At 33.7% G+C, this 72,089-nt stretch overlaps 4 protein-coding genes across 4 annotated transcripts; 1 reads left to right on the plus strand and 3 right to left on the minus strand.

Annotated features, from left to right (window-relative positions):
- Window positions 1–6,847: 6,847 nt before the first annotated feature.
- LOC148761698 (receptor-like protein 33) lies at window positions 6,848–8,102 on the minus strand. Its single transcript, XM_088808736.1, has one exon. It carries the CDS (start codon window positions 8,100–8,102, stop codon window positions 6,918–6,920), a length of 1,185 nt encoding a protein of 394 aa, XP_088664862.1. The 3' UTR covers window positions 6,848–6,917.
- Window positions 8,103–8,226: 124 nt separating this feature from the next.
- Window positions 8,227–9,746, minus strand: LOC18594643 (receptor-like protein Cf-9). Its single transcript, XM_018124356.2, has one exon. It carries the CDS (start codon window positions 9,718–9,720, stop codon window positions 8,227–8,229), a length of 1,494 nt encoding a protein of 497 aa, XP_017979845.2. The 5' UTR covers window positions 9,721–9,746.
- A 6,670-nt stretch (window positions 9,747–16,416) lies between these two features.
- LOC148761699 (uncharacterized) lies at window positions 16,417–17,223 on the plus strand. The gene is made up of 2 exons (XM_088808689.1): window positions 16,417–16,923; window positions 17,005–17,223. Exons 1-2 carry the CDS (start codon window positions 16,417–16,419, stop codon window positions 17,221–17,223), a joined length of 726 nt encoding a protein of 241 aa, XP_088664815.1.
- A 6,667-nt stretch (window positions 17,224–23,890) lies between these two features.
- Window positions 23,891–27,093, minus strand: LOC18594645 (receptor-like protein 7). Its single transcript, XM_018124357.2, has one exon. It carries the CDS (start codon window positions 26,896–26,898, stop codon window positions 23,983–23,985), a length of 2,916 nt encoding a protein of 971 aa, XP_017979846.2. The 5' UTR covers window positions 26,899–27,093; the 3' UTR covers window positions 23,891–23,982.
- Between the last annotated feature and the right edge of the window lie 44,996 nt (window positions 27,094–72,089).

The raw sequence follows: 72,089 nt of genomic DNA on the forward strand, positions 1-72,089 counted from the left end.
AGAATGCATGAGTCTGCATATAGAAACCTGTTTGTTTACAGGGTGTATAAGAGATTAAGTGATTTTCGTTTGACTTCATATAGGTTTTGAAGTGTGTTGGATTACATTTAACATGTCTAGGGGGGACAGTGATTCTGATATTTCACAGAGTGTTAGTGAGGGACTATTAGATTTTACTACTGAAAGCCGATGGTGTCCTGAACTTGATAATCCAGAAGTAAATTTCGGAGTTGCATCCTAGAAAGCAAGGTTATAGACTTAAATCTTCTCAGTTATTTTGGGGCCTACGTGTCATTGTAATTTAAATTGCATACTCCAGTTTTCTATATTACAGTATGTATAAATTTATTTTATTTTTATGTGCAGAAAATTAATTTTTGATGTTTCAAATATATATATATATATATATTGTTTTACATTAAAATAGATTATTTTAGTTTATATTTTTATTTTATTTTATTATTCAAAAAAAAAAGAAGAAAGAGAGAAGAATGGAAAAACTAGTACAAAAGCCTTGCGAGGACTCAAAAGGCATTCGGGGGAAGAATGTTTGTCGAGGCTTCGCGGCGGTTGTCACGAGCTCGATGGGAGTTCCGAGTCGTGACATAGAATTTGTGAATGGGATAGATGAATTTATGTCATTTGCATTCAGTCAACCAAGATACGTGATTGAGAATAAGATCAAATATCCTTGCTCTCAGTGTATAAATAACAAGTTCTTGGTTGTTAATAAGATTCAAAGAACACTTATTTCATAAAGGGTTTACCAGTGTGTACACAATATGGGATGCACATGGTGAATCGTTACATGCCGGCCAATTATCGAGACATTTTGTTGATGAGCAGAACAAAGTCGTTAATGAACTCAAAGTAGAAAATCCATATGCTGAAATGGTTATGGATGCTTTACAATCGGAGTTTTAGTTCAATGATGAGACCTGAGATGAACCGATCTTTCCTGAAGATCCAAATCCAAACACTGCATCTTTCTTTTCGTTCTTAAATGATGTCAATGTAGCTTTATGGGTTGGATACGAAAAGCATACAAAATTGTCAACTATCCCAATTATTGAATATGAAGTCAGAATGTAGCATGAGTGAGGCATGCTTTAATCGTCTAATGCAGCTAGTGAAGGAGATGTTGCCTTTTGATAAAGCATTACCAGAAAACTTCAATAAAATGAAGACACAGTGGAAGGTACTTAGGCTCAGTAATTAGAAAATTCATGCATGTAAGAATAATTGTGTGTTGTTTTATAACAAATATTACAAGTTGTCTTATTGTCCATCTTGTGGTCATCTTTGGTATAAACCGGATAAATCAAAAGGAGAAAAGGAGAAAAAATTCCTTTTAAGATTTTGGAACACTTTCCACTAACACTGAGATTACAAAGGTTATATATGTTAGGGAAAACTATAGAACATATGACATGGCATGCCACACACCAATCTAATGATGGAGTGCTAAGGCATCCTGTTGATAGTGAGGCATGGCAACATTTTAATTGCACCCATCAGTCTTTTAGCATTGAGCCTTATAGCGTCAGACTTAGTTTATGTCTAAATGGTTTTAGTCCATTTAGGTCGACAACGAAATTATATTTTGTTTGGCTTGTAATGGTCACTTTCTATAACTTACCTCCGTGGATGTGCATGAAGCAACCATACATCTTTCTTTGTATGGTCATCTCAAGAAGGATAAGTCCTAGACAAAACACTGATGTGTTCCTTCGACTTCTTACAGATGAGTTAAAAGTTCTATGGGATGAACGGGTGGTCACGTACGATGCCTTTACTCACTAAAATTTTATTCTATGAGTAGCACTCTTATGGACCATTAATGACTTCCCTACATATAGTATGTTGTCCAAGTGGAGCACTCATGAACATTTATCATGTACATATGCATGGAACATGAAAAGAGTTTCTTCTTGGAGTACGAGAGGAAGACTTGTTTTTTTATTGTCATCGAAAATTCTAGCCAATGGATCATCCTTTTCGTTGCCAAAGAGATAAATTTAAAGAACATGTTTAACGTGACCTTTCAATTCCTCAGTTATTCTGTGTGAAGATCTTGGAATGATTGGAATCAATTCCAAATATTACGTATAAGTCAAAAGTGGGTGACCAAAAGTTATCAGGTTTTGGTCAAACCCATAATTGGACTACGAGAAGTATATTTTGGGAGTTACCATATTGGCAAACGAATCTCATTCGTCACAACTTAGATGTGATGCATATTGAGCGTAACGTATTTGAAAATACATTCAAAATGATGATGGATGTTACGGGGAAGACGAAAGACAATATCAAAGCTTGTCATGATTTAGAGGTGTATTGCTGGCATTCGAAATTGCATTTAATTGAAAATAATGGTAAACTTTTAAAATTGATAGCCTTATGCACTTTGACTAAAGAGCAACAAAAAGCTGTGTGTGCTTGGGTGAAACAATTAAGATTACAAGATAGGTCGCCTTTAACATAACAAACTGTGTGAATAAGTAGGAAAGCAAAATTTATGGGATGAAAAGTCAATGACTGTCACGTTTTTCTGTTGCGGTTGCTCCCAATTGCCTTGCGTGATATGATCCCTAACATTATATGGAGTGCAATGGTTGAGATCTCACATTTCTATCATGATGCATGTGCAACCGAACTGCGTCTTAAGCATATCAATGCATGGGAAGGGAAAATTGTTGAAATCATTTGCAAATTAGAAAAGATTTTTTCCCTTGGTTTTTTCAACTTAATGAAGCATTTGCCGATCCACTTGCCATACCAAGCTAAGGTTGGAGGATCAGTACATTATCGATGGATGTATCTGTGTGAGAGGTAAACCCTTAAACCCATACATGTAGTTTAAATTTTTAGGGGATTTGACAATTATAACCTAATATCAAACATTGAGTTTAGGTTTTTAAAGCATTTGAAAAAAAAAGGTGAAAAATCGAGCATCGATGGAAGAATCCATTTGTGAAGCACATACCATCGAGGAAATATCATTTTTTTGTTCGATGTACTTTGAACCTACAATCACAACAAGAATGAATCGAGTCCCATGAAATGATGACGACAGAGATGAGTTAGAATACTTTGGTGTCAACAACCAAGTTATGTTGTTCAAATGCCATTGGTTTGATATTGACAAAAGTGTTCAAGTTGATCCTATTCATGGTTTGATCGAAATTAAGTATAACCTAATTCTTGCAAGCGATGAGCCTTTTGTTTTAGCTAAACAAGCAACTCAAGTGTACTACACTCCATATCCATTAAACAAAAGAGATCAACATGATTAGTGGGCAGTGTTCAAAACAAAGGCTCAAAGTCAATTTCTTATTACAGATAATGAGCAAAGTGATAGAAAAACAATCAACCTTAACAAATGGGTGAATCAAGAAGATGAAGTTTTCTTTAATTCACAATTTGATCATAATTTGATCAACCTTGACAATAATACAATTCTTCTTATTGGGGAATATGAAAAGGTTAATACGGTGGTCAATGTTGAACATAATGAAGAATATGATGAATATGATGAAGCTAAAGAAGAGTATGATGAGACAGAGGAAGAATCAGATGAACAAGATGAAAATAATGTAGATGATGATGAATATGAGAATGAAGAAAATGAATTACCTTGTTCCAATAATGATTGATGGATCTTTTGGTTTTCTAAAAACAATTGTATGAATTTATTTTTTTTGACTATGACATTTAAATTAATGTCTATATGCATATTCTATTTTTTATATTTATACTAATAGTTGTATTTTTTTTTTCTTACTAGATAGACATGGTTACGGTGAAGAAGAAGATGAAAGATTGCTTTCGAGCCAGTAATAGCACTGGCCTTTCGGTTGCTTGACATTTTGTGTAGGAACTTTCGCTTCTTTTTCCCCCTAAATCACAAACTCCACCTATAACAACAGATACTGCAGTAGTACAAGTTGAGATTCCAATGCCAAGTCCGACTACTCCAGTCCAAACCCTCACTTTGGATGCTGCTATGGCATCCAACATGTTGTAGTCTAAGTGCAAAGGGTCAAGTTTCGATTTACTAACTCTGACTCATCAAAACTGACGGATACTTCTACATCCTCTTAAAGGGAGTTAAGTTTTTATACTCTAATTTATATTATTAATATTATATGCAGTCAATTTAGTTAATTAATTTATGCATTTTACTAAAACATACTAACAATTCCTTGCCATTTCGCCCTACACCAGAAACAACTAGTGCATGCTTTTATTTTAATACTGCAAAAATCGTTCACTTTAATAATACAATTGTTTATATTGTTAATGTATTTTTATGTTTACAAGATGAGGAAAAACAACACCAGGTCACATTTTCTGAACTCTTTCAATGCACTCACAAGCAACAGAAAAGTACCAGAGAATTTATGGACTACAGGTTCAATAATGTTTGTGTAAGTAAAACGTGTGTGTGTGTGTATATATATATATTTCATCTATAAATTACTTACCAATTATAGAACTTAATAATTTTTAACTTCATTTCTATTTGTAAGAATCATGCACTTTGGCTATATCGCAGAAGTACGGTGACAAGCCATCGACCTAATCAAAGTTTGATTCAATGGCTTGGACTGAGGGCATTGGAGTGCCCACCAGCACTAGGACCCACGTTTAGGAATTTGGAACTAGAGTCCTCGCTTTGAGACTTCTAGCTACATCTGCGACATCTAAATCTACTTGTGGCCTTCCTCCTACACCACTTCCTCTTACTCCTGTGCCTAAGCCTAAAGGTTATAGCGATATGGTTATCGACGTCAAGGACTTGAAAACATCTTTTAACAGACTTAGTTACTTGTTCATGGAGGTAATTGTATCGAGAAGATTGTTAGACGCCTTCAGGCTTTCCTCATCACACTAGTTAGATCTGCAACCTTCACCACAGTAACAGCAACGGTAGCCACTTCCACTCCCTTAGTGAGATTTGTATTTATATTGAATGTTTACATTTGTATTACATTTTCATTTTTTCTATATATATGCATTTTTGTATTTGCTATATGTTTCCTTTATCAATAACAACATCATATAAAGATTTTATTACGAATAGGACCAAATTTGATTCCAAAAAAATTGTTCTGTGGGTATTATCGATAAATTTCATCATTTACCGATGGAATCACCGACAGAATTCATCTTTTGTTGACGAAATTGTTGCCATTGTCGACGGATAATGCTTGTAAGCTTCCAAGCAAGATCTGTTGGCTATCTGTCAGTATTTTCCAATGAAATAGTCGACTAAATAGCTTGGTCGATAACCACAGACGGAATTTCTAATGGGTCTAAATTCATCAATATTGTTATCAACGAAATTTACCGACAAATTTTTTTCCTTACTGATGACATTCCAATCGATGGATTTGAGTCTTTCCTTACAAAATTCCTTATGGAATTTTTGGTCGGTAAGTTACCGACGGAATATTCCACGGTCGACATATTTGCTTTTATCGACGATAACTTCTTCGACTAAAAATTGATGAAAAATTTTGTTGGTATTTTCATCAATAATTCTTTTTACCAACAAAATCATCAGTATTACTGATGAAAATATTAATCGGTAATAGCTTTTTTTTTGTAGTGAATATGATATATAAGAAATAACATATAAACTATTTATGGAATTTTTAAATTTTATGAATGAAATTAAATGGCTTTTACATGTCCCTATAGGTTACATAGGTATATATATATATATATGTATATATGAGTGATGTGACAATAGTCTAACTCCACTTGTAAAGTTTACAGAGTCCATCACTCATATAGAGAACAATAGTCCATGTATGTATTGGTCTCTTTAAATTTTATATCTCAAATTTTAAAATTCTAAAATTTTCATTAATTATGAAATTAATTTTAATTTTATGATCTTATATATGAAGAAAAAAAAATTTGACACGTTAACTAAAAATTCCTAAGAATATCAAAAGGGATTTTGTTTTTGTATGATTTATAAATCTAGACAATCAATCTATATTTGTATAGAGTTAAGATTGTTCACTCATTAGAGAGTTAACTGATCAAAGAAGAGGAAGATTTTAATACATTGAACCCCAATAGTTATTCTAGTTAATATTGTTTCTATTGTCAAATCATTTGTTAAGAATCAAATACATTTTTGAATTTTAAATTTATGTTTTGGTAGATCTAGATTAGTATAAATTAATTATATGTAAACAAATAACTCTAAGCTTTTAAATTTAGGTTCCCATCTTATATGAGTTTAGTTCAACATTGTATTAATTTGTTGATCTATTTAGTTTTGTTCATTGGTTTGTGATGTTGGATTATAATTGTAAATGTCATAAATGAAAACATGGTTGTAAATTTGCAGCTTGTCTTTTTGAAGAAAAAGAGGATTTGTTAGTCACTAGACCTTACGTGAATGTCAATAAAGTCTATGTATATGCCCAAAATGTGACGTGTATTTAATGCTAATAAAGTCATATCAAACAGTTAGTTTCCAGACCTTATCTTACATGCCACTGAAGTCATTTTGTTGATTGAGAAATCTTGTACTAAATTAATTACAAGGAGGACCTGCTACACTTCAATTATATGACATCCTTATTAGCGTGGAAACTTAGAGTACCAAACATTTAGGTTGCTTGATAAACTTCATGTTATCCAATTGTGCTTTTTAAGCCGTTGCTGTTATAACTAAGAAGAATAAAGATGGAGAAAATAGCATTGCTCAGACTTTTTAATTTCTGTTTTTCCCATTTACCTTTATTTTGACAATGCATAATGATATGGCAGTCTATTGACGAGCCTCTCCATTTGCATAGGTTACTACAATACTACTAACAAACTGTTGAAAACAACAAGTAGCAATATTTACAATTATGACAACTCAAGAATCTCATGAAAAGATACATAGATCATAACCTTAAAATATTCGTTCTCCCCTCCCTTTCGCCAACAATTTGCTTAGAGCTATGACCACCTTCAACCAAGGTTACAAACCATTTGGGTTTTCTCGCTCGAAAAGCAACATATCCCATAGCCACTCCAAATATGAATCCAAATCCATAACCAATCAAAACCACTTCCCATCCAAATTCGAACTTTGAGCCATCCTCATTGTGCGAGTTCATCGATGGTGGTGGTTGTCGTGGCTCATTACTGCTGCAAGCTATAGAGAGTGGAAGTCCACACAATCCCTTATTTCCTTCGTATGAATCATTTTCAAAAGTGTTGAACTGCTTGCCTTGTGGTATAGGTCCAACAAGTTGATTATTGGAAACGTTGAAGAAGGAAAGAAATGTCAAATCTACCAGCTCTCTTGGAATTTGCCCATCCAACTTATTAGACGAAAGATCTAACCATTCAAGTTGACTCAAATTTCCAAGGGACGGTGGGACGTGACCAACGAGATTGTTATGAGATAGGTTAAGTCCTCGGAGTGAATTAAGCTCTCCAATAACTCTTGGAATCTCTCCTTCAAAGTTGTTTCCAGAGAGATCAGTGGTTGTCAGTACAGTTAAAATCTTAACCAATTCAATCTCCAACCCTTTTACGACTAAAGCAACAGAGTAATCATACGAGTAATCATATGCATTATCTCTTTCCTCCATGTAACGCACAGCTTTGCCCTCGTCAAGATTCATCATTCCTTTAAAATTTTTTATAAAACTGATTGGTAAAGGACCAAAAAAGTTATTCTGGGAGAGATCAATGATTCGCAATTTTGAAAGAGATTGCGGATTTTTAGAAGCACCTATCCAACCTTGGAATTTATTGGAATGTAGTACAAGCACTTGCAACTCTGATAGTGCTACGATCCAATGAGGAAAAGTATCGTTTATCTTGTTGTTGCCAAGATCTAGCACTTCCAAGTCTTTGCAATTGCTGATTGATCGAGTCAGTGGCCCTTCCAAATGATTGCTATTCAAGTTCAGATTCTTCAGTCCACATCCTCTTGCAAATGTTGGGGGAATGATTCCATGGAGCTTATTCATCTTCAAATTCAACGATGAAAGACTTTTGCTAAAGCTTCCAATACATTGTGGGATGATTCCACTCAAGTTATTATGAGACAAATCGAGAATCTCAAGAAACTTCATATTGCAAACACCAGAAATTTGGCCATAAATTTTATTGTTGGAAAGGTCTAAAACTTTTAAAACTTTTGACCCTTCCAGAAATTTTGGAAATTCACTGATGTTGCAAGACTTTAAAATCACATGCTCAAGATTTGGTAAAAAAAAAATTCACGCTGTTGTTGGAGCTTATTAGTGATAGGGTATTAGATGAAAGTACAACCAAGGTGAGATTTTGAAGCTTTGAGAATATGTCCCAACTTATTGTACCGTTTAGACTATTTGATGATAAATCAAGAAAAGTAAGGTTTACAAGTTTCGATATTGATCTTGGAATGGTTCCTTGAAAGGTGTTATTTTTGAAATTTATGTAGTCCAAAACACTTTGTTGGAATTCTTTGATATGACCAATGAACTGGTTGTTTCCAAGATCTAAAAAATTTAAACTTGGATGGGTATAAAGCCAAGATGGTGTTGTACCGCTAAGTAAGTTATCAGATAAATCTAGAAAGCCTAGATTTGGAAATGCGTTTGGATTATCAGGAATGCAACCCTCTAATCGGTTAAAATTAAGAGCAAGAATTCTCAGTTGTGTGAGGTTTGTAAGTGAAGATGGTATCTTACCACTAAAATTGTTATATGAAAGGAATAAAAAACCAAGGTGAGATAGATTTCCTAGTGATCTTGGAATTGATCCCAAAAAGTTAGATCTAATGAGACCCAAACCACGTAAAGACTTTAGATTGCCAATTGATTCTGGCAATTCTCCAGAGAAAGACGTACCAGATACAACCAAATCCTCAAGAGGACTACTCCAATTGGAGTTTGGAAGCTGACCACTGAGACTAGGATTGTTAAACAATGTGAGGTACTTGATTTTGGGAAGATTGAAACTGTTCTCTGGAAATGTTCCACGTAAATCACAACCAGTGAGACTAACAGATGTGAGAGAATAGGATAGATTCATGAAGGAGTTGGGATCAACGGATGACATGTTTATTCCATCAAAAGAAATATCTCTGACCTCTGTTAGATTCCGAAAAATTCCATTTAGAGTGGATTGCTCAAGTTTCAGAACTGATTCAAATGATTGAGAGATAAGATCAATAGCTGAAGCGGATGAAAGATCCAGGGAAACTAATTTGGATAGATAGGAGATTTCATAGGGAACTCGACCGGAAAACCAAGAACGGGAAAGGTCGAGGTGTGTTAAGCTTGAAAAGAGACCAAACTTGGATGAAATTTTGGATTTCTTAAAATCATTGACAGATAAGTCGAGCCTTTGCAAGTGTGAAAGGAGGAAGAGGCTGCTGTTTGAAGGGAGTGTGCCAGAAAGCCAGCTGCAACTTAGGTCAAGGCTGATTACTTGACCGGTGATGTTGTCACAATTGACTCCATCCCATAAGCAGCAATCTATACTCTCCCTCCATGAGTTGGTCTTAGGATAAGATCTAATTTCACAATGTTTGGAAGCAGTTTTGTTGATGGAGAAGAGGGCTTTGAATTGGATCAAGGCAGCACTTTGGTCATGAGAGCACAATTGTGTTGCTGAAGAGGAAGATGAAGAGGATGGAAGAGTAGCTTGATAACTTAGAAATAATGGGAAGAAAAGTAATTGATAGAAGATTGGCAAGTATCTCATCTTGCTACTTCAAGGGTTATGTATAATGTGATGGTTAAGCGTAGTGAGAAGGCATTGATCATGAATATTTATAATAAGTCTAGAAGACATGTTATGGCATAGAATAGAAGAATAATTGGCCTCAAAAGTCTTGAGGAAGGATAACATTTTGTCTCATTAACGAAAAGCTAGAAAGGATTGTTCAGAGAAATGAAAGTAGACTTTCCGCTGTCTTTCCTACAATCTTTTCCATCAAAAAAAAAAAAGAAAAGAAAAAGAATAAATAAAGTGGCTAAAAGGGGATTCTTCATACGAGGGCTATGATTATAATTTTTATGGATGGTAGGAAAGGCAAATTTCCGGATCCGCACTCTTTCAGATTGTATAGAGTTGAGACTAAAGCTCTCTGCCTGTTCCTTCTCGTTGGGCCTCAGCTGTAGGAGACTCAAGTCAATTGTTCTCATACACATTAATAAAATAATAAAAAAAAGAACTTTAACTTAAAGTCCCAACGACTTTTCTTAAGAAAAATCCCAATTGTACTTAGGCCATAGAGGGCCTGTTTTGGAAGGGAAAGGGGGGACAATGGAGAAAAAAGTGAGAAGGAACAAAAGGCCAGGCCAACCCAAGACCCGATGGATTGGCAAGTCAAAAAAAAAGGCCCAAGGAAGTAGGCTTAAGAAAATTAAGCCTCAAGAGACCAATGCCCAATTCAAGTGGGTCTTTTTTGAGGTAAAAATTCTTTTTGACCTAATTTTTTTATATAGTTATTTATTCATTTCTATTATTGTGTTTATTTTTTATTTAGAATTCTAAATCATTTAAATGTCAAATTAATGACTATTTGGTTAATTCTCTAGGATAAGGTTTTTCTTTGAAATATGTTGTGATATATTTTGAATTAATTTTCTTATGGTTATAATTTTTTACTCCAGCAAAGTGTTGGGAGAGTCTCCTAAAACTTTATTTCATTATTAAAATTAATTTAAATAATCATTAATAATAAAATAGAGGGTTCAGGGTAAGTAGGATTCAATAGATATAAATGGTAAAAAATAGGATGAAAATTATAAGAGTAATAGATAAATCAACAAAAATAATAATGAATTAATATATTTTTTAAAAAGGAAGAAGTATAAAAAATAAAAAAATAGTCTAAAAACACAAAAAAAAATTAAATAAATAATAGAAATATATATTTTTCCAAAAAAACAACAAATAAAATAATAAGATAAAAAAACTTTGCATAATCATCCGTCGGTATTTATTGTATCACATTCATTTTGAAATATTAATTCTTGTAAGTAATGAAAATTTGCAATGATGATACTTTTTTGAGAAAGTTATAAAGACAAATTTCTTAAAAAATTCTCTAGGTGAGAAAATATTTCTCAAGCCTTGAGAGCTTTTAGAAAAGTTTGTGACACAAAAATTTTTATTTAATATTTAATAAAATTAGAAAATTGCATCATTCATTACATGTTTGCATCATATGCATAAAAAATTTTAATTCAGCCCATAAATGAAAATCTTTGACAATGAGATTTTTAAGGAAAATTATGCGAACACATTCCTTAAAGATTCCCTATATGAGGAAATACTTCTAAATTTTATCAAATTGTTGGGAAAATTTAAAAGAGTTTCCAATATAATAGATTTCATTTATTTAATAAAATCAATAAAAATATATTTTGGAGATAATGAGAACAATAATGGTGAAATAATAATACAAATTAATAAATGAAAAGTAAAACACAAAGTTCAAAATCAAGACTTTCTTCTCTCTCTATAAACCGAATGTATCTTATGACAAAGCCTACTCAAGAAAATAAGTTTGTTTTCTTGAATACTATTGAATTGAAGAAATTTTCTGAAGTCTCACCAGAATGTTGGGAAAGCATAGGAAAATGCTCCAATAATAATGTATAAAAAAATGAAAGAGAAAGACAAAATAAATAAATAAGGGAAACATAAGCAAACATGAAATTCAAGACTATTAATTAAAGTTAAAAGGAGACAATACATTATGATTAGTACCGTTCTTTGAATGGGTATTGCAAGGGTATTAATACTTTCTTTATACGTAACCATATTCTAGAATCTTAAAAACTGTTTTGTAGATCAGAAACTTTTTTTAAAAAATAACTTAAATCAAGTTTATATTTATTCATTCATGACTTTGGCTGTCGGTTTTTTGTTCATTGAAAATGGGCTCGTGGAGCAAAGCAATTTCAGGAATGTAAAGCTTTACCGAATATGCAAGGGGCTTTGATGACTGGGTTTGGAGTGTCGAATGATGCTCCATTTTCTGCTGAAAATTTGAGTAGTGCAATGGTTCTGTTGATATGTTTTTATTGTTGTACTAATGTTGTTTGAAGTGAACCTGGTTTTGAGAACTTATGAATAGTGGGTTTTTGTGTTTTATAGGACTGGTTGATAGGCTAAGGACTTTGTTGATGTAAGTCTTCCAAGTTAAGGCTTCTATTTTTGTTGTTAGTTTGTTTTTGTATAAGGTAGGGAAATGATAGCATTGTTAGTTTCTTTTTCTGCAATAAATGTGGAATTTTTATTTATAATTCAATAACAACAATTGTCATCTAGTATAAAAACCTAAGATCTACCACAAGAAAATTATAGATAAAAGATACACGTACCTTAAAAACAATTCAAGTATCTCAACTTCAAAAGAGATTAAATTTTAGATCAAGATTCAAAAACCTCAAAAACGATTCAAGTGTTTTGCCTCTAAAAAGATTCACGCTTCTTCTTTTTTCAAAGTTCTCTATTTTCTAAAAACTGTTACTAAATAATTCTGATGGCCAACTAAGTAACAACCATTACTTTTATAGATATACTAATAGACATGGATCTATTAGACCTAATCATAGTCCAATAAGACTTATATAAAAAACTCGAAAGAAGAATATGCGTGAGATCCTTAAGAATCTCTCTTTACAGCTATAGGCCCAAGTCCTTGTCATCTCATAACTCATATTTTAGTTGGAATTTCATTGAATTTAATATTATTATTTAGTTTCTTAAATTAATCAAGAAATCTTATTTACCTATTTGTTGCAATAATGTCCATCAATATATTGCAACTGACCTCTGTAGAGAAAAGAATTGTCAATGAGATCCCTTTCATTATAATCTTTACTAATCAGTTCTTTCACCATACCATATTCTTCATGAGCTTTATGGATAAAAATTTTCTTTATCACATCCAATTCATGTAATACCAATTCATGACTTTCATTCTTGTTGGACTTTAAAAAAATATATTCTTTTTTGCAAAAATATACTATTATACAATATTAATATAAATAATATATTTCTAAAACATCTTTTAGAAAACATACTGGCCAAATTTTTTGAGTCCAACAATTTTATAAAAATAGCTTGAATATTTTTCTCAATATAGAATGGTGAATCCTTTATTAAGTATTCAATATAACTTATTTAGTATGTACATAACGCAACATAGCAAGGTATAGCCTTAAATTCAATATCACATATTGGTAACATCAAAGTCATATATATACTAAATAAATTTTATTGACCTCTCAAGTTTAAGGATAATAAATAAATTGTAATAGAGCTATTTTTTAATTATTGACAGTGACAAACTTATATGGAGCTCTTTAATTGGATCATGTTCGATGAATGTATCTCATATACTACACTTACTTGTTTGCTTTAAGGTCACTACCTCAATTTTAGAGTTAAAACATTCTGTCCTTATTTATAGAGGCATAATAAGTGTAGGCTTTAAATAGTTTGTCACATTTAGCCTAGAACAATTTTGGCAAATAAGGAACTAAAGAATTATAAGTCCTTACTTAACAGTTCATCAAATATTAGCATAGTTTTTCTACAATGTTATCAAATAATTTATTATCATATCATATATGTTATAAATAAATAAAATACCTATTAAAATATAATATATATGAAATCAGTAATTGATGTAGCAATTTATCTATCTAATAAATAAATAATAAAATTAGTTTTTAAGGGCATATGTCCAACAAGCATGTTGCCAATGGCTTATGGTGCAGCCAAATCTTTTGTTAGTGCTCTGTACTCTTGCCCACACTAGTCACTACATGCCACCAAAAGTCTTATGTCAAACAAGTTAAAGACTTATCATGGCATAATTGGTAATGGATGAATAACTAAATGTTTTTTTTAAAAAAATTATGATTTAATTAAAAAGTAGATTCAATTAGGTGACCAAAGTGAAACAAAAGAATTAGTAATTAATTTATTTCACATAAAATGATCGGATTTTTAGATCCACACGTTACGACAGAATCAATTCATCGTGTTCTTTTTTGAAATTATATTGAAAATATATTTATTAATTGATCAAAAGGAATGTCATTTTCAAACTTTCTTTTACTAGTATTTTCGTGATTAACTTGCTTTATGAGTTGAATGGTTTATAATAGACTATATGCGTATAAGTTATCTGTAAGTTAGATTTATAATCTACAATCTATTAATTATATGTGTAATTCAATAGTCAATTGGTCTGAAAGCAACTGAAAGTCAGTGTTTCCTGTTAGAATATATGACGATGCATAGCCAGAAAAGGAAAACATTATAGCACTTAAATCTTGTAATCAAAATATTCAAGCCATATTTAACTATGCTTTGTGTGAATAGACATTTGAAGTAAAAAAAAAAATCTTTAGTTTTTATTAAATTAATTAGTAGAAGATATTATACAAATATTATTACTTGAAGATACCAATGACATTATCTGTTCTTATGATCATTAAATTGTAGTTAAAATGCAGATAAGTATTTTTCTAGTCCTCCAAGTAAATGAAGTCTACTTCCCTTTTGAATTGAGCACAAATATTAACTAGAGACTTCTTTGCTCAGAAAGGGAATTTTCAAGAAAATTGGAAATGTTGAAGATGTCCATCATGCTTCAATTCTAGTTGGTAATTTAATTCTCAATTCGTCCAAAAGGAATTAACTATTAATTATGGTGTATAATTTAGGTGTCAGTTGATCTAAAAAGCAATTTAAAGTCTCTGTTTCCTGTAGAAAATATAATAATGCATAGCCAAAGATAAAAATAGCATTATCTATTTTTATGATAATTAATATTGTAGTTAAATTATACAAATTGACATCTCTTTTTATATTTTATTTATTAATGTCCTCTTTAATTAGCATCAGCATGGTAAAACCATAGACGTTTTGGACGAGGTTCGAGTGGCTTTATTCTAAATGCCTCCTATGAAGGCTCTAAGGCGAGATGGTTTGCCAACAATCTTCTATCAAAAATCTTGGAAGAAAATTGGTAGCGGTGTTCATACGTTGGTGGTTGATTTTTTATTGGGAAGATTATATGCGCAGGTGATAAGTCACACATACATAGTCCTTCTTCTGAAGGTCTCACAGTTTGAGTTAGTAAGTCAATACCGCCTAATAAGCCTCTGCAATGTTATATATAAAATTGCATTAAAGGTACTTACTAACAGGTTGAAACCTATTTTGCCTATTATTATTTCTGATAATAAGAGTGCATTTGTTCTTGGGAGACTAATCTTTGATAATGTCATTGTTGCATATGAGATAATACATTATTTACATAATAAGCAATTGGGTAAGATTGGTAATTTTGTAATCAAACTTGATATAAGTAAGGCTTATGACAAGGTGGAATAGGTCTTTGTACAAGCCATCTTGGAAAAGCTGGGTTTCTCTGATATGTTTATTGAGATGATAATGAGATGCATTACTTCAGTTACCTATTTTGTTCTTGTTAATGGTGGACCAGGGAACAAGTTTACACCTTCAAGGGGTTTGAGGCAAGGTGATCCACTATCGCCTTTCTTATTTGGTATAGTAACGGAAGCCCTCTCCAGTTTATTAATGAATGCAACAGTTAGCAGGAGTATCTCTGAAATCAAAATTTGCAAAGCAGCCCAATTGTTACCAATTTGTTTTTGTAGACGACAGCATGATCTTTGGGAAAGCCCAAGGCTAGGAATCTCAAGTTCTTAAGGAGATCTTTGTAAGATATGAAGCTGTTTCTCGTCAGAAAATTAACTTTGAGAAATCTGTTGTGTTGTTCAGCAGGAATACTGGTGATTATGAGAAGGTAGAAATTTGCCAAATCCTAGGAATCAATAATCGCAATTGGGGTGGGATATATCTTGGCATGCCATTGGTTAATGGGTGTTCCAAGCGACAAATCTTTAGTAAAGTGAAGGAAAAGGTGTTGAAGAAAATCTTAAATTGGAAGAACAAGCTGATTTCCATTACTGGGCGTGCATGTTGATCAAAGTGGTGGCTTAGGCGATTTCTACCTATGTGATGAGTAGCTTCAAATTGCCTGACTCTTTTTGTAGTGAGATAGATTCGGCAATTGCAAAATTTCGGTGAGGTGGTACAAAAAATGCAGCAAAAATTCACTGGAAAAGTTGGAATTCTATGTGTATCTCAAAACACTATACTGATATGGGGTTTGGGATGCAAAGAAATTCAATTTGACTGTGCTATCAAAACAAGGTTGGCGGTAAGAAAAAGGTATCTACCCTTGCTTATAAAATGCTTAAGGCATGTTACTTTTCTTATGTTGATTTTATGGATGCCCCAATAAAATCCAATTCTAGTTATCTCTGGCATAGTATCAAGGAAAGTCAATTTGTCCTTTAAAAAGGATTAATTTGGTGAGTAGGGGATGGTAATAATATCATGGTGCATGCTGACAAGTGGATAATGCCATATGAGACTCCTAGGAATGAGGCAGTTTGTAATGATGAGATTGGCGATAACATGGTTGTGGGTGAATTAATTGATGCAGATACGATGACTTGGGACAAAGAGAGATTCAGTTTGTATTTTCCGCCTTATGAGTGCAGCCTTATATTATCCATATTGCTTAGCTTTAGAAGACTAAATGATTACCAAATTTGGTTTAGCAATAAATATGGTGAGTATACGATCAAATCAGGGTATTGGATGCTAAGCTTTCCTATGGGAAATCCAGGGGTGGGTAGCTCATCATCAGGTATACAAGGAATTTGGAAAAAATTGTGGACGCTAGGTGTTCTGCGGAAATTAATTTTGTTTGCATGGAGAATGTTTAAGGAAGCTCTCATACAAAGAAGGATTAATGTGGAACTTTGTGCACTTTGTGGAGTGGAATTGGAAACTCTTTTCCATTGTCTTGGTACTTGTCAATTTGCTCAGGCTGTCTTGGTATAGTCAAAGTGGGACTTACGTGATTTATGCTATCACTTTGGGTCAATTATAGAATTTTATCAAATGGTCTGTGATCAGTTCGACAAAGAAAATGTTGAAGAGGTTGTGGGAATTTTATCGGTTATATGGAACGCTAGAAACGCGCTCATATTGAAACAACAAAGTATGGATCCAACGATGGTGGTAGAGATGAGCATGGATATAGTGCGACAATATCAATTAGCTAACACCGATTTGACAAGGAGCGATGTTTGGAGAGAAGAAGATATTGTATATGGGCTCGCCCCAATGGTTTGAAAATCAATTCAGATGGTGCAATTTTTGAAGTACATGGCATGAAAATGGTCAGTGCCAGTTTCGTGGTTGAAAGTGAAGCAGAGACGGTGCAATTAGCTGGGGTTAAAAAATTCAGGTGTGGATCCTTTGTGGTTGAAGCCAAATTGAATGCATTAGCTTGGTCTTTATATGTGTGCTGTCAAGAGAACTCAGCTGTAAAAGAGGTAGAGCTGGACAAAAGTGTGGCTGTTGGCTGGCTGCTAGAGAAGAATTACAAAGGTGGTGCAAGGAACATTGTTGAGGACTGCTGCCTACTCATGGAGCAACTAAGGTGCATTGGTGCATCACATTGTACTAGGGAATCTAATCGCTCTGCTCATTCAGTTGCCCAACTGGGAAGGAAGTTGCAGCATGAGAATGATCAACTTATATGGACAAGTTTGGAGGCTTTGCCAGAACAAATCCTTAGTGTCTTAAGGCAAGATTGGATTGGGTTACAGGAAGCAGAAGATGGGTAATGATTGTAGATCTTTAAGTTTATAGCAATACATGTTGTTTAGAGTGCTCTTTTCCTTATCCTTTGTTTTTTCCCATTGGGTTTTTCCTTGGAAAGGTTTTTAACAAGGCTCAAAAATCATGTATTAGGGTTGTAACGAAGTTTATTGGGTGGAGAAATTTTATACTGTTATATTGGTTATTCCTTACATGTACTGTTTCTTGATGATTAATGAAATTTATTTTTCTTCAAAAAAAAAAAACTATAGACTTTTTTGTTCAACGAGGGATTTTTCAAGAAAATATTGTTCTTTTTCTACTGCTGGCTAGACTAAATTAGGGATGATGAAGTGAAGAAAAAAACGAAGCAAAATTCTGTTTTCAGCTTAATAATTTAGAATTTTATTGAATGAATCTAAGTCAACCAAATTCTTTTTAACTAAAGTGAAAAAGTTTTTACTACGAAAGGATAATTAAAATGATTGCCTCTGAAAATTTTAATATTTTGAACTTATATGGAAAGCCTATTCAAGTTTTTAGAAAAGTTATAAATCAAAAATTTCTTCAAGAAGTAATAATGTATAGTAACAAATATTGTGTAAGATCCTTTTATATTCTCACTTTTATTTTTTGATAAATCATAAAATTATAAGGAGAATATTTCTTTTCATTCATCTTTTTATTTGATCTAATTCTTGTCTCTCAATTTCATTTAATTTTTTTATGTATAATTAACCAAAAATAATTCGATATATTTTTTTACATTAAAACTTATGATTGATGAACATAATTATACGAAATAATTTTTTACATAATACATGAGATAATACATTATTTACATAATGAGGAGTTGGGTATGACTGGTAATTTTACAATCAACTTGATATGAGTAAGGCTTATGACAAGGTGGAATAGGTCTTTGTACGAGCCATCTTGGAAAAACTGGGTTTCTCATGTATGTTTATTGAGATGATAATGAGATGCATTACTTTAGTTACCTATTCTATTCTTGTTAATGGTAGACCAGGGAACAAGTTTACACCTTCAAAGGGGTTGCGGTAGGGTGATCCACTCTCGCCTTTCTTATTTGTTATAGTAATGGAAGCTCTCTCCAATTTATTAATGAATGCAACAGTTAACAGGAGTGTCTCTGGAATCAAAGTTTGCAGAAGAAGCCCGATTGTTACCCATTTGTTTTTCGCAAATGACAGTATGATCTTTGGGAAAGCCCAAGGCCTGGAAGCTCGAGTTCTTAAGGAGATCTTTGACAGATATGTAGCTTTTTCTGGTCAAAAAATTAACTTTTAGAAATCTGCTGTGTTGTTCAGTAAAAATACTGGTGATTATGAAAGGGCAGAAATTTGTCGAATCCTCGGAATCAATAGTGGCAATTGGGGTGAAACATATCTTGGCATGCCATTGGTTAGTGGGTGTTCCAAGTGACAAATCTTTAGCAACGTGAAGGAAAAGGTGTTGAAGAAAATCTCAAATTGGAAGAACAAGTTGCTTTCCATTACCGGGCGTGAAGTGTTGATCAAAGCGGTGACTCAGGCGATTTCTACCTATGTGATGAGTTACTTCAAATTGCCTAACTCTTTATGTAGTGAGATAGATTCGGCAATTGCAAAATTTTGGGGGGGTGGTACAGAAAATGCAGCAAAAATTCACTGGAAAAGTTGGAATTCTATGTGTATCTCAAAACACTATGATGGTATGGGGTTTCGAGATACAAAGAAATTCAATTTGACTATGCTAGCAAAACAAGGTTGGCGGTTGCAGAAAAAGGTACCTACCCCTGCTTATAAAATCCTTAAGGCACGTTATTTTTCTCATGTTGATTTTATGGATGCTCCAATAGAATCCAATCCTAGTTATCTCTAGCTTAGTATCAGGGAGAGTCAATTTGTCCATCAAAAAGGATTAATTTGGCGAGTAGGGGGTGACAATAATATCATGGTGCATGCTGACAAATGGATAATACCATATGAGACTCCTAGGAATGTGGTAGCTTGTAATGATGAGGTTGGCGATAACATGGTTGCGGGTGAATTAATTGATGCGGATACGATGACTTGGAACGAAGAGATATTGAGTTTGTATTTTCCACTATATGAGTGAAACCTTATATTATCCATAGTGCTTAGCTTTAGAAGGCCAAATGATTACCAAATTTGGTTTAGCAATAAATATGGTGAGTATACGATGAAATCGGGGTATTGGATGCTAAGCTTTTCTATGGGAAATCCAGGGGTGGGTAGCTCATCATCAAGTATACAAGGAATTTGGAAAAAATTGTGGACGCTAGGCGTTCTGCGGAAATTAATTTCGTTTGCATGGAGAATGTTTAAGGAAGCTCTCATACAAAGAATGTTGAAGGAAGCTCTCATACAAAGAAGGATTAATGTGGAACCTTGCTGTGCGTTTTCTGGAGTGGAACTGGAAACTCTTTTCCATTGTGTTGGCACTTTTCAATTTGCTCGGGCTATCTGGGTATTGTCAAAGTGGGACTTTCGTGATTTATGCTATCACTTTGGGTCAATTATAGAATTTTATCAAATGGTCTGTGATCAGTTCAACAAAGAAAATGTTGAAGAGGTTGTGGGAATTTTATGGGCTATATGGAAGGCTAGAAACGCGCTCTTATTCAAACAACAAAATATGGATCCAGTGATGGTGGTAGAGATAGGCATGGATATAGTGCGGGCAATATCAATTAGCTAACACCTATTCGACAAGGAGTTATGGTTTGGAGAGAAGAAGATTTTGTATATGGGCTCATCTCAATGGTTTGAAGATCAATTCAGATGCTGCAATTTTTGAAATAAATGGCATGAAAATAGTGAGTGCCGATTTCATGGTTAGAAGTGAAGCAGGGACGATGCGATTAGCTGGGGTTAAAAAATTCAGGCATGGATCCTCAGTCGTTGAAGCTGAATTGTATGCATTAGCTAGTCTTTATATACTGTCAAGAGAACTTAGCTGTAAAGGAGGTAGAGCTGGACAATAGTGTGGTTGTTGGCTGGCTAGAGAAAAATTACAAAGGTGGTGCGGGGAACATTGTTGAGGACTGCTACATGCTCATGGAGCAACTAAGGTGTATTGGTGCATCGCATTGTACAAGGGAAACTAATCGATCTGCTCATTCAGTTGCCCAATTGGGAAAGATGTTGCAGCATGAGAATGATTAGCTTATATGGACAAGTTTGGAGGCTTTGCCATCTAAGTATCTTAAGACAAGATTGGATCGGGTTACAGGAAGCAGAAGATGGGTAATGATTGTAGAGCTTTGAGATTATAGAAATACATGTTTTTTAGAGTACTCTTTTCCTTATCCTTTGGTTTTCCGTTGGGTTTTTCTTTGGAAAGGTTTTTAATGAGGCTCTAAATTCATGTATAATGGTCATAACGAAATTTATAGGGTGGAGAGATTTTATATTGTTATATTGGTTATTCTTTAAATGTACTAACTCTTGATGATAAATGAAAATTATCTTTCTTCACAAAATACTAAAGACTTTTTTGTGAAACAAGGGATTTTTCAGGAAAATTCTGTTTTTTTTTTTTTTCTACTGCTGGCTTAGACTAAATTAGGGATGATGAAGTGACAAAAAAAAAAATTGTTTTCTGCTTAATAATTTAGAATTTTATTGAATGAATCTTAAGTCAACCAAATTCTTTTTAACTAAAGTGAAAAAATTTTTACTATAAAAGGATAATTAAAATGATTGCCTCTTAAAATTTCAATATTTTGAACTTATATGGAAAGCCTATTCAAGTTTATAGAAAATTTATAAATCAAAATTTCTTCAGAAAGTAATAATGTACAGTAACAAATATTTTATAAGATCCTTTTGCAATCTCACTTTATTTTTCGATAAATTATAAAATTATAAGGAGAATATTTTTTTTCATTCATCTTTTTATTTGATCTAATTCTTTTCTCTCAATTTCATTTATTTTTTTATGTATAATATTTAACAAAAAATAATTTGATATATTCTTTTACTTTAAAACTTATGATCTGGTGAACATAATTATACGAAATAGTTTTTTACATTACATCCGACAATACTTTTACATTAAGTTTGCCAAACACTATACATCTTAGTTCCCTTTACAACACTTTTAAAATAACTTTACTCGAACAGCACTTTTTACAACAGTTCTAACACAACTAAAGTACTGACAATGAAAATGTGTGCAGCAACTTGTAGCACACAATCAATCCATCATGCTTTAAATGCATTTAAAACATGAGGAAAATGTCTTCAATGCTCTCCTAATTTTAGGTGAAAGTAATGAGAGGCAGTAAATTTATTCAGGAAAGGAGTGCAAAAGTAGTTGGTAGTTGGACGATAAAGAAAATTTATTATAAATATCCAGATTAAATGTGGAATACCTTGGTTTAGTATTCGACATGGAATATATCATTATTTATATTCTGCTGTCGACATATTTGCCTTTACTGATGATAACATCTTTGACTGACCATTGACGAAAAATTTTGTTGCTATTTTCATCAATAATTTTTTTACCAACAAGATCATCAATTTTATTGATGAAAATTTTAATTGGTAATACTTTTTTTTTTTTTTTGTAGTGAATACGATATATAAGAAATAACATATAAACTATTTATGAAATTTTTAAATTTTATGAATGAAATTAAATGGCTTTTACATGTCCCTATAGGTTACATAGGTGTATATATATGAGTGATGTGACAATAGTCTTACTCCACTTGTAAAGTTTACAAAGTCCATCACTCGTATAGAGAACAATAGTCCATGTATGTATTGGTCTCTTTATATTTTATATCTCAAATTTTAAAATTCTAAAATTTTCATTAATTATGAGATTAATTTTAATTTTATGATCTTATATATGAAGAAAAAACTTTTTGACACATTAACTAAAAATTCCTAAAAATATCAAAAGGAATTTTTTTTTTGTATGATTTATAAATCTAGACAACCAATCTATATTTGTATAGAGTTAAGATTGTTCACTCATTAGAGAGTTAACTGATCAAGGAAGAGGAAGATTTTAATACATTGAACCCCAATAGTTATTCTGTTAATATTGTTTCTATTGTCAAATCATTTGTTAAGAATCAAATACATTTTTGAATTTTAAATTTATGTTTTGGTAGATCTTAGATTGGTATAAATTAATTATATGTAAACAAATAACTCTTTAAGCTTTTAAATTTAGTTTTGAGTCCCGTCTTATATGAGTTTAGTTCAACATTGTATTAATTTGTTGATCTATTTAGTTTTGTTCATTGGTTTTTTATATTGGATTATAATTGTAAATGTCATATACAAAAACATGGTTGTAAATTTGCAGCTTGTTTTTTTGAAGAAAAAGAAGATATGTTAGTCACTAGACCTTACATGAATGCCAATAAAGTCTATGTATATGCCCAAAATGTAACGTGTATTTAATGCTAATAAAGTCATATCAAACAGTTAGTTTCTAGACCTTATCTTAGATGCCACTCAAGTCATTTTGTTGATTGAGAAATCTGTACTAAATTAATTATAAGGAAGACCTACTACACTTAAATTATGTGACATCCTTATTAGCGTGGAAATTTAGAGCACCAAACATTTAGGTTGCTTGATAACTTCATGTTATCCAATTGTGCTTTTTAAGCCATTGCTTTTTTTTTTTTTTTGAAGGTTGTTGTTCATTAAAAAACAGAGAGAGCCAGAGGAGCTCCTCTGGGAAAAGTACAAAATGAATAAGGTCTGTTACTCACCTATTTGGGGTGTAACAGACCTTGGTCATCACATACCCAATCACCATGCCTGGATACAAGAAAAGCTCAAGCATACAAGCCAACAATACCCTTCCCAGAAACATAACATCACCCCTACCTAAGCCCTTCCAAACGTCAAACAAAAGAAAATCCCAGCACCCTGAGAACAAAAAGAGCAGGGTTAAAAACTGTTCACACCCTTCGAAGTCCACACCTACCTAACAACCATACAAAACAAGGAGGGAAGCCATTGCTGTTATAACTAAGAAGAATAAAGATAAAGAAAATAGCATTGCTCAGACTTTTTAATTTCTGTTTTTCCCATTTTATATGGTTAATTTAGCCAGATCAAACAACAACCATTTACCTTTATTTTGACAATGCATAATGATATGGCAGTCTATTGACGAGCCTATCCATTTGCATAGGTTACTACAATACTACTAATAAACTGTTGAAAACAACAAGTAGCAATATTTACAATTATGACAACTCAACAATCTCATGAAAAGATACATAGATCATAACCTTAAAATATTCGTTCTCCCCTCCCTTTTGCCAACAATTTGCTTAGAGCTATGACCACCTTCAACCAAGGTTACAAACCATTTGGGTTTTCTCGCTCGAAAAGCGACATATCCCATAGACACTCCAAATATGAATCCAAATCCATAACCAATCAAAACCACTTCCCATCCAAATTCGAACTTTGAGCCATCCTCATTGTGCGAGTTCATCGATGGTGGTGGTTGTCGCGGCTCATTACTGCTGCAAGCTATAGAGAGTGGAAGTCCACACAATCCCTTATTTCCTTCGTATGAATCATTTTCAAAAGTGTTGAACTGCTTGCCTTGTGGTATAGGTCCAACAAGTTGATTATTGGAAACGTTGAAGAAGGAAAGAAATGTCAAATCTACCAGCTCTCTTGGAATTTGCCCATCCAACTTATTAGACGAAAGATCTAACCATTCAAGTTGACTCAAATTTCCAAGGGACGGTGGGACGTGACCAACGAGATTGTTATGAGATAGGTTAAGTCCTCGGAGTGAACTAAGCTCGCCAATAACTCTTGGAATCTCTCCTTCAAAGTTGTTTCCAGAGAGATCAATGGTTGTGAATATAGTTAAAATCTTAACCAATTCAATCTCCAACCCTTTTACGACTACAGCAACAGAGTAATCGTATGAGTAATTTCTTTCCCCCATGTAGCGCACAGCTTTGCCCTCGTCAAGCTTCATCATTCCTTTAAAATGTTTCATATAACTTGTTGGTAAAGGACCAAAAAAGTTATTTTGGGAGAGATCAATGATTCGCAATTTTGGAAGAGATTGCGGATTTTTAGAAGCACCTATCGAACCTTGGAATTTATTGGAATGTAGTACAAGCACTTGCAACTCTGATAGTGCTACGATCCAATGAGGAAAAGTATCCTTTATCTTGTTGTTGCCAAGATCTAGCACTTCCAAGTCTTTGCAATTGCTGATTGATCGAGTCAGTGGCCCTTCCAAATGATTGCTATTCAAGTTTAGATTCTTCAATCCACATCCTCTTGCAAATGTTGGGGGAACGATTCCATGGAACTTATTCTTCTTCAAATTCAACAATGAAAGACTTTTACTAAAGCTTCCAATACATTGTGGGATGATTCCACTGAAGTTATTATGGGACAGATCGAGAATCTCAAGAAACTTCATATTGCATACACCAGAAATTTCTCCCATCAAATTGTTGTTTGAAACTGAAAAGAATCTGACATTGTGGGGTAGTATTGGTAGATCACCTTGAATTAAATTGGAACGGAGGTCAAGAAACTCAATATTTTTCCATGAAAATTTGGAAATTTTGTCATAAATTCTATTGTTGGAAAGGTCTAAACTTTTCAAAACTTTTGACCCTTTTAAAAAATTAGGAAATTCACTGATGTTGCAAAACGATAAATTCACATACTCAAGATTAGGTAAAACAAAATTGACTTTGCTGTTGGAGCTTATTAGCGATAGGGTATTAGATGAAAGCCCAAGCCAGGTGAGATTTTGAAGCTTTGAGAACATGTCCAAACTTATTGTACCATTTAGACTATTTGAGGATAAATCAAGAAAACTAAGATTCACAAGTTTCGATATCGAGCTAGGAATAGTTCCTTGAAAGTTGTTATTTTTGAAATTTATATAATCCAAAAAACTTTGTTGGAATTCATTGATATGACCAATGAACTGGTTGTTTCCGAGATTTAAAAAATTTAAACTTGGATGAGTATAAAGCCAAGATGGGGTTGTACTGCCAAGTAAGTTATCAGATAAATCTAAAAAGCCTAGATTTGGAAATGCATTTGGGTAATCAGGAATGGAACCTTTTAATCGATTACAACAAATCTGAAGAAGTCTCAGTTGTGTGAGGTTTGTCAGTGAAGATGGAATCGTACCACTAAAATTGTTATATGGAAGGAATAAAAAACTAAGGTCAGATAGATTTCCTAGTGATCTTGGAATTGATCCCGAAAAGTTACAACCAACAAGACCCAAACCCTGTAATGACTTTAGATTGCCAATCGATTCAGGCAATTCCCCAGACAAAGACGTAGCAGATGCAGTCAAAAGCTCAAGAGGACTACTCCAATTAGATTTTGGAAACTGACCAGTGAGACTAGGATTGCTATCCAATGTGATGTACTTGATTTTGGGAAGATTGAAACTGTTCTCTGGAAATGTTCCACGTAAATCACAACCAGTGAGACTAACAGATGTGAGAGAATAGGATAGATTCATGAAGGAGTTAGGATCAACCGATGACATGTCTATTCCATCAAAAGAAATGTCTCTTACCTCTGTTAGATTCCGAACAATTCCATTTAGAGTGGATTGCTCAAGTTTCAGAACTGATTCATCTGCTTGAGAGATAAGATCAATATATGAAGCGGAGGAAAGATCCAGGGAAACTAATTTGGATAGATAAGAGATTTCATAGGGAACTCGGCCGGAAAACCAAGAACGGGAAAGGTCGAGGTGTGTTAAGCTTGCAAAGAGACCAAACTTGGATGAAATTTTGGATTTCTTAAAATCATTGAAAGATAAGTCGAGCCTTTGCAAGTGTGAAAGGAGGAAGAGGCTGCTGTTTGAAGGGAGTGCGGCAGAAAGCCAGCTGCAACTTAGGTCAAGGCTGATTACTTGACCGGTGATGTTGTCACAACTGACTCCATCCCATAAGCAGCAATCTATACTCTCCTTCCATGAGTTGGTCTTAGGATAAGATCTAATTTCACAATCTTTGGAAGCAGTTTTGTTGATGGAGAAGAGGGCTTTGAATTGGATCAAGGCAGCACTTTGGTCATGAGAGCACAATTGTGTTGCTGAAGAGGAAGAAGAGGATGAAAGAGTAGCTTGATAACTTAGAAACAATAGGAAGCAAAGTAATTGATAGAAGATTGGCGAGTATCTCATCTTGCTACTACTTCAAGGGTTACGTATAATGTGATGGTTAAGCGTGGTGAGAAGGCATTGATCATGAATATTTATAATAAGTCCAGAAGACATGTTATGGCATAGAATGGAAGAATGGTTGGCCTCAAAAGTCTTGAAGAATGATTAACATTTTGTCTCTTTGTGGAAAAGCTATAAAGGATTGTTCAGAGAAATGAACGTAGACTTTCCGCGGTCTTTCCTACAATCTCTTCCTTCAAGAAAAAATGAAGAAAAGAAAAAGAATAAATAAAGTGGCTAAAAGGGGATTCTTCATTCAAGGAGTATGATTATAATTTTTATGGATGATAATTTTTATGGATGGTAGGAAAGGCAAATTTCCGGACCCGCACTCTTTCAGACTATATAGAGTTGAGACTAAAGATCTCTGCCTGTTCCTTCTCGTTGGGCCTCAGCTGTAGGAGACTAAAGTCAATTGCTCTCATACACATTTATAAAATAAAATAAAGAAGACTTTAACTGAAAGTCCCAACAACTTTTCTGAACAAAAATCCCAATTGCACTTAGGCCATAGAGGGCCTGTTTTGGAAGGGAAAGGGGGGACAATGGAGAAAAAGGTGAGATTAAGCCATCTGCCTCTTCTTCCACTCATCTGCTGTATCTCAGCATGAAGTTAATCTTGTAACAACTTCAAAATAGTACGGATGTAAATGAGCGAGGTAAATTGCTCCTAAAAGTCCTATCCATCAATTATTGTATTTCTTAGTTCAATGTAATTGATCAAAAAATGTCCACTTTCATTCCCATATCTTGTTCTATTGACTTAGTCCATAGAAATGATTGATGCCATGGTGGAGCTAACCAGTCCAGTCTCATCCATAACAAAACTTCTTTGCTTTGCCTGCTATTACCCCTACGAAGTGAAGAATGACTGAACCAAGGGAAATCCTGTACATTTAACTCTATACTGGCGAACATTAGACATTGTACAACCTCTTAGCTGTCCTTTTATCTTTGGTCCACTCCAGGCTTCACTAAAAACTGCAGTAAATTGGTGAAAACTCAGACATTATCAGAAAACCAAAGTGACCAAATCCTGGTTGTCAATTTGTCACCATATGCATAATAATTAACATGCAATGTTCCTCACGTCACCATATGGGTTACAATCTCAAAAAAGGAATGCTAGAGGTCTTTGTCTGAAATGTCAGAACCAAAGGAGCGGTTTTGGTTAACCTGCCCAGTCAAGAGCGTGGAGGAGACTCTACATTAATGAACCCAACAACTGATTGTGCTGCTTCAACCATGTTCAGCTACATGAATCTTCATGGGAATTACCCTCTTCATGGCAAGTCAAAGAAAATAAGCCCTAGGAAGTAGGCTTAAGAAAATTAAGCCTCAAGAGACCAAAGCCCAATTGAAGTGGGTCTTTTTTGACGTATAAATTCTTTTTGACCTATTTTTTTATATAGTTATTTATTCATTTCTATTATTGTGTTTATTTTTTATTTAGAATTCTAAATCATTTTAATGTAAAATTAATGACTATTTTGTTATTTCTCCAGGATAAGATTTTTCTTTGAAATACATAGTGATATATTTCGAATTAATTTTCTTAAGGTTTTAATTTTTTACTCCACCAAAGTGTTGGGAGAGTCTCCTAAAACTTTATTTCATTATTAAAATTAATTTAAATAATTATTAATAATAAAATAGAGGATTCAGGCTAAGTAGGATTCAATAGATATGAATGGTAAAAAATAGGATAAAAATTATAAGAGTAATAGATAAATCAACAACAATAATAATGAATTAATATATTTTTTAAAAAGGAAGAAGTATAAAAAATAAAAAAAGTCTAAAAACACAAAAATAAATTTAAATAAATAATCAAATATATATTTTTCAAAAAAAAAACAAGAAATAAAATAATAAGATAAAAAAAACTTTGCATAATCATCCTTCATTATTTATTGTATCACATTCATTTTGAAATATTAATTCTTGTAAGTAATGAAAATTTGCAATGATGATACTTTTTTGAGAAAGTTATAAAGACAAATTTCTTAAAAAATTCTCTAGGTGAGAAAATATTTTTCAATCATTGAGAGCTTTTAGAAAAGTTTGTGACACAAAAATTTTTATTTAATATTTAATAAAATTAGAAAATTGCATCATTCATTACATGTTTGCATCATATGCATAAAAAAATGTTAATTCAGCCCATAAATGAAAATCTTTGGCAATGAGATTTTTAAGGAAAATTATGCAAACACATTCCTTAAAGATTCCCTATATGAGGAAATACTTCTAAATTTTATCAAATTGTTGGGAAAATTTAAAAGAGTTTCCAATATAATAGATTTCATTTATTTAATAAAATCAATAAAAATATATTTTGGAGATAATGAGAACAATAATTGTGAACTAATAATACAAATTAAAAAATGAAAAGAAAAACACAAAGTTCAAAATTAAGACCTTCTTCTCTCTCTATAAACCGAATGTATCATATGACAAAGCCTACCACAAGAAAATAAGTGTGTTTTCTTGAATACTATTGAAGTGAGGAAATTTTCCTAAGTCTCACCGGAATGTTGGGAAAGCATATGAAAATTCTCCAATAATAATGGATAAAAAAATGAAAGAGAAAGACAAAATAAATAAATAAGGGAAACATAAGCAAACATGAAATTCAAGACTATTAATTAAAGTTAAAAGGAGATAATACATTATTATTAGTACCGTTCTTTGAACGGCTATTGCAAGGGTACTAATACCTTCCTTGTACGTAACCATATTCTAGAATCTTACAAACTATTTTGTAGACCATAAACTTTTTAAAATAACTTAAATCAAGTTTATTTTTATTCATTCACGACTTTGGCTGTTGGTTTTTTGTTCATTGAAAATGGGCTCGTGGAGCAAAGTAATTTCAGGAACGTAAAGCTCTTCCAAATATGCAAGGGGCTTTGATGATTGGGTTTGGAGTGTCGAATGATGCCCCACTTGTTGGGATGAGCCCTGCAGCCAATTGGGATTGGTTAAGGTTTGATTTCAATCATGTAACAACATCAGTCATGTTGAATGATTAAAGGTTTTCCTTCATCAATAAGACATCAATTATAATAAGTTATAAGTCTAATTGGATGAAGTCCATGAGATTCATATGCCTTGCAAGGGAACTATAATGGGTTGCAGTTATGAGATCCGTATGCATCAAAGCGTAATCTCTAAATGTTCATGGTCAATGTATCATTGAGACTGGACATCAATGATAGTTAGAGACTGGTGCATTCTATGTTTCTTACTTGAAAAGTAAGCAACCGATCTCGTAGGTTGAAGTATAGAGATACTTGAAACTAGAATGTAGGTGCTTGCCTAGAAGAGCAAGTTCACTGAACATGAGTAGCCATGAGAAGTGCATTTGGTATTTTACTAAAGTGTCTATGCAATACTACTCATGTGTCAATTGTGTAAATACTTCTTAGACTTGAGACACTAGGTTGTCTTATGTGTAGATTGTTATGCTTTGATTTCATCCCTACAGGTGCCTTACCAAGGATGCCTAAACAGGATGCTTTTGGGTATAGCATGAAGCATGTGAAGGCAAATGAGTGGTCAAGATAGGAATCATCACCCTAAGTGATGCAGGGGATATATCCTAGCTGTTCTTGGTTGATATTAGCTTATTGAAGTCCTTGGCCAAGGCAACTTAAAGATTATGAAAAGAGTTTCATAAGTCTTTATAAAGCTGATGATCAAACTTTAAGAATGAATATGGAGATCAATAAGAGTAGACACTGCACCATGCTCTTATCATCTCCGAGATATATGATGAGGGAATGAAATACACTAAAAGGCTTATCACTGAAAGGTTGAGTCAAACCATCTTGACTCTTCTAACATTTGGGTGGCCGTGATGGATTGCTAGATCCCAATCTTGGTTTATGATCTCTAGGTAGTTAACTTGATCAATGATAAATTTAAAGTAATTCAAATTTATCTAATTCTAAGTTTAACTTAAGAATTATATGTTGAACTCATTGCCAACATGTTAGAAGCCTAATGGGTCACACACCTAAAATGAATGTTGAAAATAAAATGGGAGAGGTGATTAAGTTGGACTTAATCAAATTAGAAGATAATAGCTTCTCAAGCACTCGATTAAAATTGTTTAATTAAGTTGTGTCTAATTAATTAAATTGTTTAATTAAATCATTGGGCCTAATTAATTAAAATTGTTTAATTAAATTGTTGGGCTTAATTAATTAAACTATTTAATTAAGTTATCGGGCCTAATTGATTAAATTAAATAATTAAGTTAGTTGGGCTTCTATAGGACTTAATTAAATTGTTTATTCAAATTATTGGATTAACTGGTAATTACAAAATAATTTTGTAATTAGGGTTTAAAATTAATCCAAGGTATAAATACCTTACTATAGCCTTCAAACAAAAGAGTGGAAACGGTTGAAAAAAAATAGCACATTAGAAATTCTTTTGTCTTGCCGTTCATTGTGTGAAGAAAAATAGTTTTTCATTCACTTCATTTTTTTGTGTATTCAGCCGCACAATTTTGTGTGGATTATGAGTTTATGAAACTTATCTTTGGTAGCACATTGTCAAGGCATAGCACTCCTAATCCTTAAAGTAGGATTTTCTCATTCATTGGTGTGGATCACCATTAGAGGCTGCACAAGGATTCCTTGGACAGCTTTGGGTTTGCAACAACTGTGCTAAAGTGGTTGAGCTTTTTGAAGGCTGATTTGGTGGTTTAACAAAGGATTCATCAACCTTTGTTATTTAGGTAAAGTGATATGATCACATACTTTTTATTTTAATTTCATTCTGGACTCAATTTGATATGAAAGAGATCCTAAGAAGGTGAGGTGTAAATTTATTTTTGCTACGTTTTATTTGTATTTGATACATGATTAGCCCTCACCCAACACCACTTTCTGCTGAAAATTTGAGTAGTGCAATGGTTCTGTTGATATGTTTTTATTGTTGTACTAATGTTGTTTGAAGTGAACCTGGTTTTGAGAACTTATGAATAGTGAGTTTTTGTGTTTTATAGGACTGATTGATAGGCTAAGGACTTTGTTGATGTAAGTCTTCCAAGTTAAGGCTTCTATCTTTGTTGTTAGTTTGTTTTTGTACAAGGTAGGGAAATGATCGCATCGTTAGTTTCTTTGTCTACAATAAATGTGGAATTTTTATTTATAATTCAATAACAACAATTGTCATCTAGTATAAAAGCCTAAGATCTACCACAAGAAAATTATAGATAAAAGATGCACGTACCTTAAAAACAATTCAACTATCTCAACTTCAAAAGGGATTAAATTTTAGATCAAGATTCAAGTACCTCAAAAACAATTCAAGTGTTTTGCCTCTAAAAAGATTCACGCTTCTTCTTTTTTTAGGGTTCTCTATTTTCTAAAAACTGTTACTACATAATTCTGACGGACAACTAAGTAACAACCATTACTTTTATAGATATACTAATAGACGTGGATCCATTAGGCCCAATCATAATCCAATAAGACTTATATATAAAACTTGAAAGAAGAATATGCGTGAGATCCTTAAGAATCTCTCTTTACAGCTATAGGCCCAAGTCCTCATCATCTCATAACTCATATTTTAGTTGGAATTTCATTGAATTTAATATTATTATTTAGTTTCTTAAATTAATTAAGAAACATTATTTACCTATTTATTGCAATAATGTCCATCAATATATTGCAACTGACCTCTATAAAGAAAAGAATTATCGATGAGGTCCCTTTCATTATAATCTTTACTAATTAGTCTTTTCACCATACCATATTCTTCATGGGCTTTATGGATAAAAAATTTTCTTTATCACATCCAACCCATGTAATACCAATTCATGATTTTCATTCTTGTTGGACTTTAAAAAAAAATATTTTTTTGCAAAAAAACACTAATATACAATATTAATATAAATAATATATTTCTAAAACATCTTTTAGAAAACATACCGACCGAATTTCTTGAGTCCAACAATCTTATAAAAATCGCTTGAATATCTTTCTCAATAGACAATGGTGAATCCTTTATTAAATATCCAATATAACTTATTTAGTATGTACATAATGCAACATAGCAAGGTATAGCCTTAAATTCAATATCACATATCGGTAACATCAAAGTCATATATATCCTAAATAAATTTTGTTGCCCTCTCAAGTTTAAGGACAATTCATAAATTGTAATAGAGCTATTTTTTAATTATTGACAGTGACAAACTTATATGGAGCTCTTTAATTGGATCATGTTTGATGAATGTATCTCATATACTACATCTACTTGTTTGCTTTAAGGTCACTAGCTCAATGCTAGAGTTAAAGCATTCTATACTTATTTATAGAGGCATAATAAGTGTAGGCTTTAAATAGTTTGTCACATTTAGCCTAGAACAATTTTGGCAAATAAGGAACTAAAGAATTATAACTCCCTACTTAACAGGTCATCAAATATTAGCATAGTTTTTCTACAATGTTATCAAATAATTGATGATCATATCATATATGTCATAAATAAATAAAATACCCATTAAAATATAATATATATGAAATCAGTAATTGATGTAGCAATTTATCTATCTAATAAATAAATAATAAAATTAGTTTTTAAGGGCGTATGTCCAACAAGCATGTTGCCAATGGCTTATGGTGCAGCAAAATCTTTTTGTTAGTGCTCAGTACTCTTGCCCACACCAGTCACTTCATGCCACCAAAAGTCTTCTGTCAAACAAGTTAAAGACTTATCATGGCAAAATTGGTAATGGATGAATAACTAAATGTTTTTTTTTTTAAATTTATGATCTAATTAAAAATAGATTCAATTAGGTGACCAAAGTTAAACAAAAAAATTAGTAGTTAATTTGTTTCACATAAAATGATCGGATTTCTAGATCCACACGTTACGACAGAATCAATTCATCATGTTGTTTTTTGAAATTATATTTATTATTTGATCAAAAGGAATGTCAATTTCAAACTTTCTTTTACTAGTATTTTCATGATTTACTTACTTTATGAGTTGAATGGTTTTTAATGGACTATATGCGTCTAAGTTAGCTGTAAGTTAGCTTTATAATCTACAATCTATTAATTATATGTGTAATTCAATAGTCAATTGGTCTGAAAGCAACTGAAAGTCAGTGTTTCCTGTTAGAATATATGACGATGCATAGCCAGAAAAGGAAACATTATAGCACTTAAATCTTGTAATCAAAATATTCAAGCCATATTTAACTATGCTTTGTGTGAATAGACATTTGAAGTAAAAAAAAATCTTTATTTTTTATTAAATTAATTAGTAGAAGATATTATACAAATATTATTACTTGCAGATACCAATGACATTATCTGTTCTTATGATCATTAAATTGTAGTTAAAATGTAGATATGTATTTTTCTAGTCCTCCAAGAAAATGAAGTCTACTTCCTTTTTGAATTGAGCACAAATATTAACTAGAGACTTCTTTCCTCAGAAAGGGAATTTTCAAGAAAATTGGAAATGTTGAAGATGTCCATCATGCTTCAATTCTAGTTGGTAATTTAATTCTCAATTCGTCCAAAAGGAATTAACTATTAATTATGGTGTATAATTTAATTGTCAGTTGGTCTAAAACGTAATTTAAAGTCTGTGTTTCCTGTACAAAATATAATGATGCATAGCCAAAGATAAAAATAGCATTATCTATTCTTATGATAATTAATATTGTAGTTAAATTATACAAATTGATATCTCTTTTTAAATTTTATTTATTAATGTCCTCTTTAATTAGCACCAGCATGGTAAAACCATAGACTTTTTGGACGAGGTTCGAGTGGATTTATTCTAAATGCCTCCTATGAAGGCTCTAAGGCTAGATGGTTTGCCAACAGTCTTCTACCAAAAATCTTGGAAGAAAATTGGTAGTAGTGTTCATAGGTTGGTGGTTGATTTTTTGTTGGGAAGATTATATGCGCAGGTGATAAGTCACACATACATAGTCCTTATTCTGAAGGTCTCACAGTCTGAGTTAGTAAGTCAATACCGCCTAATAGGCCTCTGCAATGTTATATATAAAATTGCATTAAAGGTACTTACTAACAGGTTGAAACCTATTTTGCCTATTATTATTTCTGATAATAAGAGTGCATTTGTTCTTGGGAGACTATCTTGATAATATCATTGTTGCATATGAGATAATACATTATTTACATAATAAGCAATTGGGTAAGATTGGTAATTTTGCAATCAAACTTGAAATAAGTAAGGCTTATGACAAGGTGGAATGGGTCTTTGTACGAGCCATCTTTGAAAAACTGGGTTTCTCAGATATGTTTATTGAGATGATAATGAGATGCATTACTTCAGTTACCTATTTTGTCCTTGTTAATGGTGGACCGGGGAACAAGTTTACACCTTCAAGGGGGTTCAGGCAAGGTGATCCACTATCGCCTTTCTTATTTGGTATAGTAACGGAAGCCCTCTCCAGTATATTAATGAATGCAACAGTTAGCAGGAGTATCTCTGGAATCAAAATTTGCAAAAGAAGCCCAATTGTTACCAATTTGTTTTCGTAGACGACAGCACGATCTTTGGGAAAGCCCAAGGCTAGGAAGCTCAAGTCCTTAAGGAGATCTTTGTAAGATATGAAGCTGTTTCTCGTCAGAAAATTAACTTTGAGAAATCTGTTGTGTTGTTTAGCAGGAATAGTGGTGATATGAGAAGGTAGAAATTTGCCGAATCCTAGGAATCAATAATGGCAATTGGGGTGGGACATATCTTGGCATGCCATTGGTTAATGGGTGTTCCAAGCGATAAATCTTTAGTAAAATGAAGGAAAAGGTGTTGAAGAAAATCTTAAATTGGAAGAACAAGCTAATTTCCATTACTGGGCGTGCATGTTGATCAAAGTGGAGGCTTAGGCGATTTCTACCTATGTGATGAGTAGCTTCAAATTGCCTGACTCTTTATGTAGTGAGATAGATTCGGCAATTACAAAATTTCGGTGAGGTGGTACAAAAAATGCAGCAAAAATTCATTGGAAAAGTTGGAATTCTATGTGTATCTCAAAACACTATACTGATATGCGGTTTGGGATGCAAAGAAATTCAATTTGACTGTGCTATCAAAACAAGGTTGGCGGTAAGAAAAAGGTATCTACCCTTGCTTATAAAATGCTTAAGGCATGTTACTTTTCTTATGTTGATTTTATGGATGCCCCAATAAAATCCAATTCTAGTTATCTCTGGCATAGTATCAAGGAAAGTCAATTTGTCCTTTAAAAAGGATTAATTTGGTGAGTAGGGGATGGTAATAATATCATGGTGCATGCTGACAAGTGGATAATGCCATATGAGACTCCTAGGAATGAGGTAGTTTGTAATGATGAGGTTGGCGATAACATGGTTGTGGGTGAATTAATTGATGCAGATATGATGACTTGGGACAAAGAGAGATTGAGTTTGTATTTTCCACCTTATGAGTGCAGCCTTATGTTATCCATATTACTTAGCTTTAGAAGACTAAATGATTACCAAATTTGGTTTAGCAATAAATATGGTTAGTATATGGTGAAATCGGGGTATTGGATGGTAAGCTTTCCTATGGGAATCCAGGGGTGGGTAGCTCATCATCAGGTATACAAGGAATTTGGAAAAAATTGTGGACGCTAGGTGTTCTGCGGAAATTAATTTTGTTTGCATGGAGAATGTTTAAGGAAGCTCTCATACAAAGAAGGATTAATGTGGAACTTTGTGCACTTCGTGGAGTGGAATTGGAAACTCTTTTCCATTGTCTTGGTACTTGTCAATTTGCTCGGGCTGTCTTGGTATAGTCAAAGTGGGACGTACGTGATTTATGCTCTCACTTTGGGTCAATTATAGAATTTTATCAAATGGTCTGTGATCAGTTCGACAAAGAAAATGTTGAAGAGGTTGTGGGAATTTTATCGGTTATATGGAACGCTAGAAACGCGCTCATATTCAAACAACAAAATATGGATCCAACGATGTTGGTAGAGATGAGCATGGATATAGTGCGACAATATCAATTAGCTAACACCGATTTGACAAGGAGCGATGTTTGGAGAGAAGAAGATTTTGTATATAGGCTCGCCCCAATGGTTTGAAAATGAATTCAGATGCTGCAATTTTTGAAGTAAATGGCATGAAAATGGTCAGTGCCAGTTTCATGGTTGAAAGTGAAGCAGAGACGGTGCAATTAGCTGGGGTTAAAAAATTCAGGTGTGGATCCCTTGTGGTTGAAGCCAAATTGAATGCATTAGCTTGGTCTTAATATGTGTGCTGTCAAGAGAACTTAGCTGTAAAAGAGGTAGAGCTGAACAATAGTGTGGTTGTTGTCTGGCTGCGAGAGAAGAATTACAAAGGTGGTGCAAGGAACATTGTTGAGGACTGCTGCCTACTCAAGGAGCAACTAAGGTGCATTGGTGCATCACATTGTACTAGGGAATCTAATCGATCTGCTCATTCAGTTGCCCAACTGGGAAGGATGTTGCATCATGAAAATGATCAACTTATATGGACAAGTTTGGAGGCTTTGCCATAACAAATCCTTGAAGTGACTGTAATGCATATATCTTTGAAGAAATGCAGGACTGTAATGATACAATCAATGAGCAAACTGAAGGTGAAAACCTAACTGGATATAATTTTGAGGATGAAGATTTCTCCAATATTCAGCCTCAAACATCAGCTCCTAAAAGTGACACAACTTCAACAAGGAAGAGGAAAAGGCTAAATGAGACGAGTGATCCCATCACATCTGAATCAATTATTGCTACTGCAACGATATTGGGTGAAAACATAAAAGTGGCTGGAATTGAGTTTAGCAAAAGTGTTGGCGCAGAGGTGAACATCTAACAAAAGGCTCAAGAGTTGGATGGGATTTTAAGTCAAGTAGAGGGATTGACAGCGAGGGAAAGGGTTCTAGCTTCAATTAAACTTTTGGAATCTCCAACTCTTATGTTTGTGTTTTTTAGTATTGATCCTGATCGAAGACTTGAATGGCTGAGGACATTTCTTGCTAACCGTTGAGCTTAGATGGATTTAAAACTTTTTGTAAAGTAGGTTCCTAATATTGTAACTTTTGGGTACTTGTGCTTGATGTTGATACTAATTATGAGGTTCATTAACAAGTCTAAACCCTTTTGAGTTGACAGTTATGTTAGTGGTTGTATAAGGGTGATGTTATTGTAGCGACTTTATTCGTTTTATGCATGTTGTAAGTTAGTGTAATAGGATGAATATTCATCAATTACTTTCAAGGTTAGTGTATTTTTGTAAACTAGACGTGTTTTGTAGATTATATATACTTAATATTTTCATCTAAAAGGCATTTAGTATTACAAGGCTCTTTTAATATTTATAGCATCTCCATGCTAATATGCTTTAGTTATGCTTGTAAATTGTCATTTTCTTCCCAGATATGGAATGCTTATCTAAATTGAAAGACACGTTATTTCTCTCTTTGCCATTTATGTTTCCTCAGCACCAAATGCTGGGTTCAAAGAAATGATTTTCTTCTTTTTTTAAAAGGTAATATGAATTTGTATTTAGTCTATCAAAAGACATAATTTATATTTTTTTTGGAAAAAAATTGAAGACCATCATTTAATTTTAACTAGATATGATTTTATATTTCATATATCAAAAGACATAACTTATTTTTTTTTTTAGAAAAAAATGGAAGACTATCTTTTTAATTTCAAAGATATGATTTTCTATTTAATATATCAAAAAACATGATTTTCTATTTCTACTAGTAGTTTCATTTTTTTCCCAAATATTTCTTCTCCAATAGTTTTTCTAAACAATATTTTAAAAATGATTCATAATATATGAAGAATTGGCTAAAAAAAAACATCTATACACAAATTTAATTGATTATGACGTATAAAATATAATATAATTAAATAATATTTTTAAATAATTATCCATTTATAAAAATGTGTGACTAACTTATAATTATTTTTAGTAATTGGGAGAAAATATAATTATGATGGATAATTGTCTTTGGGGATAAATGTGTATTTAAATGATAAGAAGGATAATTTTATTTTTTATGAAAATAAATGTTAATATGGTCAAGGGTATTTCTATCTTTTTATCACCTATTCCTTTCTTATTCCAATCTTATTTCTACCAACCAAACTCTACAATAAGTCATAATAGCAATTCCTGTTCTATTCCATTCACAATACCAAATAAAATAATAACTATTCTATTCTATTTTCACTTTATTCTATTATCATAGAATAACAATTCTATTTCATTCTTGTTTATTCCACGAACCAAACGTCCCGTTAGTATCTTAAGGCAAGATTGGATTGGGTTATAGGAAGCAGAAGATGGGTAATGATTGTACATCTTTAAGATTATAGAAATACATGTTTTTTAGAGTACTCTTTTCCTTATCCTTGGTTTTTTCCCATTGGGTTTTTCCTTGGAAAGGTTTTTAACAAGGCTCAAAATCATGTATTAGGGTCGTAACGAAGTTTATTGGGTGGAGAAATTTTATATTGTTATATTGGTTATTCCTTAAATGTACTGTTTCTTGATGATTAATGAAATTTATCTTTCTTCAAAAAAAAAAAAAACCATAGGCTTTTTTGTTCAACGAGGGATTTTTCAAGAAAATACTATTCTTTGTCTACTGCTGGCTAGACTAAATTAGGGATGATAAAGTGAAAAAAAAAAAGAAGAAGCAAAATTCTGTTTTCAGCTTAATAATTTAGAATTTTATTGAATGAATCTAAGTCAACCAAATTCTTTTTAACTAAAGTGAAAAAATTTTTACTACCAAAGGATAATTAAAATGATTGCCTCTTAAAATTTTAATATTTTGAACTTATATGGAAAGCCTATTCAAGTTTTTAGAAAAGTTATAAATCAAAAATTTCTTCAAAAAGTAATAATGTATAGTAACAAATATTGTGTAAGATCCTTTTGCATTCTTACTTTATTTTTTGATAAATTATAAAATTAAAAGGAGAATATTTTTTTTTCATTCATCTTTTTATTTGATCTAATTCTTGTCTCTCAATTTCATTTAATTTTTTTATGTATAATTAACAAAAAATAATTTGATATATTGTTTTACTTTAAAACTTATGATTGGTGAACATAATTATACGAAATAATTTTTTACATAATACATGAGATAATACATTATTTACATAATGAGGATTTGGGTATGACTGGTAATTTTTCAATCAACTTGATATGAGTAAGGCTTATGACAAGGTGGAATAGGTCTTTGTACGAGCCATCTTGGAAAAACTGGGTTTCTCATGTATGTTTATTGAGATGATAATGAGATGCATTACTTTAGTTACCTATTCTATTCTTGTTAATGGTAGACTAGGGAACAAGTTTACACCTTCAAAGGGGTTGCGGTAAGGTGATCCACTCTCGCCTTTCTTATTTGTTATAGTAATGGAAGCTCTCTCCAATTTATTAATGAATGCAACAGTTAACAGGAGTGTCTCTGGAATCACAGTTTGCAGAAGAAGCCCGATTGTTACCCATTTGTTTTTCGCAAATGACAGTATGATCTTTGGGAAAGCCCAAGGCCTGGAAGCTCGAGTTCTTAAGGAGATCTTTGAAAGATATGAATCTATTTCTGGTCAAAAAATTAACTTTTAGAAATCTGCTGTATTGTTCAGTAAAAATACTGGTGATTATGAGAGGGCAGAAATTTGTCGAATCCTGGGAATCAATAGTGGCAATTGGGGTGAAACATATCTTAGCATGCCATTGGTTAGTGTGTGTTCCAAGCGACAAATCTTTAGTAACGTGAAGGAAAAGGTGTTGAAGAAAATCTCAAATTGGAAGAACAAGTTTCTTTCCATTACTGGGCGTGAAGTGTTGATCAAAGCGGTGACTCAGGCGAATTCTACCTATGTGATGAGTTGCTTCAAATTGCCTAACTCTTTATGTAGTGAGATAGATTCGGCAATTGCAAAATTTTGGTAGGGTGGTACAGAAAATGCAGCAAAAATTCACTGGAAAAGTAGGAATTCTACGTGTATCTCAAAACACTATGGTGGTATGGGGTTTCAAGATACAAAGAAATTCAATTTGACTATGCTAGCAAAACAAGGTTGGCGGTTGCAGAAAAAGGTACCTACCCCTGCTTATAAAATCCTTAAGGCACGTTATTTTTCTCATGTTGATTTATGGATGCTCCAACAGAATCCAATCCTAGTTATCTTTAGCGTAGTATAAGGGAGAGTCAATTTGTCCTTCAAAAAGGATTAATTTGGCGAGTAGGGGATGACAATAATATCATGGTGCATGCTGACAAATGGATAATACCATATGAGACTCCTAGGAATGTGGTAGCTTGTAATGATGAGGTTAGCGATAACATGGTTGTGGGTGAATTAATTGATGCAGATACGATTACTTGGAACGAAGAGATATTGAGTTTGTATTTTCCACTATATGAGTGAAACCTTATATTATCCATAGTGCTTAGCTTTAGAAGACCAAATGATTACCAAATTTGGTTTAGCAATAAATATGGTGAGTATACGATGAAATCGGGGTATTGGATGCTAAGCTTTTCTATGGGAAACCCAGGGGTGGGTAGCTCATCATCAAGTATACAAGGAATTTGGAAAAAATTGTGGACGCTAGGTGTTCTGCGGAAATTAATTTTGTTTGCATGGAGAATGTTTGAGGAAGCTCTCATACAAATAAGGATTAATGTGGAACCTTGCTGTGCGTTTTGTGGAGTGGAACTGGAAACTCTTTTCCATTGTGTTGGCACTTTTCAATTTGCTTGGGCTATCTAGGTATTGTCAAAGTGGGACTTTCGTGATTGGGGATTTTTTTTTAAGCCCTTATAAATAACATGTTTTTATAAATAACCGACAGGATACTTTTAACTGTTTTTAGCCATCAGAAAAGATTTTGGGACAAAAATGCCCTTAATGAGCTGTCTTCGTTTGCGTACATTCTCAAACAGGTGAAAAATGGGAGAAAAAAAAAATAAATATGCAAAGATTGATTGTGCAAAATACCCAAATTTTTTTTCCAAAAGTTGTGCAAAACAAAAAAATGTTGCATGAGTTGGGTTTTCAGAGATTTGAGACATGACATTCAGATAATAGGAGAAGAGAGATATTAAATCGAACGAGGAACAGGTCGTCATGAATGGAAAGCTTGGCTAATGATGTGAAACCAGAAATCCTTGATACGGTGGTGAATTGAAAGGAGAAAGATGTGAATCCAAAGCAGGAAATGGTCTTGCTATAGCAGGCCATATGTTAGATGGCTGTCGCAGGGTAGGGTTTAGGGTTTGTGAAACGTCATGTTGGGAATGTGTGACACGACATCGCTCAGAGTTGGTGAGACGCCATCGAGGGAATCTGTGAGACACCAGAGTTAAGAGTTTGTGACACGTCATGGTGGGAATGTGTGACACGACAGCGTTCAGAGTTGGTGAGATGCCATGGAGGAATCTGTGACACGCCAGATTAAAAGTTGGTGACACGGCATGGAGAGAATCTGTGACATGCTAGCGTTCAGGGTTGGTGACACGCCATGGATTGAATTTGTGAGATGTCAGAGTTAAAAGTTGGTGACATGCCATGGAGGGAATCTGTGACATGCGAGAGTTCAGAGTTGGTGACACGCCATGGTCATGTTTAGAGTGTGTGACACGGCATTGCTTGAAAAGCTGACACGCCATGGTCATGGTTTAGAGTGTGTGACACGGCAGTGCTTGAGCAGCTGACACGTCATGGTTTGAAATAGAGAGAGAAAAAAAAAGCGGGCAATTAACGTGGTAATCCTTTGGACTTCCACTGAATTAATTTCCCTTTTTCAGAATAAATAAGAATATTAGAAGGCCATTTTTCATTTTAAACAGTTATTATTCAGAATTTGTAACGTCTGTGTGATTCATTTCTCAATCCCGTCGGTACCAGAGTGTTCGAGAAGGCTCTTTGCAAGCGGAACGAAACCACAGCACCAGCAAAAATGTCGGCCATGAATGAAGAGGTTAGTGAGTCTCAAATTCGCAACATTCTTGTGTTCGTTAATTTTTTAGTTTTTTCCTGGGTTTGTTTGATATGTTTGGGTTTTTTGTTTTGTTTTGTAAATGTTTAGACTGTGTTTTCTTGCTGGTTTGATGGTTGTTGTGGTTAAGCCGTAGTGATTTTAACTGTTTTAGGTGTTTACCGTGTGACGTCATTGTTATTATAGTTAGTTATTAGCGTGTGACAGCATTTTACTTGATATGCATAGCGTGTGACAGCATTTTACTTGATATGCATAGCGTGTGATAGCATTTTACTTGATATGCATGGCGTGTGACAGCATTTTACTTGATATGCATGTCGTGTCATAGAATTTTACTTGTTATGCATGGCGTTTGACAGCATTTTACTTGATATGCATGGCGTGTCAAAATGTTTAACTTGATATGCATGGTGTGTCACAACGTTTAACTTGTTATGCATGGCGTGTCACAACATTTTGATTGCAATGCATGGCGTGTCACAACATTTATTCCTTATTTATGTCTTCAGTGTACCTTGTTGCACATGACTGCTTAACTCACTAGTGCATGTGTGCCATATTTTGCAGATCCAGCGCAGACAGTATGAGGATCTTGACAGTTTGCTGATCGTGCCGAGGGAGAAGTGGGCATTCAACGTCGCAATTAACACTCACTGTAAGTGGTCGCAGCTGCATTACATCACAAAGACTTTCCAACAGAAGGGAGAGTACGATCCAGTTAAGTGTACCTGCTTCTGAATGCTCTTGGACGTCTATCCACAGGGGTACTTTTGTGCCGGTCTCTTGTACAACATCATGATTCGCTGGATCATTGAAAGGCAATCAATGGACCATGAGCTATGGGTTGCCATTGGCAAGAGCAAGGCGCAGTTATCAAAGCAGGAGTTCTGCCTCATCACCGGGCTGAACTTTGGTCCAATGCCCGATGTATTCAGACGACCGTACGAGGTTGTTGCGGATGGAATTCATGCAAGATACTGGAACGGGCAGGACAACGTTATGCTGCAGGCTTTACTTGATACCTTCCGCGGGGGCAACTTTCAGCGACCAGGAGACTCGACCAAGAAGGCACTCGTCCTGATCGCGAATAACATTCTATTTGGTCAAGACTACCGTAGACGGGTGATGCCTTGGTTGCTGTCATTGGTGGAGGACATCGACGCTTGGAATGTCTTCCCATGGGGGCACTATGTTTGGAAGCTGACCTTGGACTACCTTTTGAAGGGGTTCGAAGTTCCTGACTTGAGCGTGACAAAGGAAACTCGGTTACGCTACAACATTTACAAATTCACATGGGTGATACAGGTACTAAAACGTAACATTTTTCAGTTTCCTTTCGAACAAAAAATTTATGGGTGCAGTCGTTTATGATTGACGGTCTCATAATGGTTACATTTGACATGCAGTTATGGGCAATGGAGGCAATTTTGGCCCTCCGAAAAATAGTTGCCCCCTCTGGTCCGAAGGACAACGTCCACCCACGAATGTGCAGATGAGATTGCAATCAGAAGCCAAAAGACTTCTACAAGGCAATTAAGAAGTTAGAGTCATCTGACCAAGTGAGTGAATAGCTGCTAATTTTTGCGTTATATTTGTAAAATAATTTTCCCTATTCGATAATGACAACATTTTATTTGTTTATTTGCAGTTGTGGGCACTGGAAACGTTGGAACCCACCGTGGATGAGGCCCTCCGGGAGTATTTTGTGGACCTTGATGTCCCGTTATCGGAGGGCAACGAGTACGTGCCAATAGGGCACATGGAGGATCGGTCAGATTGAGGCTTAGGTGCGAGGCAAAAAAGGAGAAGCTTGAAGGAGAAAAGAGCCCCTGGTGGCACGAAGCGGATGCGCACCGCCGCTGTTTTAGTTGATGAGTTGATGGATGAAGGGGACGACCATGGTCAAGGCAGTGAACAACCGGTAAGGACAATTGTAACGGTTTTGTGTTCTCCAATTCCATTTGTGATTATCGAATAACATTTCTGTGTTTGCAGTTGGACCATGGGCCTGCAGCTCCAGAACCACCCATCGGTCCTCCTCAGATGCAAAGTGGAAATGACCTGTCGGTAAGATCGATTTTAACGATTTGTGTTTTACATTCCCACATATGTTTATCGAGTAACACAATAATTTATGTAATTGTAGTTTACGGAAGCGACGATAGGTCCTCAAGCACAGATCGGTCCAGCCCAACCGCAGACAGTTAACGAGCTAGCGGTAAGGATATTAAAGTTGTAACGGTTAATGTTCAACAATTCCAAACATGATTATTGAATAACATAGTTATATATGTAATTACAGTTTACGGAAGCGACGACAAGTCCTGAAGCACTAATCGGTCCAGCTCCACCGCAGATAGCTAACGAGTCGGCGGTAAGGATATTAAAGTTGTAACAGTTAATGTTCAACAATTTCATACATGATTATTGAATAACACAGTTAAATATGTAATTGCAGTATGCGGAAGCGACGATAGGTCCTGAAGCACCGATCGGTCTGACTCCACCGCAGACTGCTAACGAGTAGTCGGTTAGGATTTTAAAGTTGTAATGGTTAATGTTCAACAATTCCATATATGATTATTGAATAACACAGTTATATATGTTATTGTAGTTGACCTAGTCGAGAATAGTCAATGACGGAGCAGTCACAACCCGCCAGCTCTGACGGATCATGCGCAAGCATGGAAAAGATATGTTGGAGCTGAAGGCTTCAATTCAGTCATTGAGTGTTGCAATGCGGACGATTGAGGACCGTATCGTTGGTCGGATTCTTGACGACCTTAAATCACAAGTACGTTATTCTATCTTCGCTTGTATTTTGATGGTTTACATTTAGCAACTGTTTAGACTGTGTTTTCTTGATGGTTTTGATGGTTTTTGGGGTTAAGTGGTAGTGGTTTAACTGGTTTTTGGTCATTAGCGGGTCAAGACACTTGTATTATAGTTAGTTGTTTTCGTGTTAGCTTTAGCGTGTCACAACATTTTACTTGTTATTTATGGCGTGTCACAACATTTGATTTTGATATGCATGGCGTGTCAGAACATTTTGCTTGTTATCCTTGGCGTGTCACCAAGTTTATCTTGTTATGCATGGCGTGTCACAACATTTTAATTGTTTTGCATGGCGTGTCACAACATTTTCCTCGTTATCCTTGGCGTGTCACCAAGTTTATCTTGTTATGCATGGCGTGTCACGACATTTTACTTATTTTGCATGGCGTGCGACAACATTTTACTTGGTATGCACTGTGTGTCACAACATTTTACTGTTTACGGTTTGTGGTATTTTATGAGCTAACTAACGGTTTTTCCAATTTTGTAGGGCAGTCCATCTCACGGTGCTGGTCTAGAGCACGATGATGCTGATGATGGACAGCATCATGAACCTGGTGTTGACATTGACGATGACGTTCTTGGTGCTGACGGAGAGCACATAACTCATGTAGATGACGTCGTCGAAGAAGTTGTGGCAGTGGATGTCACCCTTCAGTCAGATGATGTTGAAGGAGAGCATTTTCCTCCGATCGATGCATTCGTCGACGCAGTAGCAGGAGCTATCGTTCTTTATCGTGAGAGCACTCCTGATGCAGTTGAGATATGGTCGTCGTCACCAGAGTCATCTGCTGTCCATTATGGTGCAGCAAAAAGTTTAGACCCAACTGAGCGGGCATGGCTGAAAATGGCGAGCAAATACATGGCAAGCCCATTCGTCGACCCCTTAGTGACCGGTCGAGATGTGAGGGATAAAATCGTAGAAGACTACGAAGCTTTCAAGAAAGAGGAGTCTGCGAGGTAAGCTCGTAAATAAAATTACAAATATTGTTTTTTAATGAAACAGTTATCCAGCAAGACTTATGAAATTAATTATGTTACATATGTAGGCATAACGTCGGCATCTTAGGGGATCAAGGGGCTGACTTTTTCATAACCTTAGAGGATCCCAATGAGGAAATGACAAGTGAACATATCGACGTATGCCTCAGCCTACTCTGCAAGCGAATGATAGGGCCGAAGTCGAAGCTGTACACTACCCGTGCATGCATGGTTGACACGATATTCTTCGTAAGTTTATTTGAAAATTGTTCAAATCTATAAATACTAAGTTTTTGATTGCATGAAGTGTAAGCTAATGTTTACATGTTTCACAAGACACCATTCGTATGCTACACACAGAATTTCCAACAGAAGATGCCTGAGCCAAAATGTAAATTCCAGATAAGTTACGGGGCTATGTGGAGGGTGAAAGGCCAAAGTACGCCAAAAAATGAGAAGATGTTGATTTCATCCTCGCGCCTTGCAACGTTGGTGGGCATTGGGTGGTTGCGAAGATCGACTTGGTGAGGTGGACGATCAAGGTGGTAGACTCAGCAAGAACTTCGGATGCTAAGGATAATGGAGTTCGTGCTGGTCAGATGACACCCTTGACGACAATGATGCCATTCATCTACCACCAAGCCAGTTATTTCAACAACATACGTCGGAAGAGACGGGATTTGACGCCAATGCCATTGGATATTCATTTACCAAAAGCTAAAATGCATCGGCAGAATGATAGTGTCAGCTACGGTATGTTCATGAAAGGGTACATCGAGCATATTTTGCAATAAGAAAAGATCAAAATTAAGCAGAATATGATTGCAAAAATGCGTCGGCAATATGCTCTGGAAATTTTTTCCAACAGTTGTGAGAGCAAACCCTGAACATATAGGCCCTTGTCTGTACAATTTTTTTGGTACACATAAATTTTTTTATACAATTCATTTTATACACATTTTTTGTATACACAATTTATTGTATACAATTCATTGTAAACAGATATAATTCTTTCTGTATACACAATATACTTTGTACAATTATTTGATACACAATTAATTTTTTTGCCTATACACAATTAATTTGATACCAAGAATTTTTTTCCTTTTCTATATACAATATATTTAATTTGATACACAGTCGGAAGAAGTCAGCGTGTGACGCCTTAAACATGATACCACTTAGCGTGTCCCAACATACATCTGCTTGCACTCAGCGTGTCACCCCAAAATTCTGTAATAAGTCAGCGTGTGACGTCGTAAATCCACTAACACTCGGCATGTCAGCCGATAAATCTGCTTCCACTCAGCGTGTCAGAACAATTGGGCCGTGGCGTGTCACGCCATAAATCTCCAAACACTCAGCGTGTGACGCCATTAATTTGCTTCTAGTCGGCGCGTCATAAGAATTGGGCCATCGCGTGTCACCCCAGGTTGGCATTAATTAATTTTCAGGTTCGTCGTCTTTCTCTTCCAAGTACACCGGCTGCACCAACCCAACATTACATTGATTAACATTGAATATATAGATTTTCGATCCATCTAATTGCTTCCAGCATGAAATTGTTCTGTATCCATCCTCCCTTACTTTTCCAGTTGTTTCCAGGCTAAAATTCTATCCTGCCATTATAAAATCGTATGTCTAAATTTACACACCAGAGCTTGTTATGCATGGCAGGTCAGAACAATTTAATTGTTATGCATGGCATGTCACAACGTTTAACTTGTTATGCATGGTGTGTCACAACCTTTTACTTGTTATGCATGGCTTGTCAGAACATTTTGCTTGTTATCCTTGGCGTGTCACCAAGTTTATCTTGTTATGCATGACGTGTCACAACATTTTACTTGTTATGCATGGCGTGTCATTTCATTTTTCTTGTTATGAATGGCGTGTTATAATAGTTTATTTGATATGCACGGCGTGTCACAACATTTTACTTGTTATGCATAGCGTGTCTCACATTTATTCCTTATTTATTTCTTCTGTATACCTTGTTGCACATTATGGCTTAACTCACTGGTGCATCTGTGCCATGTTTTGCAGATCCAATGCATACAGTATGAGGATCCTGACATTTTGTCTGGTCGGTCATTCTATGAGGCCCTTTTAGTTACAAACTTTGTTGCCAAACATTTCAGGTAGATAAGCAAATACATGGCTCCTGTCTGATGGAGATTGTAATCTGAAACATTTTTACAAACAATGTAAGAATGTACTTTAACACGATCTTGATCAGACAAAGGCCTTGACATGCTTATTTGCATGAAATGTTTGGCAACAAAGTCCGTAACTAAAAGTGCCTCATAGAATGACTAAGCAGACAAATCCGTAAAGCAAAACAAATTCAACTACAATTTTAAGACACATTTAGTTATGCGGTCAAGCTGTCTTCATTCACAACACACCCTACATTTTCAGACATTGTCCTTCATATTGGAAAGTTGTTGCGTGTGTGACTGGTTTGTCTGCAACTTGAACATGCTTTGGGTCGGCGTGGTCGTGGAGTCATCGATTGACTTGGAGATGGTGTCAGATTTGTGGATGGAACTGTAAATAGGGATGGGCAATTTTGTCTGTTATGCCTGTACCTCTTGCATTGCGAACATCTTCGTGCTTGATTGCCTTCACCAGCTGATGGAATCCTTCTCCTCCTAGGTCTTCCTGCTTGGCCTCGCCAAGGTGGGGGCAAGACGATAATTTGTTTCACATGAGGGGGGCTGTCCCACTCACTAGGATGCCCTATCGGCCTAATGGATCCTAAATAACCCTCCACGAAAATGGTTGTCTTGTAGTAGTTAGTGCAGAATTCAATGGCTTCACGATTGCATTTACTAAAAAACACTAAAAACTCAATCTTCAAGCACAATGTAAATGCTATGTCAATTACAGTTCAAATAAGAAATAAAGATATTCTGACCTTATTGCTGCAATGGCATGGCTGCATGGTAGTAAATCTGTTTGGAACTCACAACATGAACACGTCTTCCTGGACAGGTTTACAAGTCCGTCCATCTTCCCGTCTTTAACTTCGAACTCCACTCTATTGATAGGCTTAACTAGAAAGCGATGTGCATCATTGAACCTTTTACTCAACTGCCTGGCAACCCAAGGGCTGAGGGGCGTGGTCACCTTGACGGCCTCCTCGTACCGTTCATGGAACCAACGTTGGAACATATCTCTGATGAACTCGATCAAAACAGTGATTGGCATTTGTCTTGCATGCTTCAAGCATGAGTTAACACATTTCGCAATGTTAGATGTCATCATTTGGTATCGCCTTGCCGGTGAACATGCACGTGCCCATTTCTCAAGCCCTATTCTCATAAGGTTCTCGTGGGCTCCCAAGTGAATCTGCTGTATCTGGTTCATATGTCTATTGAAATCGACCACCTTATAGTAATCTCGAGCAAGGGTGAAAAGCATACAAACATCGTCACTCTTGAACTTGTTTTAAAGTTTTTTTAAAGTGGTAACCGCATAAACCATGGTGCGCTTCTAGGTATGCATTTTGGATTGCTTTCTTAATGTCTAGATGCTGATCAGAAGTGAACATAGTGTTTTTAGGATAACCAACCGCATCACGCAGCTTGCTAAGAAACCACATCCACGAGTCTTCGTCCTCAACATGGCCGATGCCAAACACAATTGGATATACGAACTCGTTTGCATCTTTGCATACAACGACAAACAGAACACCCTTGAACCTGCCTTTCAGATGTGTCGCATCAATTGCAACCGTAGGATGCATTACATCCCTAAACCCTCGAATACAAGCCCCGTATGACCTGAAACAATATTTGAATCTCTCTTCCTCATCAGTAGCCACTACAGTCACTGTGCCAGGATTTTCTTATTCCAACATATAAAAATACGATGGTAGTAGTTGAAATGACTCCTCCAGTGGATCGAAAAGAAGCCTTTCCGCATACTTCTTCGCTTGCCAAGCCTTACCATACAAGCATTCCAATCCCCACTGAACCCTCATCTCACAAATTATGTCCTTAGGTCTCAATGCTGCTCCATTAGCCCGAATCTTGTGTGACATAAGTTCACCAATCATCTTCGCACTCGTAGTTGGAAACTGCCCTTGCAAACCATCAACGGTATAGGTGTGTACTTTGTGGAGTGTCCGAACTTTCTAATATTCTCCTCTATCAAGTAACTTCGTTGCACGAACACTGAACTTGCATGCCTTATCCTTGCAACCAACCTCATAACGAGCTTTACATGACCTTTTTACTCTTATCGCAAACTTCTTTTTTATAACCAACATGTTCAAAGCTCGTTTAAACTCGGCCTTCGACAAAAACATTCTTCCTTCGTATAAGCGATCTTCAGCACATGTCGACTCCTCAGTGGTAATTGTTTGGAAGGAGAACCTTTCTGCACCTGCAATTACCCACGTATGAGATACCCCTGCATTTCCCCTTTCCTTATCACTGTCATCGAGCAATGTGTCAAGGGAACGAATCCCGTTCTCACCAGCGATGGGGTTATTGTATATGGGGTCATCACACTGAACATCTCCTACATCAACACCTCCAACAGGTTTCGTTTTGCCTTCAACATTATTGCAAATTGGAATGTCACTGTCATAAAGGCAGTCATCATCTGAACTGTCATCTTGCAATTGTTCAAGCCCATCATCTGAAGTGTGATCAAATCTATCTTCACCGGCAGTGAACAAATCCTCATTTCCTATATCAAATGCAATATTATACTCCAGCGTCGCAATGTCACCCTTCAACCTCACATTGTTGTCCTCAACTGTCGTATTCTCATTTGACAATGGCATTACACACTCTACAATTTTACCCGATCGTTGCATTTGTTCAAGAGAAGTAAGAAATTGGTTTGATGCACATCCTGATCGAAATTGTGCAGCCAACTATTTTATGAATGTCGTCTGTCTACCGGGCTGCACAAACTCTTGTGCATACCTCAATTGCCATTGTTGTGGGTTACGGACCGAATGTTGTGGTATATGTGAAGCATTGTAAATCTCATTTTGATTGAGCTGATTACCATGTTGTCCAACTTCTCCACGTGACATAACATTTGTTTGACATCCCTTAATGCTGACATACATAGCCGAAACATTCCTCTGTTCTAGTAAAATTAATGCAACATCCTCATCGTCCTTGATAATTGGCAGTGATAGCTCTCCGGGTGTACTGATCAATGCATGTAACACAATCTCGTCAATTTCTAAGTTTACCCCAACAACATCTTCAACCAGCTTCATCAAGCCCACAAACGACAAATCACTCTTTACCCCTCGCATTCGTGACTCACCACCCTTGTAACTGCCATCCACCCACTGACCACCGTGTCTTATCACAAGTCGCACAATTGGAACCCCACTGAAATTTTGAAAAAAAAAATTGTCAATCATTTTACACAATACATGCCGTGATAAAAAATTTGTCAGTCGTGTTGTTACACGCCATGCAAATAACATAAAATGTTGTAACACGCCATGCATATCAAGTCAAATGTCGTGACACGCCATGCATCAGTATCGTTACACGCCATGCATCACTGTCGTGACACGCCAATCACTGTAATTATTGACTGATTACACCAACATCAGTGACACGCTAAAAATCCAAAAAACCAGTTAACCCATGACACATCAGGAACAACCATGACACATCAAAAACCCATAAATTCAGTTAACCCACCACACCCCAGGAACAGTCGTGACACACTAACTATCCAAATAACTAGTTAACCCATAACACGCCAGTAACAGCAGTGACATGCTAAAATAACTCTTCACTCATGTTATAGATGCATGGCGTGTAACAACTCTGGGCAATGTTTCTAATCCATCTTATCATTTACACCAAATGTTTCAGAAATTTAAGTGTGTTGCAGAAATAAACCCAATAACAGGTACCTTGATGTCATCTCTGCTATAGGGTGTGCTAATCTACGACAATGTCGCTAGATGCCGAGAGATAGACCATAGCCTGATGACGATGGTGCTCAATAGAGAGTTGACAGAGCTCATATAGTTCAGAGATCTGAGAGAGCTGACAATGATGGTGCTCAACAGAGACTTGCCAGAGTTGAGGCAGAGAAAGATGATCGAGCCCAAATAGATACGCACATTTATTTTTAATGTTTTTCATTTTCTCTTTGGCGGGAGGCAGATAGCTCAAACAGTTGAGCATTTATTTGAAACGATGTTTTTAAGGGCATTTTGGTCTACTCATGTTTACTTTTGGGTAGAAACAGATAACTTTATATAGGTGGTTATTTCTGAAATCACCTTATCACGAGGTCCTTCTCTCACAATTTCCTCTTCGTGATTTATGCTATCACTTTGGGTCAATTATAAAATTTTATCAAATGGTCTGTGATCAGTTCAACAAAGAAAATGTTGAAGAGGTTGTGGGAATTTTATGGGCTATATGGATGCCTAGAAACGTGCTCTTATTCAAACAACAAAATATGGATCCAATGATGGTGGTAGAGATGGGCATGGATATAGTGCGGGCAATATTAATTAGCTAACACCTATTCGACAAGGAGTGATGGTTTGGAGAGAAGAAGATTTTGTATATGGGCTCACCTCAATGGTTTGAAGATCAATTCAGATGCTGCAATTTTTGAAGTAAATGGCATGAAAATGGTGAGTGCCAATTTCATGGTCAGAAGTGAAGCAGGGATGATGCGATTAGTTAGGGTTAAAAAATTCAGGTATGGATCTTCAGTCGTTGAAGCTGAATTGTATGCATTAGCTGTCAAGCCCGACTTTATAAAATACTTATCATGTCATTCATATGATTGACAATATGCTTGCATACTTGGAAAGCCCCGAAAGAAAAATCGTTAAAAGACGACAATGTACCAAATGATACAATTAAGTTAATTTAAGCCTCGAACTAGATCAAATAGAGAATTTAAAATGAAATTAAGAATATTCAAGTCCCAGAATGGTTTAATATGATGATTTGGAGTTCGAGGATTAATTTGGAGTCAAACCGAAATTTTTACTGTCCAGGGGCAAAATGGTCATTTGCCACATAGGGACACAATGGAAATTTTTACAAAATAATTTTTTGTGGCCCCATTTGACTTATTGGAGTATGATGTGAGTATTGGAGTATAATTTGAGAGTTTGACAGTGAAAAAGTTTAATTTCGGTGATTTTTAGAGTGTATGGACGAAATCGTAATTTTGCCACTTACGGACAAAATTTGAGATTTTGAGAGAATTTAGATCAAATTTGACAAATTGGAGAATGGTATGAGTATAAGGGATGAAAAATATGTCTATGGGCAATTTTTCAGTTTTTGGGGTAAAAATGTAATTTTTGACTTTTACGGGGGCAAAAGTATAAATTTTAAAAATTACTCCACCAAGACTTTGGATAAGTCTGAGAATTTTATCTAAGCTATGGATATGTGGGACAAGTGTATGGTGAAAATTTGGAAACAATTGGATGGCTAGAATTTAAGGAATTAATAAAACATTAAAAAATGAATAAAATAATATTATATTATTTTAGCCATTAAAAAGGTCAAAATTCCAGAATTCTCATCTTCTTCAGCCGTCCAAACCAGGGAAGAAAAGGGGGAAAAAAATAAGAACCTACCTGAAAATTTTGGAACAATCAAGAGAAATCAATAAATCAAGCATTAAAAAGGTAAATTTCATTGATTTTCCTTGTGATTTTCACTACCCATGCATTTTTTTCTCATTTCCATGCAAAATTAGAAAGTGGGTATGGACACCCATGCTGGCCAAACCTCCATGGATGAGTTTTGAGCTTGATTTTTGGTTGATTATAATTGAATTAAGTGATTTTAGTTAAGTTATATTGAAATATAGCAAAAATAAGTTAGAGATATAATTTTCTCCCATTGAAACCCATTATGCCGAATTTTCTAGGGGAATATTGGCTGCTGATCTTGATGTTTATTTGAGGAATTATGATGAATAATGATGAATTATGAGCCTAGAAAAATAATGGGAATTTTCAGAGTAAAAATATAAATTTTTACCCACTAGGGGTATTTTCGCAATTTACTACCGAGACTGATTATTTGCACCACACTGAGGGACATTAAATCAATTTGGGTGCAATTAAGATATAGAAAATGAAAAAAATTAATTTGGAGTTTAAACGGACGCGTATATCGATTTATCGGGTAAAAGATCGAAATAGGCTAACATTGCGTTTAGGCAAAAATTTAGACATTTTTGCATTCCATATCAAGCATTAGTAGTCTAAATTAGTTTAATTTCAATTTAGTACCAATGTGGTGAATTTCTCGATTTTGTACTGTGTCAAGGTGGTGAGTCCTCCGATAAAGGCAAGGGAATTGCACTCGAGGACCAGTAGTCTGAGTATTTCGAAAATCCCCACTCTAGACACGGTGAGTAACCTTACCATCATTGTAATTATCTAAAGTATGTTTTATTCGGTTTTGGTGAATTTTATGAAAATGAGTTCAAATGGTAAATTTTTATGTTTTGTAAACAAAATGAGTTTAAATGAAAATATTTTATAAATTGTCTTGAAACGAAATAACGATTTTGAAAATAGAGTAATTGGAGACCACTGATATGTTGTAAATTTAAAATTTGATTTAATGGCTTATGTTATTGTATTGGCATGACTGGTTGGGCTGTGTCTTTTATGAATTGTATGAATTGCTTTATTTTACCCTTGCAGGCTGGGTAGTAATATATTAGCCCTGTCATGCTGTCAAAATTTTATTGTATGATGGGTTTGACCTACTGTAGTGGGTTGGGTTCTGTGGACTAGCCTATTAGAGGGGCACAGAATCCTGTTATATTTTTACCTCGGTTGGAGAGGCGAGTAGGGTAACTCTCGAGGTATAACTTTAAAGTTCACTTCACGCCAAACCACCACGTGAAGGGGAACTCGGCCAACGCCAAGGAACGGCTATGTTTTCAAAATAAAAACATGACTTTCTAATAGCCTTGGCGGACTCAGTTGGGATAGCCCTCGGCCAAGGTATCCCAGATAACTAAGTATGATAATAATTTTTGGCATGAGCCAAGCTATTTAAGAAATTCATAAGCCATACTGATTACTTGCTTTAAATAAATTAATTTCATTTGGTTGAAATAAGTTGAAAGATGATAAATTACAGTTTGATGAAATGTTTTAATAGTCTCATTTTACTCGACTTTAGATATTTTGAGTGATGTTTGTTTACTCATTGGGATTTTATAATCTCACCACCTTCATTTTCACCCATTTCAGGCTCAGAATAGATTGTAGATAACTGATATCGACGAGGATTACAGTTGAACTTGCCACATCCAAAAACTGTAGGTTCATTTCTTTTGATACTTTTGATCATTCGTGGGCCCACGCGTCACTGTAAATTAAATTCTATACTTTGGTTATCTGTATTACGGTATGTAAGAATTTATTTACTTTTACGTTATAAAAAGTATTTATGCAGTGTTCTTAAAATATCGTTTTATGTGAAAATTGAATATTTTATTTAATATTTTTATTTTATTATAACAGTCATAATTCCATTTTAAACGAATGTTTTAGTCATCCAAAATTATTTTTGATTATGAAATATGTGTTTTCCACTTACATACTATATTTTTAGATGATTTTGAGATTTTTGGGATAAATGACCAAAATACTCTTATGAGACGAAAATTATTATTTTATTTGTTTAAGTTGGAAACAGTTTAAAATCTTTTAGAATGTGGTATTTGGAAACAGTTACCCACAGGGGAAATGAGAAGCTGACATTAAAGCCTTGCGAGGTTCCGGTTGACATTCCGGGTAATGAATGTCGATCGAGACATCGCGACGGTTGTCACGAGCTCGATGGGAGTTCCGGATCATGACATTAGCTAGTCTTTATATACTATCAAGAGAACTTAGCTGTAAAGGAGGTAGAGCTGGACAATAGTGTGGTTGTTGGCTGGCTAGAGAAGAATTACAAAGGTGGTGCAGGGAACATTGTTGAGGACTGCTACATGCTCATGGAGCAACTAAGGTGTATTGGTGCATAGCATTGTACAAGGGAAACTAATCGATCTACTCATTCAATTGCCCAATTGGGAAAGATGTTGCTGCATGAGAATGATTAGCTTATATGGACAAGTTTGGAGGCTTTGCCATCTAAGTATCTTAAGACAAGATTGGATCGGGTTACAGGAAGCAGAAGATGGGTAATGATTGTAGAGCTTTGAGATTATAGAAATACATGTTTTTTAGAGTACTCTTTTCCTTATCCTTTGTTTTTCCCGTTGGGTTTTTCTTTGGAAAGGTTTTTAATGAGGCTCTAAATTCATGTATAATGGTCATAATGAAATTTATTGGGTGGAGAGATTTTATATTGTTATATTGGTTATTCTTTAAATGTACTGACTCTTGATGATTAATGAAAATTATCTTTCTTCACAAAATACTAAAGACTTTTTTGTGAAACAAGGGATTTTTTAGGAAAATTCTGTTTTCTTTTTCTACTGCTGGCTAGACTAAATTAGGGATGATGAAGTGAAAAAAAAAAATTATGTTTTCAGCTTAATAATTTAGAATTTTATTGAATGAATCTTAAGTCAACCAAATTCTTTTTAACTAAAGTGAAAAAATTTTTACTACGAAAGGATAATTAAAATGATTGCCTCTTAAAATTTCAATATTTTGAACTTATATGGAAAGCCTATTCAAGTTTATAGAAAATTTATAAATCAAAATTTCTTCAAAAAGTAATAATGTACAGTAACAAATATTTTATAAGATCCTTTTGCATTCTCACTTTATTTTTCGATAAATTATAAAATTATAAGGAGAATTTTTTTTTTGATTCATCTTTTTATTTGATCTAATTCTTTTCTCTCAATTTCATTTATTTTTTTATGTATAATATTTAACAAAAAATAATTTGATCATTCTTTTACTTTAAAACTTATGATTTGGTGAACATAATTATACGAAATAGTTTTTTACATTACATCCGACAATACTTTTGCATTAAGTTTGGCAAACACTATACATCTTAGTTCCCTTTACAACACTTTTAAAATAACTTTACTCGAACAACACTTTTTACAACAGTTCTAACACAACTAAAGTACTGACAATGAAAATGTGGGCAACAACTTGTAGTGCACAATCAATCCATCATGCTTTAAATGCATTTAAAGGATGAGGAAAATGTCTTCAATGCTCTCCTAATTTTAGGTGAAAGTAATGAGGGGCAGTGAATTTATTCAAGAAAAGAGTGCAAAAGTAGTTGGTAGTTGGTAGTTGGAAGATAAAGAAAATTTATTATAAATATCTAGATTAAATGTGGAATACCTTGGTTTAGTATTAGCCATGGAATATATCATTATTTAAATTCTGTCTTGTAGCAGTTGCCCTAGTTAACATGATTGACAGATTGTGACCTTAACCTACTTTTTGGGCTACAGGTTTAGAGTTTTGGGCTAAAGTGTTTCTAAAATAAAAGTTGTCAATTATACAGGGTAATGAAGTTATGTCATTGGGGTCAAGTGATCATTATTATATTTTATTCTTTGGGTTAAATGAGTTACATGTTCCTATAGTATTGATCAAATGTCACCTACCTTCTATACTTTCTAGTTGGAAATGAATGATAATTTTGAAGGTTTTCTTGTGGAACCTTGTACCGAAATAGAATGCAATACAATGCTTTTTGTAGAACTTACATTATATATCAAATAACGCATTAATGTTAAGAATTAACAAAAAAATTTCTACTTAGGGGAAAGCTTATCCATGAATGGTGCATGGCATTGATTTTGTACTTCTCTAACTCAAGGAGGCTGATAGTAATCTAGTCGATTTTAGGTCATAGATTGCTTGTTGTTTTCAACTTTTTCCTCCTCTCCCTCTACTTGAGGTTGCTCTTGCCTCTTGACATGGTTGTTAGACAATATGTCAATGGATTCTCCAAAAACTTTCTTTGTGGTAACCATCTCGTTTTTAAGAACACCAATGCTTTTGTTGAGACATTACGCCATAACTCTCAAGCTTTCTCAGAAAGATTGAGCCATTTCTTCAATCGTTTCTATCAGAACATAATTTTCATGACTACAAGACTTGGTCAAGCCACTAGAGATATGTCTCTGGACGTGCAAAAGAAGATGTTGATTTCTTTTCTACTGCACTAATTCTGGCAGGCAAGCCAATTTATATTTGGATAGAAAATAGAAAAGTGTTGCATTCGTTACCTTCATCTTTCAAAACATAAAGGTAGTATAAACAATCTAATTGAAGGGCATCTTAGGTAGATTAGCTCAAACAATTTTGGCATTGGGAGTACATTTGACAATTCCTGTTTTCCTATCTTAATCTTGTCGTGTAATATAAGGTATCAATAATTATATGAGTAAATACAATCACGACACAAATAATTATTCATGTCAAAATCTTAAACATGTACACAAATAGGTTTCATAATCGTGTAGTATGACACAACTCAATTAACATATTTATTAAACGTGTTAGGTTATATTTTATACGACAAAACACAATTATTAAAAACAAATAAATGATTAACCCAATTTTTTTCTAAAACAATTATGTCACGACTCGGTACTCCCCTCGAGTCCGTGACAACCGCCGCGATGTCCCTATAGACATTCATCTCCCGGAATGCTGATTGGAACCTCGTAAGGCTTTAATATTAGTTTTCTCACCTCCTTTGTTATCAACAGCTGTAAAATAACATGTTTTGATAGGTTATAAGCTAATTCCAAGCCAAAACGATAAAAAAATAATTTTCGACCCATAAGGGCATTTTGGTCATTTTTTACTGAAAATTTCAAAATCAGCTAGAAATGTAGTAAGCAAGTACAAATCACATAATTCATAATCGAAAATAAGTTTAAGCATTTAATTTATTTAAAATGAAATTATAATTGTTTGAATTTAATAAGAAGGTAAAACAAAATATTCAATAAAATATTTTTTATTTTCTTATCAAAAAGTAAATTTAGAGTTATACATAAATACTTTTTGTAGTGTAAAAATAAAATAAATTCATTCATACTGTAACGCAATAAACCAGAGTATTTAAATTAATTTAATTTACAATATCAAGTGTGCCCACAAATAACCAAAATTAAGGAAAACTGTGAACCTATGGTTTGAAGGACGCAATCCAATGGAAGCCCTCGATGGAATCAGCTATCTACAACCTACTCTGATCCTGAAATGGGTGGAAAGGAGGGTGGTGAGATTATAAAATCCCGGTGAGTAAACAAACATCATTTAAATCAGCTAAAGCCGAGTAAAAGGAGACAATTAAAATATCCCATCATATTACGCATTCTACAATTTAAAAATTCATCCCAACCCATGCTATAAAACCCGACCCTATAAATACATGTCATGACATACATGCATTGAGTAGCATGTTATTACGCTAGAAAAGCACCTAAGAATAAACGAAACCTGATATTGTACCTAACGGTACACTTAAATTGATTTAACCTCGAACTAGTTCAAATAGGAATTGTAGGATGAAATTTAATATTTTATAGTCCAGGAATGACTAAAAATGATTGTTCGGAGTTCGAGGGTTCATTTGGGGTAAAATTAGAAATTTTGATATTCAAGGGCAAAATCGTCATTTTGCCACCTAAGATAATAATTTGATCATGGAGTGAAATTCTTGACCAAGATTAACTATTTGGAGTATAATTTAATGATAGGAAGTGAAAAAGTTTAATTCTGGTGATTTTTGGAGTGTAGGGGCAAAATCGTAATTTTGCCACCCACAGACAAAATTTGAGATTTTGAGAGAATTTAGATCAAATTTGACAAATTGGAGAATGGTATGAGTATAAGGGATGAAAAATATGTCTATGGGCAATTTTTCAATTTTTGGGGCAAAAATGTAATTTTTGACTTTTACGGGGGCAAAAGTGTAAATTTCAAAAATTACTCCACCGAGACTTTGGATAAGTCTGAAAATTTTATCTAAGCTATGAATATATGAGACAAGTGTATGGTGAAAATTTGGAAACAAATGGATGAAATTTTAAAAATGGGCCAATGGGAAAGTGACACGTGACATTTTTTAATGAAATAATATTATTTTAATGAAAAGTCAGCCCATTTAAATCCAAATTTTGAGTGCTGGCCGGCCATAAGGAAGAACAAGAGAGGAAATAGAGAGGAAAGGAAGAAAAAAAGAAAAACCAAAGAGAAACAAGAAAATTCAAAGGGAAATTCGCGGTTTTCGACCGTTTACGCGTCTAACGGTAAGATTTTTCGATTTTAGCTTGATTTCTACCTTTCCTATGCCTTTATTTCCATTTAGCATGCTTGAGGAGAGAGATCAAAAAGTGATATCAAGGTCTGGACGAAATTCTAAGGGAGAGAAATTGAAATTTTTAGGTTTTGATATTTAGTTAAATTAATAGTTTTAGTTAGTTAAATGTGTTTAGAAATTAAATTGGGCAAGAAATCATTAAATTTTCACAATACCCACTCTTGGCTGGATGCTCAATGCTGTACAATGATGATGAATTGATTTTATTCTAAGGGAAATGAAGAGAAAATGATGAAAAACGATTAAACGTGATAGAAAAACAAAGTAGAAAATTAACCGAGTTAATGTCCCATTTTTGGCCGAATTTTCCAAGGAAGGGAGTGAGCTGATTTTGTTGTTTTTAGAAGGTTATTGGCTAATATTTAATGGTTAGAAATGTTGGAGAGAGAATGGGATGATTTAGAGCTAAAATGGAGCGCGTTAGTAATTTATCGGGCAAAGTGCCAAAAATAGGTTAATACCGCGTTTAAGCCGTTTTAGGCTATTGCATTTCATACCATGCATTAGTATAGGATTTAAGTTAATTATATAGTGATTTAGCATCAATGTGATGAATTGTGTAAATTTTTGTAATGTGTATAGGAGGAGAGCCTTCCGGAAAAGGCAAAGAAGTCGTACCCGACGAGTAGTGATCGGGGCGCTTAGAAAGCTTTTAGTTTGTACAAACGGTGAGTAAACTTATTATTATTGTAAATTATCTAGAGTTTATTTTAAATGCCCTTTATGTATTTTATGAAATGAGAACGAGATTAAAACGGGATTTTTGATGTTTTAGGAATAAATGTGACAAATAAAAATATATTGTATTAATTATGAAATTGAGTAATTGGAGGCTACAAATTGACTTGAAAAATATATATTTTCCTAGGAATGGCTTATGAGAAATGAGTATGTGTGGCTATATTTTGTGAATGCATTGGGAAATTTATGTAAGTTGTTTTACTATGCAGGCTGGATAAATAAATAAAAGCCACGTTATACTGTCGAAATTTTATTAAAATAGGTGGGTTAGTCACTGTAGTGACGGGTTTCCGTGGACTGCCTATTAGAGGGGCACGGTAAACCCAGTTATATAGTTACTCCGGTTGTAGAGGCGATGAGGGTAACTCCTGGAGTAGTATTAGAGCTCACTTCACGTCGAACCCCCACGTGAATGTGTAACTCGGCCAACGCCAAGGAACGGCTGGTTTTTAAAAATAAAAATGTGTTTCACGTGTGAATATTTTAACACCCTTGGCGGACTCGGTTAGATGCCTCGGCCAAGGTATCCCCGAGGATTAGTTTTGGCTTGAGCCTTGTTTTAATAAAAGACATAAGCCTTAACAATTGTTTTGGTAAATTACAAATATTTTATGGTTTAAGAAATAAATTGAAAACATTATGAAATGGGTTGAAATTTATTGTTTAAACTTGCCTCCATTTTACTCGCCTTTAGATATTTATGATAATGTTTGTTTACTCATTGGGATTGCAAAATCTCACCCAACTCCTTTCCACCCATTTCAGGTTCAGTATAGACTGTAGATAGCTGATCTCATCGAGGACTACCATTGGATCTGCATTTTCCAAATCGTAGGTTCACAGTCCTCTTTACTTTTGTTTATTCGGGGGCCCTCTTGTTATTGTAAATTAAATTAAATATTTTGGCTTACTGTATTTCAGTATGTATAAATTTATTTAGCTTTTACGCTATAAAAATTATTCACGTATAACTCTATAAATATTGTTTTATAAGAAAATAGAATATTTTCCTTAATATTTCTTTTATTTTTTTATTATATTCAAATAACCGTAATTTCGTTTTAAATGAAGATTTTAGACTTTTAAACTCATTTTGAATATGAATTATGTGTTTTGTACTTGTATATTACGTTTTAGCCAGTTTCAAAATTTTTGAGAAAAAAATGACCAAAATACCCCTGTGTGGCGAAAATTTTATTTTGATTGTTTTTTATCTAAAATAGTATATATTCTCTAAAAACTCGATATTTAACAATGATTGCTCACAGGAAAGGAAAGAAAATGATATGTAAGCCTTGCAGGGTTCCGGTTGGCATTCCGGATAATGAGTGTCAATCGGGACGTCGCGGCGATTGTCATGGGCCTGAGGGAGGTTCCGGGTCGTGACAATTCTATTGGTATCAGAGCTTTTGGTTTTAAAGATCAAAGTTTTTTTCTTCCTTTCCTCTCTATTTCCTCTCTTGTTCTTCCTTATGGCCGGCCAGCACTTAAAATTTGGGTTTAAATGGGCTGATTTTTCATTAAAATAATATTATATCATTAAAAAAATGCCACATGTCACTTTCCCATTGGCCCATTTTTAAAATTTCATCCATTTGTTTCCAAATTTTCACCATACACTTGTCTCATATATTCATAGCTTAGATAAAATTCTCAGACTCATCCAAAGTCTCGGTGGAGTAATTTTTGAAATTTACACTTTTGCCCCCGTAAAAGTCAAAAATTACATTTTTGCCCCAAAAATTGAAAAATTGTCCATAGACATATTTTTCATCCCTTATACTCATACCATTCTCCAATTTGTCAAATTTGATCTAAATTCTCTCAAAATCTCAAATTTTATCTGTGGGTGGCAAAATTACGATTTTGCCCTTACACTCCAAAAATCACCAGAATTAAACTTTTTCACTTCTTATCATTAAATTATACTCCAAATAGTTAATCTTGGTCAAAATTTTCACTCCATGATCAAATTATTATCTTAGGTGGCAAAATGACGATTTTACCCTTGAATATCAAAATTTCTAATTTTACCCCAAATGAACCCTCGAACTCCGAACAATCATTTTTTAGTAATTCCTGGACTATAAAATATTAAATTTCATCCTACAATTCCTATTTGAACTAGTTCGAGGTTAAATCAATTTAAGTGTACCGTTAGGTACAATATTAGGTTTCGTCTATTCTTAGGTCCTTTTCTAGCGTAATAACATGCTACTCAATGCATGTATGTCATGACATGTATTTATAGGGTCGGGTTTTACATCCAATCTTTAAAATATAATAATATCTAAATTCAACCATGGCCCCACCAGATTGGAAGAGAAGGCTTTTACATTTAGAGTTTTTGAGTTTTTTTGTGAATATTAGTGAAACAATAAGATAGGAAGAAGAGGAAGAAAAGAAGAAACAGTGAAATAATAAGTGAAATTAGTTGAATAATCGGTGCAATCAATGAAAAACTATAATCGGGGTTGGAGAACAAAAGAAGAAGAGAAGAAAGGTTTGTTGTGGACCATGAGCCTACAATTTGCCTTTCTTTCGGAAAAAATCCAAATGAAAAGAAAACAGGAATATAATTTAGTGGCATTTGGTACCTTAAAATGTAATGTGATTACAGCAAAGATAATATTACAATATTTGGTATATAAGTAAAGTAATGATTAAAATACAAAAAAGATAATATTGTAGGATTTGGTTACAAGTACTTTACTAAGAATGTAATATCAATTTCCATAATTATCTGTATGTATTTAAATACAAGTTTAATATACTTGTTATTTTTTTGTTAATTTTTATATAATATCACCTCTTAAATATATTTTTAATGTCATATATTTTATTTTTATTTCTTATTATAATATTACATATTTTATTTTCATTTCTTAATATAATTTTCTATATTGTATATTTTATTTTCATTTCTTTTTCCTTTAAAAGATAATATAAATTTTATTGACAGTAGCCATCCAACAGATAATGGCTACTGAGAGTAACAAAGAGATATCCCTCGAAATCTATATAATAAAAAAAAAATCAACTTTCAATTTCTACTATGCCTAACTTAATGTTTAATATTTTCAAACCTTATAAGAATAGGAGTAACAAACCAACAAGTTTTGTTAAAGGATTCTAGTGCAAATTATTCCCAAACCATAATAATGTAAATAACGTAAAAAAATAGTGTACAACAGATAAAAAAAAGACCATATCAATAATGTAATAAATACCTTTGAGGATTGAGGTCATAGGGGAAAGACCCATGCTGAGAGTAATGGCACATAGTATGGATGGAAACTTAAGTAATCAAGGTGTCCTGAGTATTAGGTAGCATGCTGGTGTTGAATTCCACCAAGGTACAATGGAAGTTAAAAAATGTTTACTCTAAATCAAGAAGTCAACAAGTTTGAACCTGAGTTTTGATGGGTTTGACTATGGACAACATGTTCAAAATTACATAGCAGAAAGAAAATTAAAACTTTAGAACTTAACAACCAAAACATGCCTTCACCCATTGGATCACCTAGGTGATATTTAACATACAAAAGCACAAAATTAATTATTGTTTAGAAAGTTACCTTGCCAAGAAATTTCGTAATTGCAATGGCACTTCTCGAAGTAATCCAGCGAACACCACAAGGAGCAAAAACCCTAGCCAATTAAGTGCTTGGCCTCCAACAGTAGTACACACAATTACACACAAACCTTCAATAAAGGATGGAGTTTTTAATTATACTTTGCGCTAGCAACGAGGACAACAATTGTCCTTTTCTTCTTTTTCACAAGTTTAGCCGAACCTCTCTTGAAAATTACTTCATAAGCAATTTCCTCTTTCACACAAAGGGAGTGGTGGCAAAGAATGAAATCGTTTTTTTTTTCTTTTTTTTTTGACAAAAATTAGGTTTTCTTCAATTGTGAAAATTTTTCATATGAAAAATAGTTAAAAGGTGATTTATATAGTTAGGTTCAAATAACTTCAATTTAGCAATTTGGCCCTCAATATTATAACACATTATAATATTGGGCACATTACTTAATTAAACTCTTTTAATTAAGTCCTTGAAAATTAAAATCAAAATTAGTTTCCTTTATATTTTGCAATCAAGGCCTTATAATTATAACAACTTATAATTATGCTTAAAACTTAATTAGACTCTTTTAATTATGTTTACAGAAGTTAATTATCTAGTATGTGATTTAAGTCTAAGTTAAATTGTCTTTCCCAATTTAATTCAAATGTAATAATTGTGTGTGACATTTTAGGTTCCTAACATGTTGGCAATGGAATTTATTAATGATTTAATTAATTAATATAAATTTCAATCAGTTAATTTATAATCAATTCCATAGCCCAAGATTGGCATCTAGCAATGCATCATAGCCACCAAATTGTTAGGAGAGTCAAAAGGTTCTTTGACAACCTTTCAATGTACAGTCTATCAGTGTAATTCATTCTCTCATCATATATCCCAAAGATGATAAGAGCTTGGTACAGTGTCTACTCTTATTGACTTCCATGTTTGTTTCTATAGTTATAGCATAAACTTTATAGAGACTTACAAAACCTTTTCATAATCTCCATGTCGCCTTAGTCAAGGACTTCAATAAGCTAATGTTAACCAAGAACTGATAAAATATGTCCTCTAAAACACTTGAGGTGATGATTCCTATCTTGACCAGTCATTTGCCTTCACATGCTTCATACTATATCCAAAAGCACCCTGTTTAGACATCCTTGGTTAGGCACCCATAGGTATGAAATTAAAGTATAGCACTCCACATATAAGACAACTTGGTGTCTCAAGTCTAGGGAGTATTTACACAACTAACACATGAAAAGTATTGCACAAACACTAGAGTGCATTACTAAATGCACTTCTCATGGCGGGTCATGTTTAGTGAATTTGTTCTCCTAAGCAAACACCTATATTCTAGTTCCAAGTATCTCTATACTTCAATTTATGAGATCAATTGGTTACTTCCAAAGTAAAGAACATAGAATATACTAATCTCTAAGCATCATTAATATCTAGTCTCAATGATACATTGACTAGGAACATTTTAAGATTATGCTTTAATCATAGGGATCTCATAACTGCAACCCATTACAATTCCCTTGTAAGATATATTAATCTCATGGACTTCATCCAATTAGACTTATAACTCATTATAATTGATGTTTATTGATGAAGAAAAACCTCTAATCATTTAACATTAATGATATTGTTGCGATTGAAATCAAGCCTTAACCAATCCCAATTGGCTATAAAGCTCATCCCAACAAGTTCTACCCCGTTCTTGGTTATTATTCTTGGTTATTATTCATCCATTAAAAACAAGACTTTGATAAAATTAGTATTTGTCCTCTAATTTCAATGCCTAGATGTGTTGTATTTCCCAACAAAAAACATCATTGAACTGACTCAATTTTATTACTACTTCGAAGCTACGAAGGTGAGCTCAAAAATCCAACGCCTCTGGTCGATCAAGGACCAAATTGTCACATTGATAGAACAAAAATGATAAATATGAAGAAAACTTAAATTATAAAAAAAAACAATTTGAAGAATACAAAGAAGAAAATAAAAAGAGAAAGGAAAAAAAGAATGGGAGATTTCATCCCACAATTTCGGACTTCTTAGCTAGAAAAAGAAGAAGCGAGGACCTTAGCTAGAAGAAGAAGCTGGAACTTTATGAAGATGATGAAGCAACAGTACGGAGTAAAGCAAGCAAACGTGACAATGAGTAGGGTTTTAAAGGGATTGCGAGTAATTTTTTTAAAAGTTGAAGTGTAACATATCTTTAATAACATTGTAGAGTGCAATAGAATTTGATTACATTGATTTTGGACTGCAATCACTGTCGCTACATGCCAGTTTAGGGAACCCATTTACCTCAATTAGAAATGTGTAAGAGTTGCCACCAATCATTTTTATAAGGTGCGATTGGCCTTTTATTAAATTTATTCTATTTGACAAGGTTTTAAATTGATTTTAGGTCCATCTAAAAAACAACCTAGTCTACGAGTTTAAAAAGTTGAGTTTGGGAGTATAGTTATGCATGGATAAGGATTAGCACCCCATGGTACAGTTACACAAGGAAAAGAATTAGCACTCTGCAACGCCCGTACCACGAATAGTTCATTTAATCATATGTTATCCTATTTTAACTTTAACTTTTATTTTATTCCTATGTATATATCTTTAATCATTATTCTTTTCATTTTTTATTGCTATTTTTATTTAATTTGACTACAAATGATAATCTTTTTATTAATGATATTTCCTGCGTCCTCCTATCTTTCTAGTAAGATACAAGAATATCTTCTTACCTAGAGAAGTTTTTGAGAAACTCATCATTTTGAACTTTTGGAAAAAAAATCTCTTCATCACTATTATCGTTTGAACTTTATTTCGAAGATAAGAGTATGCATGATGAGTATGAACTACAAGAATGATGAATGCTACAAATTTCAAATTTACGCATGTTAATGAAATGCAAATTCATAATTAATTATTACAATTGGCAACCTTTTATCTAGGCCATTTCCCAGACCCTCTCATTGTTCTAGTAAAATCTAGAGATTTCATCTCATCTAGAGAATTCCCCTAGAAAACTTATCCTTACAAGCTTCTCGAAGAAATCTCATCATCGGGGTCATCCATCGCATACAAAAAATATATATTATCAGCAAGATGTAAATTCTTAACTATTCATTACAATCAACAACCTTTAATTAAAAACGTTTCTCGGATCCTCCCATCATTCTGGTATAAGTCGGGTACACTTTCTCACCTAAAGTGTTTCTCAAGAAACTTATCCTTTTAAGTTTCTCAAGAAAGTCCCATCATGATGATGGACAATTGTAAACAAAATATGTGTCGCATGCAAGGGTGGAGCTAGAGTATTAAAGGGGGGGGGGCAAATAGAAAGAGACATTAAACAATAAAAAACAATCAAAGAGAACTTTATATATAATTTAATTATCACTTATCTAAAAGATTAAATAAAATTCATAAGACATAGGATATACAAAAATGCACATTAGCAGTAATGGTGGTGTCATATATAAATATATACAACTTAATCGAACTATGAAAGGAGTCTTTCTCACTCTCTTTGTGAAAGAGTGGAAGAGAAAACAATTTTCAAAACTTAAATTAATTATCTCTTTACTTTGTGTGTTCTAGCTCTCCTTTTATTTTCTATTTGTCTCTTTAATTGGTAATTAACATAGTAAGTTATTGGGTTGAACTATTGAGATATAATATGTTATGATAGTTTTTTTTTATAATATATTATGATAGGTTATTAAGTTGGACTGTTAAGATATAATATGTTATGATAGGCTTAGATTTATATTAAAACTTAATGGGCTTGGACTACTAGGCTCACTTTTTTTTAAAAAAAATTTGATAGGCTTAACATATTAGTTTAGAATTTATTTGTTAAGCTTAACTAGCAATATGCTAACCATAATGACTCTAATTTTACATTAAGTTTAAATTTATTCAGGAAAGGAGTGCAAAAGTAGTTGGCAGTTGGAAGATAAAGAAAATTTCTTATAAATATCTAGATTAAATGTGGAATACCTTGGTTTAGTATTAGACATGGAATATATCATTATTTAAATTCTATTGTACAAGTTGCTGTAGTTAACATGATTGACAGATTGTGACCTTAACTTGCTTTTTGGGATACATGGTTTAGAGTTTTATTGAACGAGTCTTATGACAACTGAAGTGTACCTAAAATAAAAGTTGTCAATTATACAAAGTAACCAAGTTATGTCTTTGGGGTCAAGTGATCACTATTATATCTTATTCTTTGGGTTAAATGAGTCACAAGTTCCTATAGTATTAATCATATGTCACCTACCTTCTGTACTTTCTAGTTGGAAATGAATGATAATGTTGAAGGTTTTCTTATGGAATTAAAGAGTTAGAAACCTATCCAATAACCCCACTTACCTTTACCTTATACCAAAATAGAATGCAATATAATGCTTGTTGTAGAACTTCAAAATATTTTAATTTCTAATAAGATATGCATGGAAAGCAATATGCCTTAAGTAGGTACGATTTTCCATTTAGAAAATTAGGGTTTCAAGTTCAATAATCAAGTGGACAAGATTGAAATTAATTTCTTCATATATCTCAATCTTGGAACATTAACTGTTAAAAGATTAAATAGAAACAAATAATTGCTCAATATCATAAAAATTGAAAAAAAAGATGGCTTTAAAGTTTTTGTCAATTAAAATTCTACAACGTTAATATATGTATCAAATAGATAGTATATAAGCAAGCAGAATATCGATCTCACAAAAAATTGATCTAAAATTTTACTAAGTACTAAATTTAAAACAATTTAGTTTTACTCAAATAATTAAAATTTGAATTCTAATTAAACTGAAAAACACTCAAGCAAAACTAATTTAATTAAAAATTAAAGCAACAAGATAATTAGGTAAAAAGCAAATCAAACAAGCCTAAGATTACAATATCCCTCACACTCCATCTAAATCTTACCTCTCTTCCTTAACTTATTTTAATGGTTTGAATTTTTAATCTAGAGTCCTTAATTATTTATAAGGGTCTCTTTACTTGTCTTATAAAAATATCTATTTTAACCAAAACACTATATCCCTATGTGAATTGAAATTTAAAATAGATTCATTAAGTTCAAACTCTAATCTGGCTACATAGGGCACATAGGCATATCCTTATCCTATACGCAAATCAATTATTATGATCATATGCCATCCCAATTTTAATCTACACTAAACTCCCTTTCCCAAGTTTGTTTAGGTTTCTAAATCAATTTAATTGGTGATCAGGCTATTAAAAGAATTAAGAACAAATTGGAATAAACAATTCAAATCCCATTAAAGATAAGTAAGAAAGAAATTAAATATTTTGATTGCATATGAATTCAATTGCAATCCTAGAAAAAGAAAATTAGCTACGCATAATTGCAAAGACAAATAATATTATATAAATTTCAACCATTAAGAGCAACAAGAAAAATAAAAGTTAAGGAAGAAAACAAAACGATTGATTCTAGCTTGTTTTCTGAGTTTTTGCCTCAACTTTTAGTCTCTTGAATCTTCAAAAGTTGTCTCCCCAATGTCTCATAAAAATATCCTATTTATACTAATAAACTTAACCTAAAATCTCCTAAGTTAACCTACTTATTTTAATTATTGGGCTTAACAATGTAATGAGGCCTAAACATCAATTGTCACCTTTAAAATTGCCATTCCCGCAATAGTACATCCAGTCATTTTCTGACATGATTTTCTCTATCTTTAATGCTGAATTTGGCAAAGTGATCTTCATAAAAGTTGTATCTCTTTCTCTTAACTTTCCAATGGTCAAAGAATTTCATCATTGGAGTTCTCTAGCTCAAGTTATGGTCAAAATACTAAAGCATATGCAAACAGATTTTTGGGTCTTTCAACACCTTATTTTCCAAAATTAAACTCAATTACCTTAATTCCTACAAAAATATAAAAAACTAATAAATACTCATCAAATTAAAGGAAATAAACATAAAATTAAAATAACTCACTTAAAAATAAACTAATTATAAAAACAACTACAAATAACTTAATTATAATTAAAAATTAAGGACTTAGCTAATATTTAATAACAAAATTGGACAAAATAATTCAGTAAAATAAAATTATCACAACCCCAAACTTAAAATTTTGCTAATTCTCAAGCAAAAGAAAATAAAACATGAAAGAAATTTTTATGAGAGATAGAAATAACAAAACATGATTTCCCAATTTTTCCCTCAGAAATTATCTCCAATTCCAGTTTAAGGTAACATAAAGCTAATCCTTAAAGTCATGCATCAATTCAAGTGAAAACTAATTTTTCGAGTGGACCTTTTGTGTGTGTGTGAATAATATCTTACAAAGAATATCATGCAATTTTGATTAGTTTATGCCAAATCTAGGCATAGGTTAGTAGTAGAATCCCATAAATTTGTTTTTCATCTCTCTCTCCACTAATGTAGATTAACACTTATTCAAGGATCAATAGGTCTTCATTAAGCTTATAATGTGAGACTAGGATCAAGGTATGCTAAAGGATATATTTAGGCTCAAATTTACCCTAAGCACTTAATTAATCTAAGACCTATAAAGAGCTCACAAAATTTTATAGCACCCACAAACTTGAAGTATACTTTTCTTTGTACAACACGCTTTATTTCCCTTTTTTTTTAAAACCCCAAACTTTAT

This window comes from Theobroma cacao, chromosome 7 (assembly GCF_053813885.1).
Source record: "Theobroma cacao isolate CCN51 chromosome 7, ASM5381388v1, whole genome shotgun sequence".
Lineage (NCBI taxonomy): Eukaryota > Viridiplantae > Streptophyta > Magnoliopsida > Malvales > Malvaceae > Theobroma > Theobroma cacao.

Bases quoted from the DNA above. Each gene is read 5' to 3' on its own strand.
- LOC148761698 (XM_088808736.1), bottom strand. From the start codon at position 8,102: ATGAAGTTTCTTGAGATTCTCGATTTGTCTCATAATAACTTGAGTGGA.
- LOC18594643 (XM_018124356.2), bottom strand. From the start codon at position 9,720: ATGAGATACTTGCCAATCTTCTATCAATTACTTTTCTTCCCATTATTT.
- LOC148761699 (XM_088808689.1), top strand. From the start codon at position 16,417: ATGGTGCATGCTGACAAGTGGATAATGCCATATGAGACTCCTAGGAAT. The intron at 16,924-17,004 runs GTATAGTCAAAG...GTCTGTGATCAG, and splicing joins AATTTGCTCAGGCTGTCTTG to TTCGACAAAGAAAATGTTGA.
- LOC18594645 (XM_018124357.2), bottom strand. From the start codon at position 26,898: ATGAGATACTCGCCAATCTTCTATCAATTACTTTGCTTCCTATTGTTT.